General features: G+C 34.5%; 7 protein-coding genes and 1 long non-coding RNA gene across 26 annotated transcripts; 3 read left to right on the top strand and 5 right to left on the bottom strand.

Moving 5' to 3' along the window:
- Window positions 1-7,781: 7,781 nt before the first annotated feature.
- On the bottom strand, window positions 7,782-12,183 carry LOC145933746 (uncharacterized). Its single transcript, XR_014424923.1, has 13 exons — window positions 11,881-12,183; window positions 11,431-11,475; window positions 11,184-11,234; window positions 10,945-10,990; window positions 10,695-10,747; window positions 10,454-10,499; window positions 10,198-10,251; window positions 9,960-10,005; window positions 9,329-9,382; window positions 9,091-9,136; window positions 8,839-8,892; window positions 8,598-8,643; window positions 7,782-8,400 (listed from the first exon to the last, which is right to left on the bottom strand). It is a non-coding gene; the product is annotated as an uncharacterized LOC145933746 (long non-coding RNA).
- Window positions 12,184-12,329: 146 nt separating this feature from the next.
- On the bottom strand, window positions 12,330-13,406 carry Rpl28 (ribosomal protein L28). Of its 2 annotated transcripts, none has more exons than XM_083033734.1 (4): window positions 13,336-13,406; window positions 12,905-13,002; window positions 12,525-12,767; window positions 12,330-12,449 (listed from the first exon to the last, which is right to left on the bottom strand). In XM_083033734.1, the coding sequence occupies exons 2-4, from the start codon at window positions 12,989-12,991 to the stop codon at window positions 12,363-12,365; spliced, it is 417 nt and encodes a 138-aa protein (XP_082889860.1). In that variant the 5' UTR covers window positions 12,992-13,002; window positions 13,336-13,406; the 3' UTR covers window positions 12,330-12,362. The 2 variants fall into 2 exon arrangements, with proteins under 2 accessions (XP_082889860.1, XP_082889861.1); XM_083033735.1 differs by having other exon boundaries at window positions 12,905-12,998; window positions 13,336-13,385.
- Window positions 13,407-13,903: 497 nt separating this feature from the next.
- Window positions 13,904-15,874, bottom strand: Samtor (S-adenosylmethionine sensor upstream of TORC1). The gene is made up of 2 exons (XM_083034076.1): window positions 15,500-15,874; window positions 13,904-15,226 (listed from the first exon to the last, which is right to left on the bottom strand). Exons 1-2 carry the CDS (start codon window positions 15,629-15,631, stop codon window positions 14,312-14,314), a joined length of 1,047 nt encoding a protein of 348 aa, XP_082890202.1. The 5' UTR covers window positions 15,632-15,874; the 3' UTR covers window positions 13,904-14,311.
- A 1,750-nt stretch (window positions 15,875-17,624) lies between these two features.
- Window positions 17,625-28,176, top strand: LOC145933322 (uncharacterized). 5 transcript variants are annotated; one of them, XR_014424838.1, is made up of 9 exons: window positions 17,625-18,150; window positions 19,688-19,830; window positions 19,937-19,960; window positions 20,556-23,629; window positions 24,164-24,734; window positions 24,827-25,057; window positions 25,176-25,188; window positions 25,418-25,544; window positions 25,653-25,724. XR_014424838.1 is itself a non-coding variant. In XM_083032911.1 (9 exons), exons 1-9 carry the CDS (start codon window positions 18,063-18,065, stop codon window positions 26,853-26,855), a joined length of 4,833 nt encoding a protein of 1,610 aa, XP_082889037.1. In that variant the 5' UTR covers window positions 17,627-18,062; the 3' UTR covers window positions 26,856-28,176. The 5 variants fall into 5 exon arrangements, 3 of the variants coding, with proteins under 3 accessions (XP_082889039.1, XP_082889037.1, XP_082889038.1); XM_083032911.1 differs by lacking the exon at window positions 25,176-25,188 and adding an exon at window positions 26,353-28,176 and having other exon boundaries at window positions 17,627-18,150; XR_014424839.1 differs by lacking the exon at window positions 25,653-25,724 and having other exon boundaries at window positions 25,176-25,286; window positions 25,418-25,536.
- Window positions 28,177-28,501: 325 nt separating this feature from the next.
- Window positions 28,502-31,560, bottom strand: LOC145933323 (WD repeat-containing protein 13). The gene is made up of 4 exons (XM_083032914.1): window positions 30,966-31,560; window positions 30,187-30,866; window positions 29,823-30,115; window positions 28,502-29,558 (listed from the first exon to the last, which is right to left on the bottom strand). The coding sequence occupies exons 1-4, from the start codon at window positions 31,096-31,098 to the stop codon at window positions 29,312-29,314; spliced, it is 1,353 nt and encodes a 450-aa protein (XP_082889040.1). The 5' UTR covers window positions 31,099-31,560; the 3' UTR covers window positions 28,502-29,311.
- Window positions 31,561-32,186: 626 nt separating this feature from the next.
- Window positions 32,187-47,638, bottom strand: Lig (ubiquitin-associated protein-like lingerer). 12 transcript variants are annotated; one of them, XM_083033019.1, is made up of 15 exons: window positions 47,501-47,638; window positions 45,632-45,816; window positions 44,986-45,334; window positions 43,946-44,200; window positions 43,000-43,193; window positions 42,378-42,629; window positions 41,785-42,102; window positions 40,883-41,311; window positions 40,620-40,808; window positions 40,339-40,549; window positions 40,054-40,256; window positions 38,577-38,786; window positions 38,355-38,489; window positions 36,996-37,271; window positions 32,187-36,572 (listed from the first exon to the last, which is right to left on the bottom strand). In XM_083033019.1, exons 2-15 carry the CDS (start codon window positions 45,755-45,757, stop codon window positions 36,324-36,326), a joined length of 3,396 nt encoding a protein of 1,131 aa, XP_082889145.1. In that variant the 5' UTR covers window positions 45,758-45,816; window positions 47,501-47,638; the 3' UTR covers window positions 32,187-36,323. The 12 variants fall into 12 exon arrangements, with proteins under 12 accessions (XP_082889145.1, XP_082889146.1, XP_082889147.1 ...); XM_083033020.1 differs by having other exon boundaries at window positions 43,000-43,166; window positions 44,986-45,349; XM_083033021.1 differs by having other exon boundaries at window positions 42,378-42,593; window positions 44,986-45,349.
- A 1,280-nt stretch (window positions 47,639-48,918) lies between these two features.
- Med23 (mediator complex subunit 23) lies at window positions 48,919-56,299 on the top strand. Of its 2 annotated transcripts, none has more exons than XM_083033399.1 (12): window positions 48,919-49,068; window positions 49,231-49,290; window positions 49,674-49,918; window positions 50,003-50,135; window positions 50,278-50,460; window positions 50,935-51,222; window positions 51,416-53,561; window positions 53,911-54,150; window positions 54,398-54,557; window positions 54,678-54,965; window positions 55,221-55,427; window positions 55,955-56,299. In XM_083033399.1, the coding sequence occupies exons 2-12, from the start codon at window positions 49,246-49,248 to the stop codon at window positions 56,091-56,093; spliced, it is 4,074 nt and encodes a 1,357-aa protein (XP_082889525.1). In that variant the 5' UTR covers window positions 48,919-49,068; window positions 49,231-49,245; the 3' UTR covers window positions 56,094-56,299. The 2 variants fall into 2 exon arrangements, with proteins under 2 accessions (XP_082889525.1, XP_082889526.1); XM_083033400.1 differs by having other exon boundaries at window positions 50,938-51,222.
- Window positions 56,300-56,684: 385 nt separating this feature from the next.
- On the top strand, window positions 56,685-60,719 carry LOC145933789 (pyrimidodiazepine synthase). 2 transcript variants are annotated; one of them, XM_083033781.1, is made up of 7 exons: window positions 56,693-56,815; window positions 57,317-57,475; window positions 58,918-59,075; window positions 59,153-59,317; window positions 59,396-59,528; window positions 59,697-59,812; window positions 60,204-60,719. In XM_083033781.1, the coding sequence occupies exons 1-7, from the start codon at window positions 56,782-56,784 to the stop codon at window positions 60,321-60,323; spliced, it is 885 nt and encodes a 294-aa protein (XP_082889907.1). In that variant the 5' UTR covers window positions 56,693-56,781; the 3' UTR covers window positions 60,324-60,719. The 2 variants fall into 2 exon arrangements, with proteins under 2 accessions (XP_082889908.1, XP_082889907.1); XM_083033782.1 differs by lacking the exon at window positions 57,317-57,475 and having other exon boundaries at window positions 56,685-56,815; window positions 60,204-60,717.
- Window positions 60,720-60,948: the final 229 nt, after the last annotated feature.

Raw genomic sequence — 60,948 nt, forward strand, 5'->3', positions numbered from 1 at the left:
TTGCATTCTCGTTACGTATGCGCAGCGCACAGCCGAGTGTTCGACCCGAGCGCTGTCATTATCGTCACGATTATGCATATTCAGATAAGCAATCAACACCATTGAGTCGCCGGCCAAGGGTCGCGCAGCCTGAATAAATGGGGATTTACTCGAGAGCTGCTCTAACAGGATCCCGCATATCGTTTCCCTTTTGCGGATACATAGACAAGAAAATACTGACGTGTATAGAGGAAAATAGACAAAACGAACATAGTAATCTCCGATAAGAGAGAAACCTCGAAACTCGCTGATTTGCATTATTAATATATTTATTAAAATTGTATCGATATTGTATCAGTAAGATTGCATTATTAATATTGTACAAAAAAATTAATTAGTTATTTATTTATTTATTATTTTATTCTTTACACTTTCCATGAAAATCAAACAATTAAAATTGAGATTAAAAATTTGACTAGTGTTCGAAATTCTGATAAGAGAAACCTTGAAACTCATCAATTTCCTTGAAACTTGCATTATTGATGTATTATAAAAATTGTACCAGTAAAATTATATTGATTTTGTAAAATTTTAATTATTTATTATTTTATTCTTTTACACTTCCCATTAAGATTATAAATAAAGTTTTTCGACGAAACTGGCAAATTGATCTTTATTAACTTGTTGTCATACAGACGACGTTTCGACCTTTGGTTCAGGTCCTTTTCAAGTCTCTAATTACAATATAATAAAATTAAAATTAAAATTGTACAATTAAAACAAAAATCTTACTCAAGGACATTGTAAATGATAATATTAATGAAACGCACCTCAAATAAACCGTATAAATTCCAGAAACATGAATTAAATCATAGTTGACGAGTTCGTTATCACTTCCTTCGTTGCGTCTAGCACAATGACGAGACACATAAAAGAAAGAGGTATTTTTAAACGACCTTAATAATATTGCTATAAACAGGATTTAGATTTTCTGTATCTTTCTGTAGGTTGATTGTGTTTTCATATTTTTTAATAAAAAACATTTCAGCAATTTCTCTCTTTCTTGTATGTTTCTCGCAATGTAAAATATTAGGCGCTGTCCATTTAAAATCATGCATTAATTCAGCCCTATGTTTGCTGATTACATTATGATTACTAACATGCATTTTAATATTTTTTATGTGTTCTTTAATTCGGGTGTCTAAATGTCTTTTCGTCTGTCCTATGTAAGTTGCGTCACAATCTTTACAATCAATCTTATATACTATTTCAGTGCTGTTCAATTTAGAAAGTCTATCTTTTCCTCGCTTAATTACTCTATCAAGTTTTTTTGGTATAGTTAATTTCTCCACTGGCGGTATAAAACTACTCTTAATTATAAATAAAGATTCAAAATTAGTGTACAAAAATTCTGGCAAGAAGAAGCTCCAAACATACCGATTTCCATGAAGCTTACATTATTAATATATTATTAAAATTGTATCAGTATTGTATCAATAAGATTGCATTATTAATATTGTAAAAACAATTAATTAGAGTTATTTACATTTGTTTATTATTTTATTCTTTACACTTTCTATGAAAATCAAACAATTAAAATTATAAATTGAGATTAAAAATTTGACTAGTGTTCGAAATTCTGATAAGAAAAAGCTCGAAACTTATCAATTTTCTGGAAACTTGCATTATTAATATATTATAAAAATTGTGTCAGTAAAATTATATTATTAATATTGTAAAAAAATTAATTATTTATTTATTATTTTATTCTTTTACTCCCATGAAAATCAAACAACCAAGATTGTAAATAAGGATTCAAAAGATTAGTGTTCGAAATTCTAACAAGAAGAAGCTCCAAACACATCGATTTCCATGGAGCTTGCATTATTAATGTATTATTAAAATTGTATCAGTATTGTATCAAGATTGCATTATTAATATTGTAAAAAAAATTAATTAGTTATTTATTATTTTATTCTTTACACTTTCCATAAAAATCAAACAATTAAAATTATAAATTAAGATTAAAAATTTGACTAGTGTTCGAAATTCTGATAAGAGAAAGCTCGAAACTTATCAATTTCCTTGAAACTTACATTATTGATGTATTCTAAAAATTGTAAGATCATTAATATTAATATAATATATAATATAAAATCAATAAGATTATTAATATTATAAAAAAATTAATTTTTTTTTTTTTTTATTATTTTATTCTTTACTTCCCATGAAAATCAAACAAAATATAAATTTAAATTAAAATTATAAATTTATATTAAAAATTTGATCAGTGTTCGAAATTTTACCTTGTCTATTATTATTGATGATTAACAATCAACACTTATTGATACGAACAATCAACAATTAATATTGATAATGAACAATCAAAATTCCAAAGCAATGAAATAATCATCCCCGAAACTTTCAGAAATTCTATTTACTGCGCTATACTTATGAAAATGATTTTATATTTGCAACGCGCGATATATAAATATTTATTAGCCTTCAATGGTTGGCAATCTCGATCTGTAACAAATCGCGAGGCAATTATTTTTTGCACAACATATAATCAAGCTTTTTATCTTCATAAACGCATTTAGTAAGAAAAAACTAAGAAAAGAAAACCAACCGAGATGATAAACAAAATGTAAATCGACAATTAAATGATCTCGTAATGTCGAGTGTAACGTGTCGCGCTTCGTTGCTCGCATTTATTAAATATTCATATGCATATATAAAGTATAATTGGTAAAGATAAAGACGATCATAATAAAAACTGGTTATGAGTCATTATTAAATTGTCGTACTTATTACATGAAATTTACACACACACATAATATATGTAAATTTTATGTGTGTATATATTACATGAACGTTGTAATATGTATATACTATATATGTAGTATGTATTAAAAAGCTAATATTATTTAATAAAATAGATTAAAATGATAATCAATTACATGAAAAAAAATTTATATATTTATACATATGTATATAATTCACGTATTTATAAAAAGTATACATATATATATATATACACATATATATAATGCATCTATAATAAGATTGATTAAAATTATAAATAGAATTTATATAAATAAATAGTTAAATAGTAATAATTGTTAATAAGTAATAATTGTTCAATAATAATAAATAATTATTATATATAAATTTATATATATAATAAATAAAAAATATATTTAAAAAATTATATATATACATATATATATATAAGTTAAAAGATCACAAACTTAAATTCAAGTCGTAAAGTTGGAAACACAGAATGTCTACCAATGTCGTAGCTTTTGACAAAGTAGTATAATAAATTATTACCTAAGTAGCTACAAAGTCTCAGGGTCAATTTTGACCTCGATCCAAAAGCTGACCGTCTATATCCTAAACGATGAGATATCGATATGTTCTGAGAAGAGCGAATTCATCGAAAAATTGGTGCGGGTTATATTTCTGAGCTTTTCTTTATCTTTATAAGATTGAATTGAAAAAAAAAAGAATAAATATAGATATATCCGAAAAAAACGAAATCCTAAAGGGAAAAAAAACACGCGATCTTTAATTTCGCGTATTTCAACTTACTTCGCAATATGTATGTATATAATTTCAATTCTCGGCAGCATATTTCGCAGAACGCGACAGCGTCACCGTGTAAGGACGTTTAATAACCGGGTCAACATTATCCTAGAAATTGCCCGGCAGCTTTGTTCAACGCGCGAGTCAGCCGGCCTCGCAATTTCCTTCGTCGGCAAGAACGAGCCACTAAATCCTGAAGGAAAAGTGTCCTCCGGTATCGCCGTCAGTCAAATCACATAATCGGCGATTTTTTTCTCGGGACGAGCGAACGTAAAACTAGAAAAAGACCACGTTAAGAAGGGACAGGAAGACGAGTGGCCGTAGATGGCAGCGAGACGTACACGGTGTCTCCCTTTTGCATTTAACGTCGATTAGAAATGCAAAGGCAATTTCAAAATGCGAATATTTAGACAGAATAAATTTAACACATCTCAGGTAGCAAACGTACGTCATTTTGTCGTCGAATTAAACGTCATTAAATGTCAAAACGACGTCATTTTGATGTCTAATGACGTCATTCGACGTCAAAATGGCGTACGTTTGCTACCTGAGATGTGTTAAATTTATTCTGTCAAAATATTCGCATTTTGAAATATTTTTTGCATTCTGACGTCATTGAAAAGTCGTCAAAATAACATTTTGACGTTTAATGACGTCAGTTTGCTATTTGGGATTTTAATTTAAAGAATAAGGTACAAAAGAAAATCGAACCAAGAGGAATTTGATATTTGCTTCAGCTATAAAAATGAAAATAATTTGTCGAATTAATTTTTAAAATAACAATATAATATATATAAAATAGACAGTAAAAGCTGACATGACTTTATTTAACGTAATTTAATTAACACCCTGCTAATTAAACATTATATCTCTATTTTTGTACTTGACACTCGTAATTATAGGAAGAAATTAAAAAATTACCAAACACAAGAGGGGAAGAAGAAATTCCAGGGAAAATCTGCGGCCGGCACTTCGCGGACACCTCGGGGGCACCCGGTATAATGTTTTAATTTCGCGGAAAATCTGACGATGTAATTTCTGGAGTAGAGCGACGCCCGGCAATTGTTTCAGCCGGCTTTCACCCCCCGCATTATTCATGAGTCGACCTCCCTTTTTTCGCCAACGAGAGGAACCGAGGGATCTTCCTCTTGCCGGTTTCTCTTCTCTTCTCTTCGTCTCTGGCTCTCCTTCCTCCGCGGATGATCATTTTAGCGGAGTCTTCGGGTCCATATAGCATATATTTGAACGTTGTTAATCTTCGTATTAGCCTCAAGGGGAGAGATATCGATCCTCCCCTGGAGAAGTCCTCTTTATCACATGAAATGTTCTTTTCTTTCAATGAAATGTGCTTTTTTTTTTTTTTATTATTTTTAATCAAGAACAAACAGATTTGCTTGTAAACGACACCCCTAGTGTGTCCACGTGGCATGACGGCGTAATGACGATGATTTGTAAATTCAAATTAGTCGCGAACCAATTTTAATCGCCCTAATTGTCATAATTTCAATGGGGTCCGCGAATTCCCGGACAGCCATCACCGGAAATCGCCGCAATTTGGAACACCAGTACGCGAAAATAGCGTTTTCCATTCCCCCGTGAAATTCCATAATAGTATATATCACCTCCCATAATTTCCCGGGTGACTTTATGGCCCCTTTCCCACGAAACACAATATAAAATATAAAAATGTATGGAGCGACTCATAAATGTGTACAATAAAGAGTGCAAAAGAGCGAGAGAGCGCGAGAGAGAGAGAGAGAGAGAGAGAGAGAGAGAGAGAGAGAGAGAGAGATATGTGTATGATAATACAGTAGAATTTATCTCAAAACTTATCAGAAAATATGGCACATTCGGATAATAAATTATTTTTTTACGAAAATTTTACTATAAATGATATTTATCTTTCAACAGTGTATTATGTTACATTATCTCACAATAAATAAAATAGCAACTTTAAATTTACACATCTTTCATTGAGCTCTCTGCAATTTAAAATCAGTCATTACTTTCTGATGTGTGCGATATAATTTTATCGTATACATTGCTAACATTATATTTCATTTTTTGCAGGTGTCATCGAATCTGTTTAGAGGAATCTCTCCTGAAGAAGCAAAATATGTCGCCTTGAATTTTCCTTTTCTGTTCGTATATTTCCATCAAAACATAGGTTGAATAAAAATCCCGAATTTTGCCTTAAACAATGCTCTAAACAAATTACATTTATCGATTATTTAATTTTATTGCGTCATCGCCTCGATTATTGATTTTATTTTATTTCAAAGCTTTTATCATGTTTTTCTCGCATCGAAGAAAAAATTTCTAGAGCGTTTCTTTATAAAGTTATTTATATTATTAATTAATTATTTATAAAGTAATTTACTATAGTTTATTAAGTACATTTATATTAAAAAATTATTTATAAAGTTATTTATTTTATTGATTTATTATATAGAAGAAATATTCGGATTATATGAAGAATCAAATACCGATATTTCCACTAAACGACAAATAAATAATGAATAAAAAAATATATACAGGCTGTTAAAAAATTAGATCGACAAACTTTGAAGGGAGAAAGAAGACTTCAAAATAAACACTTCTTGTTGATACTAATTTTCTCTATAACATTTAGTTTTAATACATGATCTGAGATGAGTTTGTTACCTTTGTATTAAGGCTCCTGGCTCCTTGCCGACCATGTCGAAATCGTGACGTCAGAGGCGAGAAAACACACGCTAAAATTTCTTAGATGCCATTTCAAAATAAAAAAATATTTCGATGAAACAGCACTTCAGATGGCTTTAGCACACTCTTAAAAAACCCCGAAAACTATCCTTTCCCCTTTATATAATCAATCAACAGCTGTAAAATGTAATATTATGAAGCCCAGTCCGTCTGGTGTTTGCACATGCGCAGTCATTTCGCATGTCAAAGTCTGATATCTCAATCATTTTACAGATGTTGATTGATTATAAAGGGAAAAGAATAGTTTTCGGGGTTTTTTTAAGAGTGTGCTAAAGCCATCTGAAGTGCTGTTTAATCGAAATATCTTTTCATTAAAAAATGGCATCTAAGAATTTTCAGCGTGTGCTTTCTCGCCTCTGACGTCACAATCCAATATGGCCGCGGTGAGCACCCAGGAGCCTTAAAGTTAATGGAGGAATTTTTGGAGGAGTATTTAGTGTAAAAAGAATGAATTACTTTTATGTATTTGTTCAAGATTAAAATACAATTTAATTTTTCCACTTATATGTTTGTTTATTTTTTAAGTCACAAACTCCTATTGCGTACCATATATGTAGCATAAAATTAAAAATGTTGTAGAAACAAAAAATGTTTATTTTGTAGTCTTCTATTTCCCTTCAAAATTTGTCGATCTAATTTTTTAACACCCTGTATATATACATATATGCACAATATATATATATATCGATGTATCTCTGTTAAACTTTAAGCATTCCCGAACTCGGTCAGCAGTTACTATTCACGAATAGCGTTTACATGCTAATATGCGCTTCCGAGCGATCGATCGACGTATAGCTTCCTCAGCAGTTGCGGCGTCGCCGAGGCACACTCGCAACGACAAGTTAAATTAATAAGCCTCGCACACAGTCGGAGAGAGAGCTCGGGCATTATTCAGTCGAACGGCAAGGAGACGTCATAGCACGATCGCTGCAGCACCTCCTCCTCGGCACTCGTCTCTCTTCTCTCTCTCTCTCTCGTTAGCGGTGCAGTTAACAGCGCGCAAACGAGGCGAACCACAATTTCGAAGCATTACGATTTCCCTCTTCGAATCGAGCGGGCAAAAGGGCTGACGAGGAAATAGCTTGCACATAGCGAGAACGCGAGTCCTTTTAGAAACCCGCCGTCGCAGGATAATCAGCCTAGAAGAGCGCTCGCCCATTCATTACTCGTGCAAACACACCTATTAGCACGCACCTTTTCCGCACCGATGGATTCTGCGATACCATAAGCAACGTTTGACTTAATGATTCAAAAAATATATACATATGTAACAGGAGAGTGGAAATTTTCATAAATTTAATTGAGCTTGAAAATTAATTTTAATTTTAATTTTAATAAAAAAAAGTTATTAAATCTCTAAAAAGACAATTAGAAGTTTGCGCGATTCTGATTATTTTTTCACTGGAAAATTAAATTATATTCACGTGACTGTTCATAATTTATTTTTAATATTTTATTATTATATTATCTACAAAAAGTCCTCTCCCCTCTCTAAATATTACAACTGCACAATATCATGGATTTCATAAAGGACACTGAAAACTTTTCGATAAAGGATGTATATCGAAAATAATACCTGGATTAAATAACCTGGACCTCAATTTTAATTATATATAAAATAATATAGAAGAATAAAAATCATAAATACTCTAGATTTAGACTTTCATACAATTCTATCCTAATAACTAATTATAACTAATAACTATCCTAATAACTAATTAAAACTATAACTAATAACTATCCTAATAATTATAAATTATAAATATACTTTCTACTAGAATACTTTGATACAATTTTAAACTGCTATATTGTTTAGTGGAATCGCAAATAATCTAAATAAAATAAATATTAGTTAAGATTGCTAGTTTTCTATTTAAATTTCAAACTGGTACCAATAATAATCTCAGTTAACAAATACTATACAATTCATAACACACATAGATCTTGATAATAATTATAGCATTAATTTAATTTTGATTTTTTAATTTTAATTTTAATATATAAAAGACGTGAGATATACAAAAATGAAGATAATTAAAATACCTTTGTACAATTTTAAAATGTTCATTTCACTGGGAAATTGGCAACCTAAATAAAATAAATATATTAATTAAAATTGCTATCTTTCTATTTAAATTTTAAATTGATTTCAATAATAATCAGTTAGCAAATACTATACAAATCATGGCACTCATAGATCTTGGTGATTAAAATAAATCATCATTTTCATTATATTACTATAATTGAAAAAAATGTCATTTAAATATGTAATAAATAAAAATTACCTGTAGTCTTTACTATTTGATCACAAATTCCATGATTTCTAGGTGTCTGAAACATAAATAAATAAAAAATTTTGTTTGTTAAGAAGAATATTATTTATAAATATTATGTTGAATTTTTTATAGAATCAGAAGTAGAAAATTGAAATATCATGGCAGTCATAGATCTTGGTGATAATTATAACATCATTTTATTTTAATTTTGATATGTAAAAGATATAGAAAAATGAAATAATGAAAATACCTTTATATATTTTTTAAATGCCATTTCACTTTGAACCGTGTATGTACAGGCAATCTAAATCATAAAATATATTAATTAAGATTGCGACTTTTTTGCTTAAAGTTTAAACTGATTTCAATAATAATCAGTTAGCAAATACTATACAAATCATGGCACTCATAGATCTTGATGGTTAAAATAAATCATCATTTTCATTATATTACTTTAATTGAAAAAAATGATATTTACATATATAATAAACAAAAAAGTTACCTGTATTCTTTGCCATTTGATCATAAATTCCACGATTTCTGCAAATCTGAAATATATAGAAAATTTCGTGTTTGTTAATGAAGAATATTATTTATAAATATTATGTTGAATTTTTTATAGAATCAGAAGTAGCAAATTGAAATATCATGGCAGTCATAGATCTTGGTGATAATTATAACATCATTTTATTTTAATTTTGATATGTAAAAGATATAGAAAAATGAAATAATGAAAATACCTTTATATATTTTTTAAATGCCATTTCACTTTGAACCGTGTATGTACAGGCAATCTAAATCATAAAATATATTAATTAAGATTGCGACTTTTTTACTTAAAGTTTAAACTGATTTCAATAATAATCAGTTAGCAAATACTATACAAATCATGGCACTCATAGATCTTGATGGTTAAAATAAATCATCATTTTCATTATATTACTTTAATTGAAAAAAATGATATTTACATATACAGGGTGTCCGGTAATAGTCGCATCAACCGTCGTGTGCAGATTCCTGGGATCATTTGGAGACGATTTTTCCTCAGCAAAAATGTCGAGACACCAATAATTTTCGAGTTATAAGCGATTGAAAATAAAGGGTTTTTCGCAAACTAAGCCTTGTGGAAATAAAAGAATAATAAATTCACATTCTTCATTTAATTTTAGGTAGAGTTTACTTTAATAGAATTTTAATTTAAGGCTTAGTTACAAAGATACATGATGGCAAAAATTGAAAACATGCAAAAAATAATGACCTCCCTCGACATTTTCGCTGAGGAAAAATCGTCTCCAAATGATCCCAGGAATCTGCACACGACGGTTGATGCGACTATTACCGGACACCCTGTATAATAAACAAAAAAGTTACCTGTATTCTTTGCCATTTGATCATAAATTCCACGATTTCTGCAAATCTGAAATATATAGAAAATTTCGTGTTTGTTAATGAAGAATATTATTTATAAATATTATGTTGAATTTTTTATAGAATCAGAAGTAGCAAATTGAAATATCATGGCAGTCATAGATCTTGGTGATAATTATAACATCATTTTATTTTAATTTTGATATGTAAAAGATATAGAAAAATGAAATAATGAAAATACCTTTATATATTTTTTAAATGCCATTTCACTTTGAACCGTATATGTACAGGCAACCTAAATCATAAAATAAATATATTAATTAAGATTGCGACTTTTTTACTTAAAGTTTAAACTCATTTCAATAATAATCAGTTAGCAAATACTATACAAATCATGGCACTCATAGATCTTGATGGTTAAAATAAATCATCATTTTCATTATATTACTTTAATTGAAAAATATGATATTTACATATATAATAAACAAAAAAGTTACCTGTATTCTTTGCCATTTGATCATAAATTCCATGATTTCTGCAAATCTGAAATATATAGAAAATTTCGTGTTTGTTAATGAAGAATATTATTTATAAATATTATGTTGAATTTTTTATAGAATCAGAAGTAGCAAATTGAAATATCATGGCAGTCATAGATCTTGGTGATAATTATAACATCATTTTATTTTAATTTTGATATGTAAAAGATATAGAAAAATGAAAAAATAATTAAAATACCTTTATACATTTTTAAAATGACATTTCACTTGGAAACTGCGTGTATAGGCAACCTAAATAATAAAATTAATATATTAGTTAAGATTGCAACTTTTTTACTTAAAGTTTAAACTGATTTCAATAATAGTCAGTTAGCAAATACTATACAAATCATGGCACTCATAGATCTTGGTGAATAAAATCATCATTTTCATTATATTATTATAATTGAAGAAAAATGACATTTACATATGTAATAAATAAAAATTACCTGTATTCTTTGCCATTTGATCACAAATTCCATGATTTCTGCAAGTCTGAAATATAAATAGAAAATTCTGTGTTTGTTAATAAAGAATTTTGTTTATAAATTTTATGTTGAATTTTATAGTCAGAAGTAGCAAATTGAAAAATCATGGTAGTCATAGATCTTGGTGATAATTATAGCATCATTTTATTTTAATTTTGATATATAAAAATGATATAAAAAAATTAAAATAATTAAAATACCTTTATACAATTTTAAAATGCCATTTCACTTGGGAACTGTGTGCAGGCAACCTAAATCATAAAATAAATATATTAATTAAGATTGCTACTTTTCCACTTAAATTTTAAACTGACTTCAATAATAATCAGTTAGCAAATACTATACAAATCATGGCACTCATAGATCTTGGTGGAAGAATCATCATTTTCAGAAAGAGTTATATTACATGATTAAAAAAATAAAATCTACATGATAAATAACAATTACCTGTAATCTTTGCCATTTGATTATAACTTTCAGGAATTAGCAAATCTGAAACAGAAACAGGAAATGAGTTTTATATAATTTTCCATATACATTATATATTAAGCCTTATAAAAGTCAGAAGTAGCAAATTGAAAAATCATAGCACTCAGAGATATTATTGCATCAATTTAATTTAAATAAAATGTTTTATATATATGATATAGAAGGATAAAAATATATCTCTATATAATTTTGATGCTGTTTCACTTAGAATTTGCAACTTAATTAATCAAATAAATGTATTAACATTACTACTTTTCCACTTAAATTTCAAATTGATATAAATAATAATTAATAAGAAAATATTATACAAATCAAGACACTCGTACATCTTGATGAATAAAATTATCATTCAAATATTTATATATTAAATAATAAATCATATAATAAATTAATAAAAATAAAAGTTACCTTTTAAATTAATTCTCTTGTAGACTAATTATAATTGCCAGAAGTAGAAGTAGAAATGTTTTTTCAATCTTTTGTTAATCTAAAAAAAGAAGAAAAATTTGGCTTTAATTAAAATAAAATATAAATATCATAAAAAATATAATAAATTATAATATGGAATCATTATAATTTAGCATTTCGTCCATTGTACAAAATATATATAAAAGCTTACCTATTGCATATTATAATATAATAAAAATACGAATTATGGAAATGTTGTTTAAAAAATAACACCAGACATATCTCTGCAAAGTAAAGGTGCACAAGACAATTCATCAAAAAATCTCTGCAAAGTAAAGATGCACAAGACAATTCATCAAAAAATTCATCAAATAATATAATATATCGAAATAAATAAGTTCCAAAGGCTAGAGCACGTTTAGATCACAGAATATGTCGTCCATAATAAATTATGTTAAAACATATTTAATAAAGTGTACAAATTAATCGGCCTTCTTAGTAGTTCGTGTCTTTTTAGCAGGAAGAGGTTTCTGAGACTGTAGTACAGCGCTAGCTCTTCGCAACGCAGCCTATAAAACATATTCCATTGATATCATTAATCCTAAGATAGAATTATTCGAATTAGTAACAAATGATTCACATACCTTGGTAAGATCTACACGATACTTGTTCTTCGTCAGTAGAGTTTTTAATTTATAAAGGGACCGACGAGCTCCCGCCTTCATTGTACTCCTGACAGTAGCCTTAACAGGCTTGTTGACCGCCTTGGCCTTCTTGTAGACGACTGTGAATCCCTTTTTGTCGGAAGTATCAACTATGCCAACGTTCTTGCGATGGATCAAACCAGAGTAGCGATAGCTGCTCTGATTCGTCAAGTTGTTGGATTCCTGAGCATTCATTAATTTATTTCATTAATATTCATTAATTTGAAAGTAATAATTCTATTGCTTTTTAGAGAACACTTAAAAATTACAACTAATAATGCTTTAACAATAATGTTTGTAAAACATTGGGAGCAACGTACCGTGGAAAATGGCTTATTGATATTGCGCTTCTTAAGGAGGAAGGCATTGTTATTGCGGATTATCATCCAATTCAAGTGCGACGACATCTTGGACCTTCCTGTGACAGTCGCGATTATTATTTTCTAATTCTAATCATTTTATATGCATTTTTAATATAATCATTTAATTTCGATTATAATTTATTTATAATCAGATCGATATATATCCTTATTCTTTTTATATATATATATTGAATTTACTATATTTAAGCTACATAAAATTTACTGATTGATTACAGATATGCACTAACCGTAAAAAAATAATTTTCTATAAATATAGCCGTATTACAAAAACATCTGATAATTTAGGACATATCACAATTGTAAAATAAATATTCTGATGCAGCGGATTATTAAAAAAAATCAGTTAATAAAAGAGAAATTATACATACCACGTGCACCAACAAGGAGAAACGATCAGAAAGACTTTCAATATGGCAGCAGCAAAATTCACCGATTATTTGGTACATAGAAGGAACTCGATACTCGCTCAAAACCTCTTCGATTTTAACGCCACCTGGTGTTCGTGATGTAAAACTTATTTCTCTAATAGCGCAAATTTTAAAAAGATACAAATTTATTTTTGACATCTTACGCTTCCTAACAAATTATATATAAATTATAAATTATAAATATATATAATAATTATAATTATAAATAATAATCGATTATAATAGATTATAAATAATAGATTTGTAATAGATTTACAATAGATAAGAAAATAAGATTTACAATAGATTATAAATAATTATAAAATAATAATTATAAATATAATAATTAAATTTGTGAGGTATATTTTTTGTAAAATATATGTATATGTTTATGTAAAATATATATGTTTTATTTAATGTCAAAATAGTCACAAATAGCCACAACTCAAAAGAATGAACAGTTTTGGAACTATAAATTCTCATAAAAATAATGCAGGATCATTTCTTTTTTATGTATCTCAGAATAAAATAACTTTGTAAAAAGATTTTAATTTTATAAATACATATATATAATTTATATTATAAAATAATTATATATAATTTATATATATAATATAAATGTTATAATGTATATATTTATATTATATTATATATATTTTCTTTAATTATATATATTTTTTTATATTGTGGGTGTGCATATAAAATTCTTAAATATTCTCAATTCTTTTTTCTTAAAATACTGTTTACATATATATATATATATATATATATATATATATATACACGCGGCAAAAAAAAAGGAAAACATTTTCAAAATAAAAATTATTGATATTTTTATATGATACACCCGTAGAATATTTGTTTCGATTATCACACGATGAATTTTATAAAATATTCTTCAGATGGGTCATGAATAACTGAATAATCCATCAAAGGGTTAAACTAACGCTTCATTATCAAATGGTAATTCAGAAAAGATACTCGCTAGATCAGTTTCATCGTATTCCTCTGATTCTTCTTGTCTTTCCTCTTCGAAACAGACGACCTGAAAGTCCTGTGGGATAAAAATATCTGTCTCGGATATGTATTTCCTATCATCCTGGGAAAAACGCTGCAGCTCGCACCATCGCGTCGCGACGTCTTTGCAGGCGCATTTCCTGAACACCAGACAGTGAATGTGACGTAGCTTCTCGTACTTGATCCTCATGAATCCCAATTTGCTCAGCGTGTACCTCCAAGACTTCATCAGCCTTGCGTTCGCGCCGACGTGCCTCGAATCCGGACTCACGATGATCAGCAGGCCGCCGATCTTCAGCACGTCGTACGCGTTCCTGCAGCAGACGTATCTCTGTTTCGGACACGGCAGATATTCCAGCAACAGGGAGAACACCACGGCGTCGAATGACCTTACGGGTAGCTGATGAATCTCTCGCCTGTCTCGCGAGAGAATTCGCTCCTTTCCAATCGCGACGTTTAAAAAGTCGCAGCGAAAAATTCCTCCTATTGAATCCGGAATTAAATCTATCGCGGTGACGTCGAATGCCTCGTCGATGCTCAGAGGATTGTAACAACTTCCTACATCTAGTACCGATATTTTTTGCTCATAAGAGATTTTTAATCGATCTTCAATATGGATGTCATCGCTTTTGGATGTATAATTTTCATCCAACTTTCTTCCAGTCATTTTGGCGCGTATGTCCCATTCTCTCTTATCGTACTTCTCTTTACCATCGTTGAGAAAGTACTCCTTGCACTGGGTTCTTATCCATTCCATTCTGCAATACGTTCCATTCTTCAAATTATTGTCCACCCAGTACATAGTGGCCAATTTTTGCATAGATGTGGCATACTTCTGAAATTGCGATAAAATATTGTAAAATTTGTCTTATATCAATCTATAACATATATATATTATAGATGTATTATAAATATATTAAATATAATATATATAAACATAAATATCAATATATTATATTAAATATATTAAATTATCAATATATATTATATATTAAACATATAAAATTATATAATATATATTATATATTAAACATATAAAATTATATAATATATATTAAATATATTACATTATATACAATAAAATATATTTTACGCAGCACACGCGAACCTGTAAAATGTCATTTCGTGCCATATGACGCTTCCACGCGACTTCGGCACCATATTGATGATACTCGGCTCGCAACAGGGCATGAGTTCCCTTCACTATATCAGCTAAGCGTTTATGCTCTTCCGTCGCCATTCACTCGGCGAATATAACCTTTTTTTCTAATATCGTCCACGTTTTTTAAGTACGAATAATTTCACAATTATTTCGTATGGTCGATTTGTTTATATTAGTTATTAGGTGCATTATCTGACAACACACAGAACTTTCGTGTCATTCATTCGAGAACCTGGCTGTGAATATAAAAATTATTGAATGTTACATCCAACACTTTACTATAGACTCTTCCCTCTGAAAAAGTTATGCATGCGCGTTGTGACATGGCAATGTATATGGCCAATAATATTTATATATTTTGCAATGATAAACATGCATGAGTATAAATAAAAAAAATATAATACATTTTTTTTCATGAGATAAATGTAGAATGCATTCAGAAATCTATTGGTGGACATTTTCTATTCCCTGTTCCTATTGGTGGACATTTTCTATTCCCTGTTCCTATTGGTGGACATTTTCTATTCCCTGTTCCTATTGATGGATATTTTCTATTTCCTATTTCTATTGGTGGACATTTTCTATTCCCTGTTCCTATTGGTGAACATTTTCTATTCCCTGTTCCTATTGGTGGACATTTTCTATTTCCTATTTCTATTGGTGGACATTTTCTATTCCCTGTTCCTATTGGTGGACATTTTCTATTCCCTGTTCCTATTGGTGGACATTTTCTATTCCCTGTTCCTATTGGTAGACATTTTCTATTCCCTGTTCCTATTGGTGGACATTTTCTATTCCCTGTTCCTATTGGTGGACATTTTCTATTCCCTGTTCCTATTGGTGGACATTTTGGGTGCGTTCGTTTATGCAGCGATTAGCGCATCCACTGCGCATCCACTGCGTCTATCATCTGCGAGTCACGTGACATCATTTACCGAACGATCACCTGCGTGAATTGACTGCTCAGATTGTAATTGGAGTGCGTAAGTAAAGAAATTTTTAATAAATATGAATTATTATTTGAATAAATATAATAAAATTTTTAAATAGGATAAAAAATATATTTTCCCTAATAGCACACATATCCGAAAGACATTCAGAGGATATCCAGAGGACATTCGAACATCCTCAGGATGTTCTCTGAACGTCTTCGGGATATGTGCGCTGTTAGTTTGATATATTAATATTATATGATATATAATATTCTAGAAAAATTCATTATTAATAGAAACAATTCATATTTTGAAAATATATTTTTTATTTAGATGTTATATTTATTAATTATACACATTAATTGTAAGATATTAATTTTTTTTAATATCTTTAAAGAAATTTTATTTAAATATTTTAATTTTCAGAAACAATGGATGGATTTAGAATAGATTTAATTGGAGGAGTTGTTCTCCACCTTCTTTGTTCTGAACTTTTATAACATAACTCATATTGAAATAATTTTCAGGCAACGTTTCCAAGTTCAATTGGCTTAACAATGGAGGAGACTACATTCGTTTACGCAGTAGTTCGCAGTACTGCGAGCAGAGCATCCTGAGCAGGACCTCCGAGATGGCTGCGCAGATAGGCAGCAGCTCTGCTTAAACGAACAACAAACTGCGCTGCAGTCGGTTGCGCAGGCGGAGTAAACGAACGACATCTGCGACATTCTGCGGCAGTCGCTGCATAAACGAATGCACCCTTTGTATTCCCTGTTTCTATTGGTGGACATTTTCTATTTCCTATTTCTATTGGTGGACATTTTCTATTCCCTGTTCCTATTGGTGGACATTTTCTATTCCCTGTTCCTATTGGTGGACATTTTCTATTCCCTGTTCCTATTGGTGGACATTTTCTATTTCCTATTTCTATTGGTGGACATTTTCTATTCCCTGTTCCTATTGATGGACATTTTCTATTCCCTGTCCCTATTGGTGGATATTTTCTATTACCTATTTCTATTGGTGGACATTTTCTACTCCCTGTTTCTATTGGTGGATATTTTCTATTGCCTGTACTTTCGTATTAATGCGATAAGCCTTCTATTTCAGGGGATATTAAAAACACATTCGATTATTTCAAATATATTTTTTAATCCGTGGCATAACACTGACTAAACTTTCGACGACGAAAACTCTCGATTCGTACCGAAAAAGAAAAAAAGAAATCAACAAAACATCCCCATTGACGCTTCTTTCTCTCTACATCACGAGAGTGATGTACGAGTGATATGGCGTAAGAAAGGTTCTCTCTACGTACGTACGTACACCACTCTCGCCTTATTAGAGAAAGCTCTCGCTGGGTGACACGCGCATCATGCACGGTCCGGATGAAGCGTGTGTGCTCCGCTGTTCGCGTCGCCACCTTTCGTTGGAGCTGCTGTTACCTAGGGAGGAACACGCGTCCAGGCGAGGATTATGAGCCGGACAATCGTCCCCGATGACTCCTCTCGCCGAGAATGACTTAGGCCAGCTCGTCGAAAGTGGATAAGACTGATTCCCTGGTTGTTGTATACGCCATGCGGAACCTACACTGGACATGCTGGCTCCTTTGGGTGGGTCTACCGATATTCGTGGCCTACCCTGTACCCACGTCACCCGTCACAGGTACATCGTTCGCGAGGTTCTCCTTCCTAAGAGATCGTTGACGCTAAAATTACACTGTTCAACCAAAAAAAAACACCGGTACGAGACTAGTCGTTTCTTAGAGTTTTTTCAACACGAATCTGGTTTCCAAATTCCTCCATCACGTCACAATTTTGAGAAATTTGCAATTAAAGTTGCAAAAAAGGGCTATTTTCATGAACTTTGTCATATTATAGCTACAATATGGGGCGGGCTGAAGAAGCTTTTTTGCAATCAAAATAAAGTATATTGTTAGGACTTTCGACCCTCAAAAGAAATTTTTGCTATCAGTTGTGGTTGATAAGATATCTATGGTTAAACATGAGGTGTATTGCGGAAGTTAGCTGTTAACTCGTCATTAACGATTTACCAAGTAGCTTTTAAGTATGTTTGTTTAAACTTAAGATTTTTTAGGTCGCTGAATACGAATCCAGTGTCAAAATTGTCAAATTCAAAATGGAGAACTTAATAAAGTTTTCTCATCCGTCATATTGAGTCCATCATTTTAAATCTGACAATTTTGACATTGGATACGTATTCAGCGATCTAAAAAGAACCTTCAGTTTAAATAAACGTACTTAAAAGTTACTTGATAAATCGTTAATGATGGGTCACTTCCGCAATACACTTCATATTTAACCATGGATATCTTATTAACAATAACCGACACCGAAAATTCCTTTTGAGGGTTGAAAGTCCTAACAATATACTTTATTTTGATTGCAAGAAAACTTCTCCAGCACGTCACATATTGTAGTTATAATATGACAAAGTTTGCAAAAATAATCCTTTTTGCAACTTTAATTGCAAATTTCTCAAAATTGTAACGTGATGGAGCAATTTGAAAACCAGATTCGTGTTCAGTGTCCAGAAAACTATAAGAAACGACTAGTCTCGTTCCGGTGTTCGAAAAAAAATCATTTTTTGTTGAACAGTGTTATCAGACTCGAATATTTTTCTGTCTCTAAATTCTTTATACAGGGTGTAACAAAAATGTGAGACTTCAGGAACGTATTCTATTCTCGTCGAAGTGAGCACAAGAGTTTGTGGGAACATATGTCCAAAAAAATGCGTCATTTTCATATTACTGTCATATTTGGATTGAAACTTAAGATAATTACAGAGTATTATTTTATTTTCAACGATACAAACGGAAAAATAATACATTCTCAAGTAAATCGTTTTTTAACACAATTGTCTGTAATAAACAATCTGTCAATATCCGGGCAGGATGAAGGATCCACTTAAAAAGTTCATTTTTGAACATATGTTTATACGAACCTTTTTGCTCCATTTGGTGGGTAGAATACATATACTCATAAAGTCCCACATTTTTGTTACACCCTATATATATATACTACTTTGTAGACAAAAGAGATATTTCTACCTTTATTTCTTCTTGGAAGAGATGAAGAATGAGTTTTTTGTTAAATATGAGAATAATATAAACTAACACTTATTGCAACATTTTTAAATATTACTGAATGGACAACTGAATGAAATCTTTTCATTGTTCTAGGTTCACCGCACACACGTGCTTCCTGGCAATGGGAACACTACTGGATGCGTTACGCGATTGCTCTGTCGAGTGTCACTGCCACAGCGTTGACTTTAGCCGGTTGCCTCTGTTGCCAGAGGCACAGAAGACCAAGAGGATTTAAGGTAGTTTGAAGAGAGATTCCTATCATATTTTCCTAAGTAATGTTAGAAAACACGACTCGTTGCTTTACAGCTCTAACGTAAGTCTCTGCCTTTTTTTTAATTATAGGACAAAGCAGAGAAATTCAATCAGGTAACATTGATATATACATATTGCAGGCTCTTTATTTCTTACTGTCTAAACTGTTAAAATGGGAATGTAAAAAAAAAATAAAGTTAGTGTTTAGCTATTTCTAATGAAGACTCTGTCTATATAAACTATAATTTAAATATTTATATTAATATTTATATATAATTATATATGTGTATATATTTATTATACAATATATTTATATATACTTATATATTTATATATAATTCTATAATTTATAAGATTCTATTATATTTAATAATTTAATTTAATTATGTAATTATATACATATATTTATCTTATAAGTTTTTATAGATAGAGTCTCTGTGCGATTAGATAATGCATTACATACAACATTATAGGACTAATTTTTTATAATTAAACGTAGAAGATAACTCTTCGAATTTTTTAACGATGATTTGATTATTACAATTTGTAGTTTGTATAGTATTAAGTATAAATCTGAAGTTTTCTAATATTTTTTTTTTTTAAATATTTTAATTAATGATTAGCATGCGTAGTATGCATATGTTGTATGAGATAAATTTTCATTTTTATATCATATAGTTCTTAAGAGCATAAAATGGTATTATTATAGGAATTCAAGGATGGAAGCGTTATAGAGGGAAGTGCATTCGGTCGATCCGTTGAAGGATTGGAGTTGGATGTCTCCAGGACATTAGCTGCTTCCGAAAGAGTCCAGTTCGAACCCTTACCAGTGGACTCTATCGTATCTGGTGCAAGATCTACTCCAAAAGCTAAAGCTAAACCTCTGTCAGCGCCACGTAACGAGGATCAGGATATCCAGGATTATTCTATCCTGCAGGAGCCGTGTAGCGAATGGTTTAGCTCCAATGAACTCTACGTACCGAGAGAAAAACTCAAGTATCTCCGAGAAATCGGTCACGGATGGTTCGGCAAGGTCGTTGAAGGTCGTGCAGACTTGGAACAGTCGAAAGGTATATCGAAATCCGGCGGGGTGGTCGTGAGAATTCTCGCCGAAGAGGCTACCACGAGGGAGAAAGCCTGGTTTCTCGGCGAGGCTACGCCATATTTGAAACTACGCCATCAGAATGTTCTAGCTCTACTCGGTTTCTGCCTGGAAACCGATCCGTATCTCCTGCTGTTCGAGTCCTGTCCGGCCGGCGATCTGAAAGGTTTCTTATTATCGAATTGCGACGCCAGGTCGAGGGACGCGATCACCAAGGAAAATATTCCCGTACGAATCGCAATAGAGATCGCGGCCGGTTTGAAACACATGCACAATCACGGCTTCGCCCATACGGATCTCTCCGCGAGGAACTGCCTGATCGCTCCGGACCTGTCGGCCAAGCTCGGCGATTACGGCACCGGCGTCGAGAAATATCCCGAGGACTATTACATCGTGGGAGATCGAGCTTTGCCCATCAGGTGGTCCGCGCCGGAAAGCTTGAACTGCACGGACACCACGATCGAGACGCAGGAGATCACGTTGAAGGCCAATATGTGGAGTTACGCGGTCCTCCTGTGGGAGATCGTCAGCTGGGGCGAGAGGCCGTACGACGACATGAACGACGAGCAGATTATTCAGATGATCCTATCTCTGAAGAGGCAAGTCACGCCGAACGGTACCCGGCTGCTGCAAAGCTATCTCGTTAATTGCCCGCCGAATATATGCCAGGTGACTCGTTTGTGTCTGAACGTCAACGCGAAGGACAGACCGTCGTTGGACGATGTGAAACAGATTCTTCTTAACGAGCATTCTTCGGTTCACGCGGACTTTGAGCAACGATGGGAGAGTCTACGCACGAACTCTTGCAACAAGCAGCACGTGCGAAGTGCCAGTTTGCAGGATTTACGCGGAAGCATCGATTCCGACTACTGGACTCACATCGTGGACGATGTTCCAATTACGGACAACACGTTGCAACAGTCCTCGTTTCGTCTGGGACCCGACGAACAGGTGAGGAACATCCCCGGGATGAAGAACACCGTCCCGATATTTCAGGAATCCGGCTCGGAAACCGAGGAGGAGAGTTGGAAGGGTCGGATCGAGAAGGGCGTCTATACGGAAAAGGTGAAGCAGAAGTCCAAGTCCGTGACGGACCTTATGGTGCTCGTGCACATCGATCCGGATTCCGACGCAGAGTGGTCGATGGGTGCGCAAACTGTCTCGTCGTCGGAGAAGAACGTGAAGAAGAAGTTACCCGGCAGTGACAGCGACCTGAGACGCAGCGTTCCCGAGTTCGACGAGGCGTTGAAGAAGCTACGGGATCCATTGCCAGGTAACAATAACGCCACCAAAGTCGCTAGATCGCTAGAAAACTTGGAACGACCGAAACTCTTGACCCTGACCGTGGATCAGGGCCAGACGCCGATCTTGCGATTATCCCTGGACGACGCGGCAAAGACTCCTGAAAGCAACAACGACGCGCAACGCAGTGAGAAGCACGTATTGAGACTCTTGTCGAAGGGGGAAGAGGACCCGGATCTTCCCCTTCTACGCTATGTACCTGACCAAACGTTCTCTGTCGAAGAGGAAGCGAGAAGGAGAGAGGAGACCAGCGATATTCTTGATCATTTCATCTCTAGCAACATCGAGATCACCGATCAGCACAACGCGGTGGACGTTTTGCTCTGGAATCACGCGTTGGACTCCGCTCTGGAGCACAAGGTGCCTGGCTTCTCGGACGAAGCCGAGTTCAACGAGTACATAGACTCATCGGCGTCGACTGAACAAAATGACAACGCGCCGGAGCTGATCGTATCATCTACACCAGACTCAACACACCTTTGTAACAACGTCTACTCCATTTATAGCGCCGACGAGAACTTCTCCACGGCGGAGAACGCGGAGCAGGAAGGAAAGCTGCTGTCGAACGACGACGAAGAGGAGAGGAAGCAACTGTCTACCCCGGACGACGAGCAGAGCTCCGACTCGGGTTTCCGAGACAAGGAGTCTTGCGAGGAAGAGGAAGGAGGTTGTCTGCCGACGTCTGGCAATCTCTTGCCCTCGGCCAATAACACCGCCAATACTTCCGGATCGTCCTACGCCGAAGAGGAGCCACTTCAGATCCTGTTCGAGCTAGATACCATCCTCGACGCGGAATATTACGCTACTGCCGGTCCTGAAAGTATAACAGGAGCTGACATCTCTACATCCGGCGTCGAGGAAAACCTATCGTCTTCGAAACGGAACGTTCAATCGAATCATATCTTTACAAACATGGAAGAGGATAAGAATGATAGTCCGAAGAATGAGAGAACAAACACGTTGGAAAACGTCGAGATAATGGTGAAGAGGAATATGACTCCTGAATGTAAAACTCAAGGGTTTAAAGCTGAAGATGACGTTCGACCGCGCGATTCGGAAGCTGAAATCGCTATTGTTAATACTCAGCGGGACGAGCAAGGGGACTACGAAAACGAGGACGAAGACAGCTCGACGGTGAGCCTGCGCAGCGACAATTCGTACGTGTCGTTCAACATGGAGGAGGAATTCGTCACGGCGATTCGTAACGAACTCAGGGAAAAATTGCCCCAGGCACAGATGCAAATTGTAGAGTCCTTGGAGGCTCACGAGGATGACGAGAACTCGGCCATCTCCGATGACATGTACGGCAAACAATGGGACGACGAGGACGCTGAAGATTCAGCTGATCAAATTGGCGGAGGTGTAGACATTTCGATCAGGTGCGGTTTTCTTTAAGTTATGAAGTTAAATACTAACCCAAGTAGCAAACTGACGTCTTTAGACGTCAAAGTGACGTTATTTTGACGAGAAAATCGATTTATTATAAAAAAAATATGGTAGTTCAATTTAAAAAATATAAATGACCTTGAACAGCGTCCTTTAGAAAAAAGTCAATAACGCTATCTTTTGTCTCCCTTTAAATCAAACAAACTTTTGTTTGATTTAAAGGGAGACAAAATGTGGTAGTTCAATTTAAAAAATATAAATGACCTTCAAATGATCTTGAACAGCGTCCTTTAGAAAAAAGTCAATAACAACAAACTTTTGTTTGATTTAAAGGGAGACAAAAGATAGCGTTATTGACTTTTTTCTAAAGGACACTGTTCAAGGTCATTTGAAGGTCATTTATATTTTTTAAATTAAACTACCATATTTTTTTTTTATAACAAATCGATTTCCTTCGGAAATCATCCGTCTGAATTTTAAACAGCTATAACTTCGTCAATGTAACAATTAACGTCTTCTGTCTTCAGGTACAACGTGTACGGAACGCCGTTGAGTCCAATCTTGGAGGAGCGAGAGAGCACAGTCACTTCCGAGTCTTTGATATCGAACTCCAGGGAGGAGGCGTCGATCATCTCGAGGGAATCGGTGCCGTCCGAGGACGTGTTGCTAGTCGACACGCGTACGAACGAGATGATACTGCTGGAAGGGCTGGGAGAGCGATTGCAGGACGAAGATCGGGATACCACGAACGGCGATCTGTCCGAGGAGGAGAACTTGGATTACACCTGTTCGATGGTGCGTCCGTTGGAGGATAAATCGCGCGGGATGATCATGAAGACGAGCGGAGGTAACGCGCCGTTGCCGAGTCCCGAGGAGGAATCTAAATGGCAGCAGCTGCCTTCGTCCTTTCCGTTACCCCTGCCCTTACCCTTAGAAGATGATCTGATGTCGACGAGTTTCGCCAGCGAGCACGAATGCTGCAGTCAGGAAGACGAAGACGAGGAAGAGGAGGAAGAGGGAGAGGAGGAGGATGAAGATGAAGATGAAGAGGAAGAAGATGAGGACAACAGTTCCAGTTCCGGTGAATTTGTATGGAAGGTAAATTTTTTCTTTTCTGTATCAAAAGATACTACATTAAGGGCCTTCGTACAACCTTCTACGTTCTTCTAAATCTAAATTTACGCCCGCAGAGATACAACGAGCCGCATATCGAGCAGATACGAATCAGAAGTACCGCGAACGAAGATGACGAAGTGACGAGTACGACAAATATGGCGAATACCGAATTGGAGGAGGAAGAGTTGGGTGTCGAGGAAGACGAGGAAGAGGAGGAGGAGGAGTTCACGCCTTCGGCTTGGAATGCCACTTTAGCGCCTCATCGTTCGGCATTGAGGTCTCCGGACAAAACGTTGAAGTCTGGGGTAAGTCCAGCATTGGATAAAGCTTTTGGTATAGATAAATAATACGCAAGTTTATACATGACGCACGAATGGATATTAACAGCGTTCTTCTTTCGTTCCTCTTGCGATTGCTGCTTAGGATGAGTTGGTAGGTGTGTCGATTACTTAAGTACACAGAGCAATGCATGTAATTTTAATCATCCTTTCCTCTCTCGCGTGACTCTTTCCCTTGCAGAGATTTAAATTCGAGGTATTTAGCGCAAGTATTTTTTTTTTTTATCAAACAATACGCTGCGAATAGTAGTTCGATAGATGTAGTTTTTGGAGCTTTGGTGTATTTCCCTATAATCGGACCAAATGGTCCGTGTGCCATTTGTCCAGGATCAGAAAAAGAGCGTATGGTTCAAGAAGCAACGTTACCACTGCGTATATGAGTACCCGAAGGAAACACCACCCGTGGACAGTCAAGCGGACGTCACCACCAATTCGGAACCAACGTCGTACTCTGGTACAGATTGTACATCTTAGGCATATGAACCGATATTTCGTGAACATTTTCCAAATTGAGTATCTAGATTCTAGAATAAAAGTGACGTTTCCTTCTTCTACGTTTTAGATTGGGAAGAAATGATGAATGAGCCGCGATTAGACATGTATCCTTTAAACTACGATGACGCCAATCATACTGGTACGTGTAAGTTTAGTTACAAGATTAAAAGACCCTACCAAATATATAGGATTTTGGCTTTCGGTGGGATTGGTGTTTTTATTTTCATGTTTTACCGGGATTCAATTTCATTTAGAATTTTATAATCATATAAAATTGAATCTTAGTAAGATCAGCTGGTTTTCTCATATGTTGTAGCTTATGATCTGCTGAACAAAAAATGTAACAGAGGCTCAAAGCTAAATAATAGACTAGATTACTTCTAGCCAGTCAGAAACACGAAAAACTCGGGTTCTACGAGTTGTTTGACTGGCTATAACTCAGTAACCATCCAATATTTAGCTTTGAGGCTATTAAATCTTTTCTTCAGCAGGACAAGCTACAACATATAAAAAAAAACAATCAATTCCACGGAAAGCCAAAATCCTATATATTTGGTGCGGGGTCCTTTTTGTATGAGATATACAGTGTTAAAAAAAGGGTCATCTATTTTGAAAGCAGGTAATATTGATCAAAACAAGAAACAGAAAAAGTCTAATTAACATGAATCCAATACTATCTGTATATGTGACCCTTTTTTTATATCCTTTTATATGTCTTTTAGAAATGTCTATATACGTAACGTATTTATTACACATTTCGTTTTCAGGAAACGATCAGGAATTCTTCGTCACAAGTTCGAATCGGCCTTTCCAGTTTCAAACTAGCGAAAGTAGATGCGTCAGCCAATTCTTTCCCGGCGCGAACGCGATCCTGTTGTCCGACGAACGAGACGAAACGGATGGCTGTCGACAGGAGGAGCCGCACCAGAATAACATCGACTTCGCTAATGAATACGTCGAGGGTCAGCAGGGTCAGCAGTATCAATTGGGAGAGCTGAGACACACTAGGGATCGTTTGAAATTAAATCTATCATCGAATAGTATACCGTCCGTCCCTTTCGTTCCTGCGAAACAGCCGCACGGGGAGCAATTAATAGAGATTCACGAATCGGAAGAACCTGAGAACGTCATCGCGCAAGACCAATGTATCGTATCGTGCGACGATGACACGTTGCCAAAGGTGCCTCACGAAGATGTCCAGGCTGATTTAGCTTCTACGAGGAATCTCCAGCGCGATAGCCGGGAAACGCTGGAATCTACCGAAAAGTGAAGTGTTTTAGCAATGAAAACTAAAGTCTATAATGATGTACTAAAGGAAAAACACAGTTCAGTCCGTCCGAAACAATCTCGTCGTGGAAATATCGTCGATTTTCCTCGTTCAATGGAGTTCATCACCCATGAGATTTACTATCATGCGTGACACACGAATCTTGAACAAATGTATATAATAAATCTGAGGATGTAGCGGATATTGCGTGCTCGAGGCTGACTATGCCAGGTCGATCGGTTGTCTAGCGGATTTTGTTAGCGCGGAGTTGTTATGTAGTTGTTCCCTGTAAAATAAGTACGAAAAATGCGTGTCAATATATAGATAATTGCGGCTTTATATTCACGGATAAAGCTTCCTATTTCGTATGTGATGGTTTAATAATCGTGATAGAACAAACGAAGTAACGAGACAGAGGGGGACTATATATATATAAATGGACACAAGTATTAATTCTAGACAATCGATTCGTAGAGAAGCTACATCGAAAAAAAAAAACTCGTTGCACGTGTAAATAGTTATTATTTATAGCGTAATCGTTAAAAACAAACAGTAGTGCCTATGTAGAACGACACAATTATTTTTGCGATTGTCTATAAGAGACATATAACCGTCTTTCATTATCTTTTTTCTTTTTGCTCTTTATCGATACTCATTATCGCACGATATTTCTCGATATTAATTAAATATTATTAACAATCCGCTCTCTATTATCAAAGTATTATATAGTAGAATATATGGGATACTCCATCCCGTTTAAAGACTAAAAGACTCTTGTGGCGAAGGAAAAATCATGGAAAAAATATACTTGCACGATTAATTTTCTACACGATAATATGTATCGTATATATCGATAGATTTTTACTTTTATTAGATCTGTGATGAGAAAATACGATGCGTAGATCGGTCCAATTTTATATTGAATTTAAGAAAAAAAAATACATTTGAATTAGAAAATCGCGTATATCGTATTTAAAACGAGAATCTGCCAACTAAGGCTCGTTTTTCTTTTCGAATATACGCGATTATGTTATAGAAACATTTGCCTTTCTTTTCTATAGTGGCAAAAATATCTCGAATATTATTTACTTTTATACTATAATAGAAACAATTTTGTGGCCGATTTTTTTCGGTATATTTTTCGCTTCAATATATATATATATACACCATACACCATGTGCGAAAGTATACAAACATTAATAAATCCACAATACGTGGTACATCGTAAAAGATATTTCTATAGATCTCAAAAATCTATTCGCGGACGCGCGATAAACATAATTATGATCTTAAATACCATTTTAGAGAGATTTTTACAAGTATTTATTTGCGATATAATGTATATATATATATATATATATATATATATATATATATATATATATATATCTCGTTGTACAATTATTCACACTGAATAGAAATCATTGAAACCAGAACGAATCGATGAAACGGAATATTGAAAGTTATACGAACAAATTACTCTCGTCACGTTCTCTCGCTATCATCACACTACTATTATTACTATTAATACTGCTTTTGTGCTCACTATAATATAAAATGAAATAGAGAACAATTAATATATTGTTATACAGAAAGAAGATGCACTGTGTTTATTTAAATCAACCCCAAGTGTTTTTTTTTATTTTCCTAAAATTTTATATTAAATTTTCATTTTTATTTACACAAGCATAGCTTCGCGATATATACAAATACAAACTTTTATATATCCTAGATAAATCTATACATTTATACATGACGCTTTGTAATTACATAATTAAGATTCCTGGCTTCTCGTCGACCTATGTTAGATTGTGACGTCAAAGGCGAGAAAACAGATGTTAAAAATTCTTAGATGCCATTTCGAAATAAAAAGATATTTCGATGAAACAGCACTTCAGATGGCTTTAGCACACTCTTAAAATACCTCGAAAACTATCCTTTTCCTTTATAATCAATCAACAGCTGTAAAATGACTGTAATATAAGGCCTAGTCCGTCTAGTCTTTGCACATGCGCAGTCATTCCGTACAACAAAGTTTGATATCACGATCATTTTACGGTTGTTGATTGTTAAGTGAAAAGAATAGTTTTCAAGGTATTTTAAAAGTGTGCTAAAGCCATCTGAAGTAGTGTTTTGTCGAAATATCTTTTCATTTAAAAATGGCATCTAAGAACTTTCAGCGTGTGCTTTCTCGCCTCTGACATCACAATCTAACATAGCAAGGACCCAGGAGCCTTAAGACTGCGGTCAAGACTGCACTACGAAAATGCTATGAAACATCTATAATTCTATCTTTGTTTTATATTCCATGAAAATTTCAAAGCATTCGTAGCACAGTTTTAACCGCAGCCTTATTACAAAAGTCTTACAATATGATAATTTGTGCCTTAGAGCTCGATCAAATTGTTCTTCCTTCTTTTTAATCTTCAATGAAATCCCCAAAGACCAAAGAGAATGCTTTACAAATTACGTTGATGATTGCGCCACAAAATAATCTGTCCGTCGTGATCCGCGGATGCAAGTAGGGATTCATCGTAATTAAAGGCTAAGGCTAGCGCAGGTGTCGCGTGACCAAGCAGTCGATTGATCCTGGCGGCCTTTCCCTCCCTCGCTGAATCCAGCAAGTGAACTGCTCCGTCTTCTGATCCAGTGGCTATTAAACACGCACCCATTTGTGGACAGAAAGTAGACCTCAACGAATAATGCCTGTAAAATCGCATACTATTATATTAAAGTGTACTAGATCGTGTAAGAATATAAGATGATACTTGCTAGAAAGCTGCGATCAAAATAAGGAAATTTAATAAATGAGCTAATTGTGTTTAAAATTATCAAATGTTTTTCATGTTCTTCATAAAAAATGATTTTAATCTCACAATAATTTTATGCAAATAAAACACTTAAAATATTCTTTAATAATATATTAAAGTGGAAAACACGAAAAGTATATTTTGTAGAATAAAGCATTACCTATGCTTGATAGGATACTTTCTCCAGAAATATAGAGAACCGTGATGGTCTGCGACGCGATACAATAAAACAGCGTTGCAGGCGCTGCTGACTAACAAAGCTGCCCAAGGAGCGTCCTTGGAGAGCCAGGTGCGCCAGGAAAGACTGGTAATCATTCCACCAGTCTCCTGTACCCGTTGCAACTTGGTCAACCGTCCTACACCGGGTTCCAATCGAAAGGACACTATGACACCTCTGTCGTTGCCGGCCCAAATCAGCGAACCACCACTACCCTCGCATGCGAGGGACAAAATCTGGAAGACATAACGCAAAATTGATATACAAACTCTTTTTTTCACAACAATATTTAAATAAAGAAACCGACCTTTCCACCGATTTTGCAGGATCCACCGCGCATATATATACCGGTGGACACGTTCAAAATCTGGATCAGTCCTTGGGAATTCCCGGCGACGACGAGATTATTATTGGCGGGTATGAAGCTGCAGCAGAGGACCTCCGCTCGCTGCTGATCGTTCACCACTCGCAGACAAGCGGGCTCGACGTCCGGGCAGACTCTCCAGAGACGTATTGTCGTGTCCAAGGAAGAAGAAACTATTAAATCATTGCTGATGCTCCAATCCAGGGCAGACACGCCACTAGAATGACCTTCCAACAGAGCGATGACCTTCGGAAGGGCACCGATGACCTCGCATATAGACAGCGTACCGTCCAACGAGGCGCAACATAACTTGGATCTGTCGTTGTTGGCGAATTTCAACATCGTCACGGCCGCTTTATGCTGATCGAAGACGTGGTGGACCCCAGCGAACGCAAAATTCTCCGCCGTTGACCTTCGCTGCGCGAGCTGATGCTTCTTCAGTTTACCCTCTGACAGATCCTCGCTGATCGTGTGACTTCCTACACTATTTTGCTCTTGTTGCCTCTCTCCGTAACGTCGACGTAGTAATTCCGACCGCAATTTCAAGTACCTTGCGCTGATCTCAGGATCTCTGGAAGGTTTCTCTCGCAGCAATTGATTTCTTCGACGGATATATAACATACCTGTATCAAGAAGGTATATTATATATAAATTTCAATTATTATTAAATCATCAATCATTTCTTAGCACATATATACATACATAAATGAGACATTACGTACCCAGACTAGGGAGCTTGTTAGCTCGTAACGTATTATACTTTGCATCCAGCGCAAAGACTTGTTGATGCCACGTAGTGGCCATTTTTCGTGATGTGTTAGCTTCGATGAGGCTGACTCTTTGTGATTCTGTCATCAATGTAAGTTAAGTTTCATGATATACGCTTGATGGAACATCTCTCTTTTTGGAGATACGATATATTTTCAACTGTAAAATTCATGTGATAAAATTCCATATGTCTAGAAAATCTGCGCAAACAGCTGTCAAAAGTCAAAATAGAACAATGTTACGAATATATATTTTCGTTTCTATTTTTATCCGATTAATAATAAACATTGTCTAATAAATATTCTTTTTTCTGGAAAAGACGACACTTTATTTTTACGTGACACTTTTTTTTCCTTTTTTGTTTTAATATCCAGCATCGTTAGAGAAAATCGTTGTGGTTCTCATTACACTCGATTAATTATTCCTTCTAACTTCTAAATTTCTTTTAATTTTTGTATTTTGAGGTTATGTCGTCCTCCAGATTGCGCGGAATGGAGGGATCTCCATCAAATCTCGCGCATGCGTAATAGCATAAGCGCTAGCAGACGCTATTTTGTTTCTGTCAAATATTTGTTGTAATAAAGGATATTATTAGATCCTTCGGGAAACATTAATAAAAATATATTAAATTTATATATATAAATATAAAATATAAATACTAAATATATATATATAAAATTAATATTATATATATATATAATGTTAATACATGCACATTTTATGAATATATAACAGTTAATATTGCTAGTATATAAATCATAATAAAAAATATAGATAATTATATATTAGACTCCAACAAACAATATATAATATATATTATACATAGCAATTTTAAATTTTGACATCCGTCAAAGTCGATCACGTGTTTGATTACATATATACGTTCGAAAAAAATTTGTCTTGTTTATGCTCAATATCAAATATCGCGCAAACAATTCGGGCAAAATATCAAATTTCAAAATAAATATCTATTTTGTGATCTTTACGATTTAAATAAAAGGATCGTGTATTTATTAGTGTACTGGGAATTAAAAGAATAAAATGCTTTGAAAAAACCTTGGGAATAGTCATTTGAACGCAGGTTCGAAAAATTTACATCAAATTTACATCACGGGTATGTATGATATATAATATGTATACATATATATATATATATATATATATAAATCACCAGACTTCTTTAATACATTTATTCTTATATATCCATATTTATACACAGTAGTAGCTATTATTATTATTAATTATATAATAGCGATAGTGGCGTAATGCATTTTTGCGCATTCGCATTTAATCGGTTAATATTTGACAAAAATACAAAAATTATTAATGTATAATAATTATATATCAGAACAAACGTGCTTACTCTGAATCTCATCTTTCTTTCTTTTTTTTTTTCTCTTAACTTCTCTCCTCGACTTCTTCATTATATTTTGCATATCCCGTCTCTTTATCTTTTTTCACCCTTTACTTTCCATTATACATTACACTTAGTATACTGTATTTTTTTTTCTTTTTTTCTATTACCCTAGATTGATTCGAGTATACACGAAAAGTGCGATTGGACTAAAACATACACTAAGACAAAAACGAAAACGTTAGTGATTCTCTCTCTCTCGACTTAATCTCTCAAGTCGTTTTTTTTTATTGTAACGTCCGATTATATATATATATATATATATATATATATATATTCGAACGCGTTATATTAAAATCAGATGATAGTCCACATTTTCGCGAGGACTAAGACGAAGACATAATGTAGTCCGATGTTTTTTATTTGTTTTTTTTTTCCGAGAGTCGAGTATATAATAGATATACTTTTTTCCTTCTCCGAAAAAAAAACCAAGGAAGCTAATAAACTACATTTTGGTCTTCAAAGTTTCTTCAAAACGCATTCCTACTCATACCGCATTTATATACCGAGTTTATGTTTATGTGTGTTTGTGTGTATTTATATATTTATATATTTATATATATGCAGTCGCTATAACGAGAGTTTATTACTTACAACTATTTACTTCTCGCTCTCTTACATTAGCGGTATCTCGTAAAGCTTATGACGACTGTCTGACAGTCAGCCGGTCCATTCGTGCTAGAAGAAACATCTTTTATTATTCCTCACGTTTATATATTGTACACGCAAACAATCCCTATTTTTCTTTCTTGTCAGAGCACCTTCGTGAAAAAACACTTCACGTACACATTTTTCCTTCCTTTCTTGCATTATAACGTGATTTTGCTCCTTTCTCTTCACTTCTTTTCTTTTTTACCGGAGGAATATCTGCGATCATTCATTATTCACAATGCAAAAATGTTAAGTATGCTTTCAAAATATGTCCGTGTATGTGTGTGTTTATGTGTGTTCCGTTGGTCAATTTATTATATTTCATTCCGATTATTATATGTATACAAGGTATCTCGACAATCTGTAAAATATTTTACAATAGTGTATTCCGGAAGTAAAATAGAGTCAAAAATGTCGAAAGTTGCAATAATTTTTGAGTTTATAAGTGAAAAAATTAGGCGTACAGATGATTACATTTATCATAATTTGTTATCATTCAAGTCAGAGCTGATATTGATTTTGCACTCGAGTTTCGTCGCTTCTCATGTTATGGCAAATGGTTTATATATTGATAAATGGATTAACAAAAATTTTAACATTAGTTTTAATCAATCCTGTTTAAATAGAATTTTTTAATTTTTTAAAAATCACTACTTTAAAAAGGATCACATTATAATGTGTTACAGAGTTAAAATTTAGTGAAATTCATCATCTGTCAATATCAGCTGATTGATAATGTATTATTCACACATAAAAAGAAATGAAAAACGAAATAAAACGTGTAAAAATCAATATCACACATCATAATAAAAATATCCGTAACAGATTGATAAATTAATAATTCTACGCGATATTATGCGGCCTCTCAACTTTGACAAACTTACAATTAAAAAACTCGAAACATTTTCGTAGAAAAATTCTTTGATTCTATTCTACCTTTCAAAATACACTTATTGAAGTATCATACGATAAGATTGTGAGATACTTTGTATAGTTATTACACAATTTCGCGCCTCTCTAATCAACACGAATGCAATATTAACGAATGTGTACACCAGACGGAATCGATTTCTCTCTCTCTCTCTTTTTTATTATTATTATAATCTCAATGAAAAAGATACAAATATCGCTATTACTCATTTTTACTGCACAAACGTCATTATTTTTTTATGCTCATTTTCGTCTCAATTAATTAATTCTCGTATCGATTCTTGTCTTTGTCTTGATCTTATCATTCTTGTCGACTTCTCCAACAAAGATTTGTATAGCTCGTATTTATAGATCGTGTATTAGAATATACAATTCTGTTGCAATAGAAATCATTACATCATTTCTCTGCACACATTGTATGTTTTGAGCGAATGTCTATTTTTTATGTAAAAAGCTGCAACTAATACTTTTGATTTAATAACATCGTTAATTAAGTTTTTCCAAAAGCCTTTTGCAATATAATAAGATTAATTCGTTAACCTAATCTTAATGTTTTTCTTGAAACAAATTAATTAATTTTCTTTTCAATACATTAGAAATTTAGAAATGCACTAATATGCCAAATGATGATCCGTAACGTTTTTTTTTTTAGATAGTCTAAAGCGCTTTTCAACAAACTTCGAGATAATAATTCTATAAAAAAAACTAAATCTTCAAAAAAAAAATATAATTTTTATAAACTAAATTATTTAATCACTAATTGTGACATTTAATCGTTAATACAAATTAGTGAACGAATGAAAAACGAAAAATATAATGCACTAATTTGAGAAACGTCGTATATATTCTCTTACATCATAGTTCAAGAGATTCTGACAATAAATCTCGACTGTTGTCAATTTTATGAAAAATAAGATGTCTGTATCGCTTACGAGAATTTGGTCAAATGTGCGAATACAGAAAGAGAAATAAAAGTAATATACAGGTACAAAAATAATAAGAGCAGAAATAAATTTAGTGTTACTACGTTTCACACTTGTGGCATATTCGTTTTTTTTTTTTTTGCAACAATAGAGAAATCTAAATTATCATATGGTTCTCTATTGGCTCAAAATTATGTAATTTCAATATAATAAGTAAAACGCGTACGTTTTTTTTTCTTTCTTTTAAATCAGAGGAATAATAGAAATCAATTCCAGTCATAAAGATGTGTGTTTAAATCAAATGTATGCAAGTGCACCGATTGCAATTTTTACCCAAGATCGTTGTGAATATACCGAAAATAAGAACGCTATAAATTTATATATAAAAAGTTTACGTTTTCACACGTATATCTTTATTCTCGCATTTTTTTAAGCGCCACGCTATCTCACAAAGATGCGTTTTTTTTCTCCATATTTATTAAATCAAGATGCTTATACATTCTACACGAGAAAAAGAAAAGAGAAATATAAAGATACGCTATGTATCACCCCTTTTAGCAGTCGATACAATATATTCGAAATTGCACTGTAATATACAGACGGGAGATCTAGTGCAAAACTCAACTACGGATGTTTTACTCTCTTTTCCGGTGCGTCGTACGACAAAATCACGATACCTAGCTTTTTTGTCGTATTGCGCGACGTGCCCGAAATTTGTTATATCATAAATTTTGACACGATTATGTCATAGGATTTATCATGATCAATATAAACATAAACGATGATTTAGTCTCCCGCAAATCATCGCGTTATAAACGCTACAATTTCTCATTTGGCACGAGTGCAATTCGCAATTGGAAAGAATATGCAAATTATTATTATGGAATTTGCACGTATCATTGCGTAAAATGCAATTATTTTAAAACGCAATATCGCGCTTCTCTACTCTGATATTGAACGAGTCTGCGAAAATGTGCTAAATTGAAGATATATAATAATAAAGATCACAATCGATTAGTTCATTATTCGCTACAAACCATTGAAGAGGAAGCATCCGGTTTAATAATTGCATATACCTTACAATTTTCAAAAATATTCACTCTTTATTCCATTCTCATTGACGTCGCCAATTATTGAAAGTAACAAAGAAAAAAAAAGAACTATAATAGAGTTATATCATCTTTTCAAAGTCAAAATATCTTTCCCTCCGATATATAAACACACGAGTCAATGCGGAATGAAGAGTAAAAGTCTCGTACCACCTTTCGTATTTCACACAACTGTGGCAAACAACTTAATTTCTCTACTAGTAAAGTGTTGTATTAATTCGCTATGCGCGTGTTGTGTGTTCATCATGTGTATGTGTGTATTTGTCAAGTCCGAAGCGCTTCATTTTAATTGCTGCCAGTCCAATAACTCGGACTGTATCCAGGCTTTGCTTGAGCTTTATTCTGCGAACTCGTATTGGACCTCTGGCCCGTGCTGTTGCCGCCGTCCTGGTGAAGCGGCTGATGCAGCTGATGCGGTATAGTCGGGATGAACAAGTGCGGCGTGCCGTAACCACCTGGCAGACCAGCGTTTTGGTTACCAGTAAGACCGAACGGTGGCGGGGTGGCCGAATGAAAGGCCTGCTTCTCGTAAGACTGAAAAAAAAGAGAAAAATCAATATAACACAAGCGTGAATACTAGAAAAGATGTATAGAATTTCCAATGACTTAAGGCTCCTGGTCCCTCGCTGACCATGTTGAAATTGTTACGTAAAATGACTATAAGATCTAGTCCATCTAGTTTTTGCACATGCGCAATCATTTCGCATGACAAAGTCTGATATCACGATCATTTTACGGTTGTTGATTGATTGTCAAGGGAAAAGAATAGTTTTCGGGGTATTTTAAAAGTATGCTAAATCCATCTAAAATAATGTTTCATCGAAATATCTATTCATTTAAAAATGGCATCTAAGCATTTTCAGCGTATGCTTTCTCGCCTCTGACGTCATAATCTAACATGACCGCGACGAGGATCCAGGAGCCTTAATATTATTCCCGTGAAAGATAAGTACTCACGTTGACCTTTCCGAGAGCCACGTGACTCTTGGCGTACATATTGGCGCTGATATCCGTCGCGGAAGAACCAGCGGTATTAGTATTCCCCGTGGAAGTGCCAGTCTTGCCGGTCTGAGTGCCGCTATAACTGCTGCCGGTGCCTTTGTACTCTCCGGATGGACCGGCGGAGGCTAGCGCGTCGTAGCTCGCGCCTGCGCCGTAACCGGATCCGTAGCTACCCGGTTTGGCACTGTACGCGCCGCTGTTTGTACCAGCGTTTCCGGCCGTCGCTATTTGCTATAGGGAATCGACTCGATATTAATACCAGCTCGTATTAGATTAATATTGGATATTAATACTACTATATTAAAGTTTAGCACCGGTATTACTAATACTATTAATAATAACTCGATATTTTTATTAGTAATCAGTACTATTTAGTAATACTAGTACTAATTTAATTATTAGCAGTATTATAATATTATTACATCAGTAATTATTAGTACTAAATACACTCTCCTAAAAAAATTAAAGCATTAAAGCAAAGTTTGAATCAGTAAATTGATGAAATTCAAATATATACAACTTTGTGAGAAATGACAATAGAACGATGTTTTCCTGGAAGCATTTTAAAGCTTGAAATTTAAGTTTTTAAACGCTATTTTTTTATCGACAATGATTTTTTTAAGTGGCATCAAAAATCAACCACGAAAAATTGACAGAAAAACTTCAACTTTGAAATCATGCATGCCAAAGATTTCTTTTTTTGTAATTTCACAATAAATAGTTTGAAAACTTAGTTTCCTCTTTAAGGCTCCTGGCTCCTGGCCGACCATTTTGGAATTGTGACGTCAGAGGCGAGAAAACACACGCTAAAAATTCAGATGGCTTCAGCATACTCTTAAAATACCTCAAAAACTATTTTTTCCCTCTATAATCAATCAACAGCTGTACAATGACTGTAATATGAGACTCAGTGCATCTGGTCTTTGCACATGCGTAGTCATTCTGCATGACAAAGTCTGATATCACGATCATTTTACGGTTGTTGATTGACTGTCTAGGGAAAAAAATAGTTTTCGAGGTATTTTAAAAGTGTGCTAAATCCATCTAAAATAATGTTTCATCATTCAGAAATATCTTTTCATTTAAAAATGGCATCTAAGAATTTTCAGCGTGTGCTTTCTCGCCTCTGACGTCATAATCTAACATGGCTGCGGCGAGGAGCCTTAATACTATTATATTAAATTTTAGCACCAGTATAGTATTACTAATACTATTAATAATAGTACTATTGACACATTAGTGTTTGGTATAATAGTTTAATAGTATCGATACTTAATATATATATTACTATTTAACTCATAGAATATATCTTACTGATATTTTATTTACCGGATAAATGGCGGGAGTTCCATATTGAAAACCTCCCGGCATAATTCCGCTGCTGTACGTAAACGCGTACGCATATCCCGGGGGAAGAGTAGGATTCATCATTGGTTGTTGCGTGGCAGTCTACAAAATTTCAAAAATTTCCATAATATATCGCGGCAAGAGAGAGAGAGAGAAAGAGAGAAAGACTATTCGAAGAGAAAGACTCACCTGCTGCGACATAGTGGAAGGTACCGGGGATGCGTTACTGTCGTTTCTGGCGAACCTGGCGTCGCTAATACTGGTATAGGCTCCCTGCACTCCTTGCACACCTTGAACACCTTGCACGCCGGAGAGCGCGTCGCCTCTAGCACCACCGAGACTCGTAGCCGGACCGGTTGTCTGATAGCCCAGGGCCGCGTCATAGTAACCAGTAGTTGGCTGCACGTTAGTCAGGGAAACCAAACACAAAACTACATGCATACACTGTGTACTCCAAATACAAGAAGGCTAACTAACGTCTATAGTCTCTACGCGTACTCAGGGACAAGTAACATGCGGTTTGGTTGGATCTATATATATATATAGATAGAGTAAAGAGATGTTTATAACTTGTATTTGTTCAATTTGTATTTGTTCAATTTATATTAGTTCAGCCGAGATGCTGAAGCTACTGCTCGCAATAAATTGAACTATATAAATGTATATATTATATTGCACTCTTGCTATCATCACATCTCACACTTTTCATATTTATATAGTTTTAAGAAGTTTAGAGAATCCAAGTAAAACGATAAAGGAAAGGGGGGGAGGGGGAGAGAGAGAGAGAGCTACAAAGTGTAATACAACTTTCATCGACCACTTTTACGCATCACCACGCGTACTTTCCTATAATTTCAGACAAATGACATTACTCGTGTACATCAGCCTACAGTAAACTCAAGACAAGAAAGGAAGAGAAATAAGTCAAGATAGATCGGAGATCGAAACAATCATGTCATATGCACAAGCCCTCTCAAATTCCAAGAATACTTCCTCCACATTCCCTTTTACCATCGACAAAAAATCTATGTTTGCATGTAATAGCGTATCGAAAACCCGATCTGTCTTTACTATATAATCGTTCATTTCATAAGACGTCTACAAATAAAAACTTGCTACAAATAAGAAACAGATTTACGTTGTCGTCGTGAAGGCATTCATACAGATCAGAAAATTGGAAAAAAAGAAAAAAAAAACTTTCAGTGAAAATATTGAAATTACGAGCTACCAAGCAATAAAGAAACAATTACCTTGGGAGAATTTTTGTACTAGATAATAATATAAAAAAAGAAGAGTTAGCGCTTCTCGGAGCAGTGTATAATTTCTTCTTTCTAGATTAACGTTCAAAATCGCGTTTACGCAAGCAATCAGAGTCGAGCAACGACTAATTGACCAATAAGGGTCGATTGTTCCAACTTCTTGGTAAGTTTTACCCAATAGGTAGCATATTTTCGTCTCTTTTCTAAAAATTCTAAAAAAGAGTGGAAGATATGCTACCTGTCGGGTAAAACTTACCAAGAAGTTGGAATAACCGGCCCTAAATCACTCTGTTTCAGTATACACGTTACTCTGGAGAGACGCCGACTCAACGAACGATGCATTCATTTGCACTAGAATGAATCATAGAAGGAAACAAGTGGACCAATTGTTCCGAGAAGCAACTGACCATGTGCGGTATCCGTTGCTGCACCAACTGCAGGTCTTCATAGCTGTACACCGGTTGCTGGAAAGCCGCATACGTAGGTACACCAGCCGCCTGGCCCATGATGTACTGATGACTCAGCATCGGGGTCATACTTCCGGCCGCGCCGCCCGTCATGTTGCCGCTGTTGCCCGTCACTACTCCGCTCGACGTACTTTTCGGTACAGCTGGAGAGATCATTTTCATTGAATCGAACCGAAGAAGAGCTTTTGCGCTTGCGATTTTTTATTTATCTATTTATTTACTAACCGTTGGAGTTCGTTACTTTGGTCTGCGAACTGTTGACGGAGGCCGAGGTGAGACCCAACGTCGGCGCGCTAGTCGTCGCGAGGGAGCTGTTCGATGTCGTCGCGCTGCTATCGTACTGCGAGTCCTTCGTCGCGGTGCTGTTCAGTTTGTGATTCGCGTGAGACGTCGCTTGCGGTTGACTAGCGTAGCTGCCGTAGGGGCTCGCGTAAACCTGTCGATTTTAATTAAAAATTCAACATTTATACGTCGTAACTTGAAAAAGATACAAGTTGCAGACTTACAGACTGCGCGGCGCTCTGGTAAGCACCGGAACTCTGCGTTATCGGCGACGTGAACGTCGTGACGGAAGATTGATAAGCAGGCTGATAAGCCTGATACCCGGCGTTGCTGTTCGACACCGTGTTGGTGGCTGCGGATTGCGCGTATTGCGATGTCGTTGCCGCTACGTATCCGCTCGTAGGTTGATAGACCTGCCAAAGAAAGAGAGAAAATGATTTTCACCGTTTCAAAATTATCTATCTAATATTTTCGAGGTGATTACTACCTGGCTACTGGTGGTGGGTTGATTGTAACCGGAAGTCACGGACGCCGACGCGGAGGGCGACGCTTGATTGAAGGTCGACGCATTGGATTGCGGGAACGACGTCGAGTTGTAGCTCGCCTGCGAGACCGTCGCCGTCGCGGAGTAACTATTTGTACTGGCGGCCGACGCGTTCTGGAAGCTGGACTGCGAGGACTGGTTGTTCGAGTACGCGTTGTAAGTGCTCGGCGTGCCGCTCGACGACTGGAACGACTTCTGCGACGACTGATAGCTCGTCGCGCTGCCGTACGACGGCGCGTTCCCGGGCGAGACTTGTGACGTGAAGTCCTGCTTAGTTATGTCCAAGCTCTGGCCGGTGCTGCTGCCACGAGTGTAACTCTGGGAGTTGATCGAATGCTCGCTCGAGACTGGCAGATTGTCGGTACTAGATAACTGAAAATATTCCATAATAATTAAGACTCCTAGGTCCTCGCCGCGGTCATGTTAGATTGTGACGTCAGAGGCGATAAAGCACATGCTGAACATTCTTAGATGCCATTTCTAAATGAAAAGATATTTCGATGAAACACTATTTCAGATGGCTTTAGCACATTTTTAAAATACCCCGCGAAAACTATCCTTTTCCCTTTATAATCAATCAACAACTGTAAAATCGTAACATGAGACCCTCTGGTCTTTGCACATGCGCAGTCATTCCGCATGACAAAGTCCGATGTCACGATATCATTTTACGGTTGTTGATTGACTGTCAAAGGAGAAGAATAGTTTTTAAGAATTTTTAGCGTGTGTTTTCTCGCCTCTGACGTCACAATTCCAACATGGAGCCAGGAGCCTTAATAAATCATGCGTATCGAGAGAGATGTGCCCTAGATAGATGACTCGACAAGGGTGAAATGATACCATACCATCTGAGAGCTGGCGTTGAACGGTACGGTGGAAGTCTGCGTCGTTTCAATGTCGAGCGAATTACTCGTATTGGCAGTGTTTACGGTGCTCGCACCGGAAGTCATGTCTACGCCGGGAATTGTACTATTTGTGGAGTTATATTTCTCGGTCGCCGAACCGTCGAGGGAGCTCGAATCGCTGCCGAATTCGAGCGCGCCGAACTGCACGTCGAGAAATCCGATTCCACTATTTACAGCGTCGCCTGGCATCTCTACAGCGCTCGCTGGGATCTTTGACGGTGGAGGAACTCTTGGACGTTGCTTCGCTTGTCTTTGGGGCTATAAATGTAAACGTACATATTAAGTTATCTAAGGTTCTAAATGTTGGTGCGAAAAAATACGTATTGTGAAAATTTATTAAACAATAGAGTCTCAATAACTTTGGTTTTCTTTATTCTTCAATGTAGTAACAATATATACTAACGCAAATAGAGACATAGAGATGAAAGTTAGCTACTCTTTAACTTCTCATTTCCAGAAATTTTTTGCTCCTTTAGATTTTTCAAACCTTTAAAAATTATCGAGGTTCTATTGTATGTCATATTACGATATACCTGACTAGACATGGATGACGAAAACGACGTTTGTCCAGCCGCTTTTAAGTTCTCGCTCGTCTGTTGAGTGAGTTGCGTCAAATATTGTGTTTGCGCTGCTGTTAGTACACCACTGCTAATAGCGCTGGGTTGCTGCGACAACTGCATTGTTGGTAAGCCTAATACAGCTTGCTGCTGCTGTTGCGGTTGTTGTTGAGGCTGTATTAAGCTCTGCTGCTGCAACGCGGATATTTCGGACAATTTTGGTAATTCCTATAAATTATGTCGAAAAGTATCATTAGAATCATTATCAAGTAAATAAATATATAGAGTGTCTCATAATTACTGTATAATATTCTCTAATATCTCCTTTTAAAAGTAAAATACAATTTAGACGAAATAACCGAAAGTCTTGATACTACAGTTAATTTTGTTTCGTCGCGAAAATACTATGTAAACCCATGTCAAATAATATATTTTATATATATACATATATATAAATTTTGTTTTTATATTTTCGACACTTTCAGTTTTATTTTATCTCTAGAATATGCTATTAAACTATTGTATGATTGTAAGAAATAGAATATTGTATGATTGTGAGACACTAAGCTGTATTTCTAAATATCTTGTAAAATCTTACTTCTTGCTGGAGTAACGATAGATTAACCCCTTGGCCCGATTGCATCTGTGATATTTCCTGAGGCTTTGGTTCTTCTGAAGCAGGTGGAGATTCCAGGATATTCGCACTCGGTGTGAAGACCTTAGTGTCTGCCAAGGATCCTGTATATTCCTCGTTGTCCCAGTCTTCTGTAGAATCCAAGTTATTCCAAGCATCTATATACAGATTATTAATGTTAATATATATATGTATGTATCTATACATTTCATACATATATATATACACACAATAAACTATATATATAATTTATACATCGTAATGATCTATTAAAGATCCATTTGGATATCATCTATGATATCTTTTTATAATATACTTTCCAATCTTGTAATGATCCTGCTAATGATGTTTCTGTTGACAGATTTTTATATTTCTGATCTAATATTTTTTTCATTTAAAATCCATAGAAGGATCATTAGCAAGATTTCATAATTTTTTACATTGATGTATAATGTAAAAGATACACGGTGCCTCGCTTCTGAGAGTTGGCTTCGCCCTAACTAGGCGCGAGACACTACCGTGTCTCTTGATAAATACTGTATTACTTTTTTTGTATATATCATTAAAAATATATTAGTTATTTATTTAACTGAAGAGAAAAAATCGAGAATTTAAATGGTAATTTCATTATACGATAATTATGTGTGCTAAAACTGTGTTTCCTCTGTTTTAATTCCAATATTATTATAAATAAATAAATTATTATAAATAAATAAATTTGTTTTTGATTTTATATATATAATGATATTTATTATATATAATAAATTATGTATTATTATATATAATATTTATAAATTATATACAATTTAAAATATATATAATATAATTATATGTATTATATGTATATATATTTTTTTATAGTTATAATTTGGAAGAGAGACAATTTCGATCAATGTAGATTAACACTTACCCATTTTTGGTTCCTGAACACTCTGCTGCTGCTCCTCACCTGTCCAGGTGTCGATCGGCCGATTAAAGCTATGAGCGGTAGAGCCAGACGCTGAGTCGTTGCGGTTCGCAAATGTCCTTGGACCAAGACTTCTACCACCGCCACGACCCCCACGACCTGATCTTCCGGGTCCACCTCTGCCTCTTCTGCTGTAGCTGCCATCGCGAACGCCGTCCTCCATGTTCCTTTCGTTCTCCTTGTTTTCTCGCCCACGCCCTAGTTGCAAATACAATTGTTTTTCAATTTAAAAATTATTTACAAAATAATAGTGTAAAATAATTCTTCTATGCTCTACTTAATTTAAAATCTCACTATAAACATATTAAAAAAAAAAAAGGATAACTACATATGCATGTATCTATTCCTAAATAATTAAAATAATAATGCACGTGTCTATTGTTAAATAATTAAGATAATGCACGTGCATCTATTTTTAAATAATTAAAATAATAATGCATGTGTATCTATTCCTAAATAATTAAAATAACAATGCATATGCATCTATTCCTAAATAATTAAAATAATGCATGTGCATCTATTCCTAAATAATTAAAATAAAAATGATTATTTACGAAATATATAACAGTGTAAAATAATTCTATACTTTACTTAATTTCCAATCTCACTACAAACATATTAAAAAAAAAAGAATAACTACATATGCATGTGTGCGTCTATTCCTAAACAATTAAAATAATAATGCATGTGTATCTATTCCTAAATAATTAAAATAAAAATGATTATTTACGAAATAACAGTGTAAAATAATTCTATACTTTACTTAATTTCAAATCTCACTATAAACATTAAAAAAAAGAATAACATATGCATGGGTGTCTATTCCTAAATAATTAAAATAACAATGCATGTGTATCTATTCCTAAATAATTAAAATAACAATGCATGTGCATCTATTCCAAAATAATTTAAATAACAATGCATGTGCATCTATTCCGAAATAATTAAAATAATAATGAGATGAAAAACAAAGTTCAACCAACATCCACGATTGTCGTGATTGACGCGGCCTCGCATACGCGGGGCACCGCCACTCCGTTGATTGCGTCGTTCATCCCAATCGCCACTTTCGTCCTGGCCGCCCGACTGATCCGCATTCTGTTTCGAGCCGCTAGGCTGACGCGGCTTCTTCTTTTTGACCTCCCATTCTGTTTTCACCCCCTCAAGAAGATCGTTGACAGCGCGATCGAGATCCCCGTCGCTATCGTGCAAAGCCATGATCACTTCGTCTTCCGAACGTCGAGTCATGTCCATGACCTGCTTGATACGCTCCTTCAGAATGGGATCCTCACCTCCCGCCATTCTGGTGTCGATGATTTGTGCGTGCCGGATCTGATTAGTGTTTTGCTATATAACAATCGTTACAGACCATTTTTTCCTTAAAATGTTAGCTCAACAATTTTGTCAATGTTGTAATACATGTTAACTTTTCTTATCTACACTTAATCGTGCGAATAAAATATTTTGTTTTGTTACAAAAGAGAAAGTAATCTTTTCTGTCATGTATTATCAGTTTATCTACAGTAGATAAGATATTTCTTATCAGAAACTATTGTTATAGAAATTCTAGTAGCTATAAGTATATTGTATACATTAGATAATAGTAAGATAGATGAAAGAATGACCAACCTGAGCCTTGTCATGTTTTGTCGAATCTGATTTAGCTTGATGATGATCTGATTTGCCATGTTGTGATTTGTTTTTATTGGCGCCTCTTCCACCAGAGGACACCAAAGATTTGTTGTTTGAACTCATTGCCAACTAAAACCTCACGCACTCACGGTATCACACTATGTACACTCTCTATTTACAGTCTGAAACAGAATAGGTTCGCTATTACATATATATCTATATATATACAATTTGTTGTTGAAATTAACTATTTGAATTGATCCGATAATGCAAGTATATTCTAGAAACATTATAACGTAGAACGCAAAGACAATTAATTAGAATCTGAATGTATAGTGTGTCCTGTACAAAAACAAACTATAATTTCCAGAACGCAAGTAATATCACACAGCCAAGTTGTAAATATTCCAAAAATATCCTAAAACTCTTATCAATATTATTATTTACTCCTATATTCTTAAGTGTCGTTTGACTTGAATTAATTTTGTTTCCATATAAGTTACATATTTATATATTTTATATATATAAATATGTATATATGAGCTTGTAAAATTTATCTCAAGACAAAGAGTTCTGTTACGAGAGGCATCTCATCACTGATATTAGAAGCGAAGCAAAATAACAATTGGAAAATGAAAATCTGAACATCTGTGCATTAAATAAAAAAAAATTAACAAAATATTACACTAAAATATCGCTGTCAAAAATTTCCACATTAATAATTACAATGTAAAGTGAATCTCTCTTTGTGCACGGATAAACTTTACACGCGTGGGAAGGAAACGCAGGTCCTAATCAAAGGTTAGGATCAATTTTAACGATAAACGGAAGATAAAAAAAATCGAATTAAAGGAAGAACGATGACGAAAGTTAAACGGAATGCTCGAAATCACGATTTACCGCAAGAGACAGATAAGAGGGAGAGAGAGAGAGAGAACGATATCACTCTCTTTCGAAGATACTTTCGTGAGGAACACAAGAAGGAAGGAGTCTCTCCACGAAATCTACCGCGTTTCTCCCAGAGGACGATCGACGAAACTCCTTGCGTCAGGATCCCCCGGAAGGAGGCGGGAAACTCGGCGTCCGCGTCGACCTTTCCGCGTGGGAGGACGATTTCCACGGCGAAGAGAATTTTTCTACCCCCACACGATGCGGGATGGAAAGAAAAAAATAAGGAAAAAAAAAAAAAAAGGGAACACACTTTGTGTCGGACACGCCGCTGTTGTTGCAATGCTGGATGCGAGAGAAGAGGAGAGCGAGAGAGAGTATCGAGGACGAAAGAGAGAAAGAAAGAGAGAGAGAGAGAGAGAGAGAGAGAGAGAGAGAGAGAGAGAGAGAGAGAGAGAGAGAGAGAAAGAGAAAAAGAGAGAGAGAGAGAGAGCTTCGCTGACGCTCGCGCGCGCGCGATTTCCTCGAGCGAGGATGGCTTTTTTTTCACAGAGCCATGTGCACGAGAGGCGACGCCATTTCTGCCTCTACGCGAGGGGAGAAGGTGGCGGAGGAGGAGGAAAAAAGGCTTGTCAAAACCTCGTCGGGACGAAGAGTCCCCAACGAGAGAATATATATCCCACTCTCACTCTCACTCTCTCTCTCTCTCTCGCTCCTTCTCGCGGAATGGAGAGCCGACCTCGGGGCGCTTCGGCTTTTCGGGGTAGTAAACTCACACGGCGTTTTTGTTTTATATACTCGTGGACGGCGGCGGTGTCGGCGAAGGTTTTAGGTGGCCGCGAACGGTAGGATCGCGGAAGGATGCGACCTTTTGCGCGACCCTCGCGAGGGGAAGGACTTACTCTACCTTACTCCACGACGGCACACCTCGGCGCCTCGGGGCCGAGACGAGAAAAAACAATGAATTCGCCTTCGTACCTGCGTTAATGCGCTCAAAACGCAGCTCGGTCACGTGACCCAAGGGGTCCCCCTTCCCTGATGCACCGGAGGCACCTAAACCCTAAACTCAGCGCCTGACCAGCGCGCCGCTCTTCCTCCTCGGCTCTTTTATCTCTCGAGGGGGTGGGGGAGCAGCGGGACGGAAGGTGGGGGGGGGGTGTTTCCTCTATATATGCGCAGCTTGATATATCTTGTTTCCCCAGGCCTGACAACTTTTGAACTGGACGAGCGCCACGCGCCACGTCTCTCACCACCGGAAGTGCCTACTTCCGGAAGTTGGAGGAAACTGTACTATAATTTCCGGAAATGCTCTTCAGTAGGAAATTTTTCAGAGGGCTGCTTTCGCGAGAAAATCAAAATGATCCTGTGCTGTGATTAGTCAAATCTGAAATTTCACTGAATTTCATTGAAATTGAACTGAATAAAATTCAAATTCAAATTAAATTCAAATGAAATTTCAGATTTGACCAATCACAGCGCAGAATCATTTTAATCAATTATTTTGATTTTCTCGCGAAAGCAGCCAGGATCAAAATGATTCATTAAAATGATTCTGTGCTGTGATTGGTCAAATCTGAAATTTCACTGAATTTCATTGAAATTGGACTGAATAAAATTCAGTGAAATTTCAGATTTGACCAATCAGAGCACAGGATTATTTTAATCTGGATCATTTTAATTTTCTCGCGAAAGCAGCCCTTTGTCACGTCTGGGTGATCTTCCTTCTCTCTCTATGCCTAGGCTAGTGAAAAAACGGGCGCTCTCTATTTTTGTGAGGCAACCTGCTTACACCGGCTATACCTCTGGGACGCCGAGAGCTAAGTATTTTTTACATTCTTTTATTTAATTTAAGGCCATATTACACTTGAAAAATATTTTAGTCGTAATAAAGTCGTGTAAACAAATCGACCAATCACAGTTACGCTGGGTCCACAATAGGTGATTTAAGCCCTAAGGGCCAATTTCACCAACGTCGGTTAACTTTAACCTCCGGTTAAACTATATCTTTGTCTCGTTTCAGATACGTTCATTAAAAAGAGACAAACATATAGTTTAACTGGAGGTTAAAGTTAACCGATGTTGGTGAAACTGGCTCTAAGCCTTAAGAAATTGATCAATCGCAGTCAAGTATGAGGAGAAAACTCGACTGTGATTGGTCAATTTCTTAAGGCTTAGGGCTTAAATCACCTATTGTGGACCCACTGATAAGCCTAGTCTACAATAGAGTCGTAAGGTCGTAAACGTAAGAAATTGACCAATCACAGTCGATTATTCTCCTCGAATTCAACTGTGATTGGTCAATTTCTTACGTAGGCTTTACTGCCTTGCAAGAATACTTGATTGTGATTGGTCGATTAGTTTGCGGCCTTAAGGCCTTATTACACAATCCGTAATGTAATACGGCCTTAACGATTACGACTATTTAAAGTATAACCAAAGAGGAGTATGACGAAATACGAAGTACGAAGTTGTGATTAAAGTGACGATCGGGATAATTCAATAGTTGGGATAGTTTTGAGTCTAAAATCTTGAGATAGGTGTGATTGGTAAATATATTTTAATTTTTTAACAATGTATTAATTAATTTTATTTTTAAACAGTATATAAGAAAGAAAAGAGTTTACGATTTTCACTTGATATATCTATTATCTATTCGATTTTTTAAGACATGATATTTATTTATTAATGAAAATTTTGTGCGATTACAGATATGTACAATTAAGATGAGCACTGAAACTCAGATCGCAAGTATAGTAAATGATATTTTGGTAAGTGTTGAAAAATATTTTGTTTTTAGATATGAGGGATATGTGTATGTATATATATTTTCTCTCTATTTATAATTTTGCTATGAAATCTTGAATATAATCTTGGAGAGATAATAAAGAGATAATAGAGATTCCAGAAATAATTTTGAATTCCAAAGAAATCTTGAATATAATCTTAAGAGATTCTTGAGAGAGATGATAATAAAGAGATAATAGATTCCAGAGATAATCTTGAATTCCAAAGAAATCTTGAATATAATATTAAGAGATTCTTGAGAGAGATAATAAAGAGATTCAAGAGATAATAAAAAGAAATTATATATATATATATATATATAATTTCCTAATTTTTTTCTGTTTATATATTGTATATTATGTTTCAGAAAGTAGAGGCGATAGAGGAAGCATTTAGTTGCGTCCTCGTTCATCACCCTAACAATGAAAGTGATAAAATAACAACATGGCAAAACGAACTAAAAGGAGTCATGACTGGATTAACAAAGGAACAGCAGGAAGCTGCTGTTCGTCAGTTTCTTTCAATGGCAGCAGCTATGACTAACCATAGACGATTACAGTTATTGTTGTCTCTGTTACAAAACTTAGTGCAATCCAATTTTTTGCCTGCTAGGTATATTTTTAGATAAATGAAATTTTCTTTGTTTATTCATTCTTTTCCCAGCACTCTTAAATTGTCTTTTGTGAATTTTTTCAGATTAGTATGCGAGTGTATTTTGAGTTGTGATAAATTGCAGTATCAGTTGGAGAATTTTTGGGTTGAATGCTTTGTTCTCATTCGACATATCATTGGCGGTGTTGATTATAAAGGAGTCAGAGAGATCATGAAAGTAGGTTTATCAATTAATAAATGGTTTTTGCCATTTTCAATGTGCATGCATAATATTTCTCGATACTATAATCTGGATGAAATATTGAATATTTAAATTACTTACAAAAGTATACTCATTTTTTATATCTTGTTTTTCACAGGGATGCAAAGAAAAAGCACAAACTATACCAGCTCGATTAGATGCGTCGGTACAACCGCAAGTAAAAGCTTTAGAGAACGTTATTGAATATATTTTTGATAGAAATGCGTGTTTATTGCCAGGTTATTTTATTGTCAATGAGATACAGAAAGCTTATCCCGATAGCAAAAACTGGCCTCATTGGGTAAGTAATAATAAATAATAAGTAATCAAATTTACTACATATTAAAATAATAAAAATATTAAATATTATTATGAATATCACATTTCTAAATTATATAACGGTTTGTATTAAAGATTGCTCATACATAAAAATATTTTTCGAAATATATATTCCAACAAAACTCGAATATAGAATTAAAATAAACTAAAATCAATACAATCTTTCCAAAACAACAATCCAAAACAAAAAACAAAAATAAACTAAATTTTGAAAAATTATATATACAATATTAAATATTTCTATTGAATTATTAAATAACTACTTTGTTACTAACAAGATAAACTGATTTATTCTTTTTATAATAATAATTGAATAAAGATGGAAGAGGATTTATATTATACACGAGAAATGCATTAAATATTTTATAAAATTTGCGAAAAAAAAAATTTTTTTTTACTGCTTAATTTTACATATATATATATACGTCTGTTCCAGAAGCTTGCAAAATTACTCTCCAATTTTGTTGAAAGTTTTCGAAATACTGCACAAATGGTATCTATAGTAGGACACTCAAAGATGTTACCAGTAGTTGAACATACAGGATATGCAGATCATTTGATTAATCCCTGGTTGTTAGATCCTACTACGTTGAAATTTTCTTTGAAGGGAAACTTACCTTATGATCCAGATTTACTCAAGCCTCAAACAGAATTGCTTCGATACGTTCTAGAGCAACCATATAGCAGAGATATGGTTTGTTCGATGCTTGGTTTACAAAAACAGGTAAGATTGCTAGAGTGAAAGTATATATCGGATATAAATTTAGACGCTAATGATATGTAAAAATGATTGAAAGACGAAAATGAAAGAAAAAATTAAATATGTTTACACGAGATTTTGCATTGAATGCATTTTTCAAGTTATATGTATTAGAATTGTATATAATGACCTTAATACATTTTTATTCGTGTAACAGCATAAGCAACGATGCATCGTCTTGGAAGAACAACTGGTAGAGCTAGTGATATGCGCGATGGAACGGGCCGAGAATGAAACTTTGCCCGCGGAAGGAACGGACGGGACAGTCGCTAATCATTGGGTCTGGTTGCACTTATCCTCGCAGCTCATCTACTTCATCCTCTTTCAATTTGCGTGCTTCCCGAGCATCGTCATGGCTATACACGATAAATTGGCGGGCAGAGAATTGAGAAAGGGCAGGGATCATCTCATGTGGGTCCTCCTGCAATTTATCTCCGGCAGCATCCAACGTAATCCATTGTCGAATTTCTTGCCTGTACTGAAACTGTACGATCTTCTTTATCCGGAGAAGGAATCCTTACCCGTCCCGGATTATACTCAGGCATTGTGCACCCATCAGATGGCCATTACGTGTATATGGATACACCTGCTGAAGAAGGCTCAATCCGAACCGGTCTCCAACATTCACAGACCTATACCGCACACGCTGAAGGTCCATCACGAGTTCTTGCAACACCTAGTTATGCCGAACACGTCTCTCTGCATGGGCTCGGACTATCGCATCGCGCTTTTGTGCAACGCCTATTCGACGAATCAAGAATACTTCAGTAGACCGATGGCGGCGCTGGTCGATACTATTCTGGGTACGCAGAAGAATCAGCAGCAGCAGCCTATGCAGACCTTACAGAACAACGCGGCGCTGGCGAACGGACCGACGACCCCGCTCTCAATGTCTATCCTGGACTCGCTGACTGTACATTCCAAGATGAGTCTGATTCACAGCATCGTCACGCATGTAATCAAGTTGGCGCAATCCAAGAGCAATATGGCATTGGCTCCGGCGCTGGTCGAAACCTACAGCAGACTACTGGTTTACACAGAGATCGAGAGTCTTGGTATCAAGGGATTCATCAGTCAGTTACTGCCCACAGTCTTCAAATCGCAATCCTGGGGTACGCTGTACACTCTGCTGGAGATGTTCAGCTACAGAATGCACCACATCCAGCCGCATTACAGGGTTCAGCTGTTGTCGCACCTTCACAGCCTGGCGGCGGTGCCGCAGACCAATCAGACGCAGCTTCACCTGTGCGTCGAGAGCACGGCTCTGCGACTCATCACCGGTCTGGGCTCGGCGGAAGTTCAACCGCAACTATCTAGATTTCTGTCGGAGCCGAAGACCCTCGTGTCCGCGGAATCGGAGGAGCTCAATCGGGCGTTGGTGCTGACACTAGCACGATCTATGCATGTAACTGGTACAGGTGTGGACAGTCTCAGTGGCACATGGTGCAAGGAACTGCTGAACACCATCATGCAAAACACGCCGCATTCCTGGGCGAATCACACCCTGCAGTGCTTCCCGCCGGTGTTGAGCGAGTTCTTCCAGCAGAACAGCATAGCGAAGGAGAACAAGCAGCAGATTAACAAGGCGGTCGAGGAGGAGTACAGAAACTGGTCGTCCATGAGCAACGAGAACGACATCATCGCGCACTTCTCCGTGCCTGGAACGCCGCCGTTGTTCCTATGCGTCCTGTGGAAGATGATACTGAAGACCGACTGCATAAGTCCCATTGCCTACAAGATTCTCGAGCGGATCGGCGCTAGAGCGCTGTCGGCTCATCTTAGAAAATTCTGCGATTACCTGGTGTTCGAATTCGCGAACAGCGTCGCGGGTCAGCACGTCAACAAGTGCGTCGACAGCATCAACGACATGATCTGGAAGTACAACATAGTGACTATCGACAGACTGATACTCTGCCTGGCGCTGAGGACCCAGGAGGGTAACGAGGCGCAAGTCTGTTTCTTCATCATACAATTGTTGCTGTTGAAGGCAGCTGAGTTTAGAAATCGACTGCAAGAATTTGTCAAGGAGAACTCGCCGGAGCATTGGAAACAATCCAATTGGCACGAGAAACATCTCGCCTTTCACAAGAAATTCCCGGAGAAGTTCGCACCTGAAGGTATCATGGAGCAGACTAGCGGCGGGCCTAATCAGTATCAAAGTCTACCCGTATATTTTGGAAATGTGTGTCTGCGTTTTCTACCAGTTTTCGATATAGTTGTGCATCGCTATCTAGAGATACCGCCTGTTATCAAGAGTTTGGAGATACTATTGGAACATTTGGGCTGTCTGTACAAATTTCATGGTGAGTCATCAACAATAAGCTAACGTCATTTTTCAAGTGTTCCCTTTTCCCGCTTTACTACTGTTAATTAAAGGAAATAGATTTTTTTTCTTTGATAATGCGCATATTTTTTTTAATCAGAAATAATTATGATTTATTAATTTAATTTTTATTAATTTATATTATATAATAATATATAAATATAATATTAATATAATATTAATATATATTATATTTATATAATTATATAAATATATATATTATTAATTATAAAAATATATATAGTATTAAGTATAAATATATTATATATTACATTAAAATTTTTAACTTTTATAAATTTTTTTCTTGAATTTTTATTAATAATTTTCAGATCGGCCAGTCACATATCTTTACAACACGTTGCATTATTACGAGAGGAAATTGCGAGATCGACCGATGCTGAAACGTCGATTGGTGTCCGCCGTTTTGGGATCGTTGCGGGAAATCAGAGCACCTGGATGGGCCCTTTCCGAGGCTTATCAAAAATATATGACGCTTGCATACGACGACGCGATGCAATGGATACCAGAATTAGATTATTACATTCGCCTGGTACAAAGGATCGTGGAAAGTAAGGCAACCAAAATTAACAATTTGTATTTTTTACTTTATCATTGATTATCAAAACTGGAAAAGATACGAAGCTCCTCGCGTTTGATTTTTTCCAAGATTAAAAATGAATAAAAAGTTATTTTCATTACTAACATGAATTCTTTGAGAAATTTTTAAATTTTTCTTAATAATGATGGAATTATATAAATGTGAGACATAGACATAGAAAGCTGGCTTATTTTAACGGAGCATTATATATGTTATAGCAATGTCTGGTACGGCTCATTTTCCTGCCACTGATTGGAGGTTCAACGAATTTCCAAATCCAGCTGCACACGCGTTATATGTGACCTGTGTGGAACTTATGGCTCTTCCGGTTGCTGCAAATTTAGTAGCTAATTCTTTATTGGACGTTGTTGCTAAAGGGTACTGATTTTTTTTTTATCCTCAAATTTTCTTACAATCATGTTACCGTATCTCTCAGTACGATTACAAATACTGAATATGTTCCATGTATAATTTTATCTATTTTTATTCTATACACAGATACACTGTTGTCCCATCAGATGAGATACATTTGTGGATAAATTGCGTTGGTTTGCTATTAGCAGCGCTGCCAGAATGTTATTGGTCAGCTTTACATGATCGTTTAGTGGAGACCATCAGCAGTACCGGTCTGGTTAATTGGCATTACAATAACCTTACGCCATTCCAGATGTTTAATTTCAACACTACGCATAACAGCTTATTAGAAAATAAATACAGTTACATGCTCGCATTGGCACATTCAGTATGGCATCATGCAGGCGTAGGACAGATCACAACAATGCCTCAGTAAGTACTGATTCCATAGATATATGTATAATGAACAAGTTTAATATTTTTTATTGTTTTATATTTTAATTATTTTTATTTAATTATTAATTTAATTATTTTTATTTATTTTTATTTAATTTTCTATTTATTATTTATTTAGTTTTTAAAAATAGAAATTCTATTATAGCATTATTTACATTCATTATTTTATATTCGCGTGTTATATTCTTATTGTATTATGAATTAATGAAAAAATATTTTCTTTTTATACAGGTTCATTAAAGACAAACTGCAGCCAGTTGTGACTAGCGAAGAACAATTAATTTATGCTTGCCATTTGATTGGCCCTACATTAGCAAGATTTAATGCCGAACGACCACATTGTGTAGTTGAACTCGCCGTGTCTCTGTATGAGATGTTGGAACGAGTCGACCACGCTCAATCACATTTGAATTATATGGATCCAATTTGTGATTTATTGTATCCTTTACATATATATATAAATATTAGGATAATATATATATTTTTTTTCAATTTTAAATTCAAAATATTTTATATATATATTAGGAAACGAGATCTGATATCTTCCAAGTGAAATTTGTTATAGATTATTTTTAATTTTTTAAAATTAAAATTTAATACATATTATTTAAAACTGGCGCATTTTATATCATTCTAGATTTTTTTAGTCTGAAATTTAAATTTTGAAATTTAAACATTTAACAAGTTTCGCCAAATATCTTTATTATTTATTTTTTATCTGATATATATTCAATCAAAAAATTGTAAAAGATACATATAAAGTAGTAACGGCGTTATATATTGATATTGAAATAAAATTAAAGTTATATTATAAAATTAAAAATAATCTATAAAATTACACTCGGGAGATATCAGAACTTGTTTTCTAATATTGTTATTATCAGATCAAACATTCTGGATCAGATCAATACACATACATGTGTCTTTTTTATTGATATACGTGTCTTCCTTAATGATTACAATAGATATCACATCAAGTACATGTTTGTTGGTGATATGATGAAGAACGAAGTGGAATGTATTATACGAAGACTGAGGCCTGCATTGCAAATGAGGCTGCGTTTTATCGCTCACATAAATATAGAGAAAATTCATACATCCTGAGACACAATTGTTCCCACAACAGAAATAACTCCATGACGTGTATAATTTACTATTTGGATTGAATATCAATCTGGTCATTCCAAAGTAGAATTATTATGCGAAATATAAGATAAGTATATAAGAAATGTATATTTCTATTATTTTACGAAAAGTATACTTGATATAATCGATTGTATACGCAAAAAAATAAAATGTGTGTTTGACTATTGCTTTTTTCTTTCAATGTAGTTTTCGATTTATAGATTTATTTTTTTTCAACTAAACTTATGCACTTTTCGTTTATCCTATCTCATTTCATTCAGTTTATTTCTTAAAATATATATCAATAAATATAATGTCTATAAAATAAATAAAAAATATAAATAAATAAAAATATAAAATATACATTTATATCAATTATATCTTAAATTATATCTTAAAATATACATCAATTATATATATGTATATATAATGTATAGAATATTATATATATAATAATAACATTATATAATATACATATATTGATATAAATATAATTGTAAAAAAAGAAAATTTATAAATTAAAAAAACCTTATGTATATGTGTTGCCTTTACTTATAAAGATAAAGAGATGGCGCTCTTATCGCAAGCGAAAATTTTCGTTGAATTGCAAAATTTAGCGAGCTCAATTTATTACGACCTAATATCAATCGATCAAAAAATTATTTAAATGAGTTCCTCCGATTCCTCGCATCGGGCAAATGGTAAATCTTTTTGATAATCGAGAGAGAATATCTTTTTTAACGTAGAATATATTATTCACAAAATTGACAGCACCTGTCATATGTGTCACATTTTCTTCCTTGCAAATCTGTCATTCAATTACTATGACTTTGCAACTTTCAACGCTCGTCCAGGTCTACAACAACCTTTCTTTATAGATTTAGCATTTATATCTGTCATGGTTGTGATTTAAGCGTGTTTTATCAGATTTGTAGCGACCATTTTTCAATGTCAACTGTTTAATCAAAAGATTTGACAGTTGACAGTTCTTATTTTATAGAATTAAACTTAGGAAGTAAACATGCAAACAGTTTATGTTGACATTACACTCAAATTTGTCAGTCATCTCAATTCTTGTTGAGAAAAGACACGAGTGTGATGTTGATATGTGTTTACGAGTTACATTAAAAAAAGCAACTCTTTGAATTTGTATTCAATGCACTGAGAAAAATTAACAAGACATCCTCGCACTTCTTTTTTAGCCCCTTGGTGGAATGAGGAATGTGAGGAGGCAGCAGATAAAAGAAGAAAAGCACTACGTAACTTTAAAAGAATCTTAACTTATGATAATTTCTTGGAATTGAAGAGCACAGAAGCTGCTGCAAAGCGTGCTTTTAGAAAGGCCAAAAACAAACATCAAGGTTTGAAATTTTTCTGCAGCTCTCTCAGCGTATCCCTGTTTCATATGTTTGGAAAATTGCCAAACATTTTAAAAACATATTTTAGATCTATTCCCCTCCTTTGATCAATTCTAATCATGAAATTTCAGCAAATATCAGAAGCATTATAGACCCTATGCGCTTTCCAGCGTTATATCCAGAGCATATACATGTGAAATCTTTGAAAATTCTTTCGTTTGGAAAGAAATGAAATCTGTTATTAAGTCAGTTTAGGTCAAGTCTTCTCCAGAGATTGATCAGACAAATTGCGAGATCATCTCTTTGCTGCCAGAATAATTCATCTCAACACTACTAACATTTTTAATTCTATATTAGAGGAGAGAATGGCTCCTGGAGTTTCCTGAATCTTTGTACCATTTCCTGGTATTTATGATTCCAAAAAAAAAATATCTCAGGAAAATTCCGATCGATATCTCACCTTTTGCCTCTTAAAAGTTCTTGAAAAATTAATTTTATCCTATCTCAATCGGTGGATTGAATAATGTTCTTCCTTTCGGTCAGTTTGGATGAGTTAGAAGGATGAAATCATATCATGATAACTTAGGCACCCTCATTAGAAAAATTTAGGTTCATAATCGATACTATATTATCTACTTATCTGTGGATATTGTTAATATCTTTGATAATTCTCAATATATTTATGAATTCAAATAGGCTTCTTCTTCCTAAAATATGTTCTATCCACAATCTCATCTTCTAGGTATACAAAATAAAAAAAATGGATTGTGATATTTTAATCTCTTCCTTTATTTTATTTCATAATAAATTCATATTTCTTGCCATAAAATGTTTACATCTGGCGGATGAAACAAGAAATTCTCCAGTTCTTCAGCTGACTTCTCTTTTATTGCAAATATCTTATGGAGGACCATAAAATATTTTACATGGATGTTCCTCAAAACAGACAGGAAACAGGACACTATGTGAGATTTACTACTCATTCTCTCTGCAAATTTTATTAAGGACCTCTTCACATGTCTCTATATACACTGCAAAAGTTCTGGTCGTCTTATGATATAGAAATCATTGTCTCCAAAAATATCAACGAAATTTGTCATCTTTATGAATTCCCGCAGAGACTTTAGCTCTCACAGACCTTGTTAAAGAACAAAATTGTATATCTTGCACATAAAGGACAAACTGAGAATGCTATCTCTGAGGAATAAAGAGATTAAAATTGTATAGATTTGGTAGAATAGCTTTCTGTCCATACAGCCACTAACAAATTATAAAACTTTGAGTTATTTATCAATAAAGAGTGGAAAAAGTAGAAGAAGAAGAAAAAGAAGAAGAGGAAGAAGAAGAAGAAAGAAGAAGAAGAAGAAGAAGAAGAAGAAGAAGAGAAGATAAATGTATCACATAGCAAAGACACATATTGAGTTTTCTCCTAATTTTTGTTTCAGGCTCCAAAAAGCCAGAGGAAGTGAAGGGTCAAGCGCGTTTGTACAGTATGAAATATTGTCCTTTCGCTCACAGAATACGACTCATACTTACTTTAAAACAGATTCCTCACAACATTGTCAATATTAACTTGCAGAATAAGCCAGACTGGTATTTCCAGGTATGAATCGAGTTATTTTTTTACTGACAAATGTAGTTTAAAAAAAATGTAGTTTGTACAATACTTTTGTTTTATAGATTCATCCAGAGGGCAAAGTACCGGCTTTCGTAGACGCAGATGGAACAGTGGTAACAGATTCTGTTGAAATAGCAAACTACTTAAATAAAAAATATCCTGTGCCTCCTTTATACAACGATGAAACAAAAAGTCATGATTTAGAGTTATTAGATCATTTTTCTAAGGTATTTTAATATAATGACATTGATTTTTTTTTTTAGGAGTGTAACAGCTTTTAATAATTGGTTTTATTTTACCTACAGATTATAAATATTTTTACGAATTGCATATATAACAAGGATAAGAGATCGTTTGAAGAGATTCTAGTTGAGACAATGGACAATTTACAAGAATTTGAAGAAGAGCTTGGTATACGGAAGACACCATTTTTTGGAGGTTTGTAGAATTCTATTTTTTCTTTTTATTCTCTCTTTGTGATCACCTCTTTTCAATTATATTTTCTTTATTACTCTTTTGACTCTAAGCAACAAGTAAATTTATGTCTTGTAAAATATTTATTTTTAATTTTTAACTTTTTTATTTTATATAAAATGTTTATTTTAGGAAATAATCCTGGTATGTTGGATATTTTAATGTGGCCTTGGTTTGAGCGTGCAAAGGCTCTGACTATACTTTACAAGCAGCGTGCAAGTCTTGACAAGGAGAGATTTCCTAATCTTGTAAGTATATACAACATTTAATATAATTATTTATATTTATCAGTTTAAGTAAACATCTCTACAGTTTGATTTTGAAGACTTGCTCATAACACAAGCAACATTTCTCTGAAAATTCATTTCTTTTACGCCATCTAATATATAATTCTCTTATATGAAACTAAATTGTTAATGTTATTAAATAATTTTTATGAGCTACCGATAATTTGTATAATTTAGTAAATGATCTAAATAATGTTAATAAATTTGTTAATGAGAAAAATTTCATTTTTTTAACACTGAATCTATTTACAATTTAATATATCTCTACCTCTAGCACAAAATTACATTAATGATGAATTTTTCATTCACATTTAAGAAAATTAATCATCTATCACTGTTTGCTCTATTTTAGATGGATTGGTTGGATGAAATGAAAAATCAGTGGTTTGTCGAGGAACACAAATGCTCGTATGAAAAGTTTGCAAAATTTGTAGAAGCTTCAAGAGCGGGAAACGTTGATTACGACATTTAAACGTATTTACGTAATATATTGTAAAATGCCGCGGGAATAAACAGAATTACTTAATTGACATAATAACATGACAGTATTAACATTTCAAATAATATTAACATCGATAATATAAAAATAGTATTAACATCGAATAACTCTTCCTTATTGCATTTCACTCGTCGTACGTGTTCAATTTTGTATATTTAATAATTAATACTTAATATTTTTATACTCTGTCTTATTTTTTTAAATATATTATACATTATACTGCATATATAGCAACGCTTATAAAATTTAGTTAAAACTATTATAATACAAAATAGCTTATACAATGCGCTCTAATTTAAATAAAGTAATTTAATATTAAATGTAATTAAAAATATGATACTTCATACACTATTAACTGTAATTACATTCTGCATTTTAACAAGGTACTAATATTATAATTATTATATATTACTGTATTGTAATTATTGCAATCGTTATTAATGTAAAGTGCGCGAATTATAGCATTTATAAAACGCATTGATCCCTCACTATTAATTTGTTCTTTAGTCAATAATAAACCTTTGATGTATATAAATTATACATTTCTTGTTTTTCCATTTCGTTTCTACAATACAGAGCGCGGTTTCAAATAATATAT

This window comes from Prenolepis imparis, unplaced genomic scaffold, assembly GCF_030444845.1.
Source record: "Prenolepis imparis isolate NDT839.2.m4 unplaced genomic scaffold, iyPreImpa1.0 SCAF_3, whole genome shotgun sequence".
Lineage (NCBI taxonomy): Eukaryota > Metazoa > Arthropoda > Insecta > Hymenoptera > Formicidae > Prenolepis > Prenolepis imparis.

Bases quoted from the DNA above. Each gene is read 5' to 3' on its own strand.
- LOC145933323 (XM_083032914.1), bottom strand. From the start codon at position 31,098: ATGACAGAATCACAAAGAGTCAGCCTCATCGAAGCTAACACATCACGA. The intron at 30,867-30,965 runs GTACGTAATGTC...TTCTTGATACAG, and splicing joins TAACAAGCTCCCTAGTCTGG to GTATGTTATATATCCGTCGA. The intron at 30,116-30,186 runs GTCGGTTTCTTT...TATGTCTTCCAG, and splicing joins CCTGCAAAATCGGTGGAAAG to ATTTTGTCCCTCGCATGCGA.
- Med23 (XM_083033399.1), top strand. From the start codon at position 49,246: ATGAGCACTGAAACTCAGATCGCAAGTATAGTAAATGATATTTTG. The intron at 53,562-53,910 runs GTGAGTCATCAA...AATAATTTTCAG, and splicing joins CTGTCTGTACAAATTTCATG to ATCGGCCAGTCACATATCTT. The intron at 54,558-54,677 runs GTACTGATTTTT...TTCTATACACAG, and splicing joins TTGGACGTTGTTGCTAAAGG to ATACACTGTTGTCCCATCAG.
- LOC145933789 (XM_083033781.1), top strand. From the start codon at position 56,782: ATGAGTTCCTCCGATTCCTCGCATCGGGCAAATG. The intron at 59,076-59,152 runs GTATGAATCGAG...TTTGTTTTATAG, and splicing joins AGCCAGACTGGTATTTCCAG to ATTCATCCAGAGGGCAAAGT. The intron at 59,529-59,696 runs GTTTGTAGAATT...TGTTTATTTTAG, and splicing joins GAAGACACCATTTTTTGGAG to GAAATAATCCTGGTATGTTG.
- LOC145933322 (XM_083032911.1), top strand. From the start codon at position 18,063: ATGCGGAACCTACACTGGACATGCTGGCTCCTTTGGGTGGGTCTACCG. The intron at 18,151-19,687 runs GTACATCGTTCG...TCATTGTTCTAG, and splicing joins ACCCACGTCACCCGTCACAG to GTTCACCGCACACACGTGCT. The intron at 19,961-20,555 runs GTAACATTGATA...GTATTATTATAG, and splicing joins AAGCAGAGAAATTCAATCAG to GAATTCAAGGATGGAAGCGT.
- Lig (XM_083033009.1), bottom strand. From the start codon at position 45,757: ATGAGTTCAAACAACAAATCTTTGGTGTCCTCTGGTGGAAGAGGCGCC. The intron at 40,809-40,882 runs GTAGTAATCACC...TTTCTTTGGCAG, and splicing joins AACCCACCACCAGTAGCCAG to GTCTATCAACCTACGAGCGG. The intron at 40,257-40,338 runs GTTAGTAAATAA...TGATCTCTCCAG, and splicing joins CAAAGTAACGAACTCCAACG to CTGTACCGAAAAGTACGTCG.
- Rpl28 (XM_083033734.1), bottom strand. From the start codon at position 12,991: ATGTCGTCGCACTTGAATTGGATGATAATCCGCAATAACAATGCCTTC. The intron at 12,768-12,904 runs GTACGTTGCTCC...ATGAATGCTCAG, and splicing joins TCAATAAGCCATTTTCCACG to GAATCCAACAACTTGACGAA. The intron at 12,450-12,524 runs GTATGTGAATCA...TATGTTTTATAG, and splicing joins ATCGTGTAGATCTTACCAAG to GCTGCGTTGCGAAGAGCTAG.
- Samtor (XM_083034076.1), bottom strand. From the start codon at position 15,631: ATGGCGACGGAAGAGCATAAACGCTTAGCTGATATAGTGAAGGGAACT. The intron at 15,227-15,499 runs GTTCGCGTGTGC...TCGCAATTTCAG, and splicing joins CACGAAATGACATTTTACAG to AAGTATGCCACATCTATGCA.